Here is a 72,089-nt window from a genome sequence, read left to right as displayed (position 1 = left end):
GCCACCTTCAATAATAATAAAAATTGTGCACTAGTTCAATGCTTCCGTTCTGTGTGCCAGTACAAATAATTCCCTCAGTGCCTCCAGTTGAGCTAATGTCACTATAGTGCCCCCATAATGTGTGCAAGTATAAAACACCCCTATATAATGCCCCTGGTAAATGCTCACATAATGCTCCTCTCCTCTTCCCCATAGTGCCCCCATAATGTGCCAGTATAAGATTCCCCTATAGTGTCCCCCAGAATGTGCTAGTATAAATGTCCCTTCCTAGTCCCCCCATAGTGTGCCTAAATAATATGCCCCCATAGTGTTCTATCTCACCTCCAACACCATAGTGTCCCATAATGTGCCATATTAAGATGTTCCCTATGTTCTAGCGATGCCCCCCATGTGCCAGAAATGCCCCCAGTAGATGCCCCCCATAGTGTCCACAAGTGCCAGCAATGTCACCAGTAGATGCCCCCCATAGTGTCCCCAATGACCTGCCAGTAGATGTCCCCATGTGCCAGCAATGTCCCCATTAGATGCCCCCATAGTGTTCCCATGTGCCAGCAATGCCCCCAGTATATGACCTGCATAGTGTCCCCCATGCGCCAGCAATGCCCCCAGTAGATGCCCCCATAGTGTCCCCTTTATGCCAGCAATGCCCCCAGTAAATTTCCCCATAGTGTCCCCCACGTGTTAGCTATGCAGCCAGTAGATACCCCCATAGTGTTGCATATGTGCAAACAATGCCCCCAGTTTCGCCACAGAAAAGCAAGAAAAAACAAAAAACACTTACCTCCACCCTGTCAACCATGCGATGCAAGCCTCTTCCGGCTTGTGTCCCGCGCTGTACGGCTCAGGCGGTGCCATTACATCATCGCACCACCTGCACCAGCCTCTAATAGGCTGCTGGCCTTATGCCAGCAGCCTATCAGAGGAACAGGGAAGGGAGACACCTCTCCCTTGCCCTGCTGCAGTGTTCATCTGCATCGCCGTCCTGAGGACGGTGATACAGATTAATGTAGGGAGATGAGCGCTTCCACAATGCAAGCTCTCATCTCCCGCCGCACCGGATCAGGATTCAGCCGGTTCTCCGATCCGGCTGTAATTTTAGCAACCAGATCTGTAGAACCGGAATGAACCGGCTGAATCCCATGCCTGAATATATGTTTTCCATAATAAAATGTATTCTTGATAGTATGGATCATTGTACACATGGTCTTCTTCAAATGATGACATAAATGCATTTGCGTAGGGCGGGGCCACAATCGAGCCCATCGCGGTCCCACGCCGCTGAAGGTCAAAGACGTCCTCAAACATGAAATAGTTTTCAGACAAAACAAGATGTAACAACTTCAACAAAAATTCTCTTTGTATGTAAGTGTATGTACTCAACTGCAACAAGTGTGAAGCAGCCTCAATTCCTCCACTATGACTAATGAAGGTGTACAGGCTGACCACTACAATCGTGAAGAGCCAACTCTCTAACCAGTGATTTCCCTTACGATACCGACCAATGAGTATAAGAAAAGACACTGGGAACGGGAGTTACGGAGATTAACCTCCTACGAGTTACATGCAACAACATTGGCTGAATATTACAAGTTGAACAGAATCCTAAGGGGTTTACGGGTTCACCTGCGCCCGACCTTCTTTCCTGATGATACAGCTTATTGCAGCGATTTTGAAAAGATTATCAATAAATGCTCCCTGGATCTGATATTACTTACAGTGGACCGCTTGCAGAAAGCAATCATAGAAATGAAGGAACAGCTGGATACCACGGAGCATCAGTTACAAGACTCTGAGTACTGGCGAGTTTGTCAAATTAAAGAACACAGTGAACATCTATATTTCCAGCTATAAAAAGGAGGTGGAGGAGAAAAAAAGATCAAAGTTCCTGCGTGATAACAAGGACTATCTGCTGAATAAAGTTTAGAAGTGGCAGGAGTTTCCAGGATCTAAAAGACCACCACCTAAGAACTATTACTCCACAGGCTCTGGGAGTTAATCAACGGGATCACAAGAGCCACATCCTTTTTTCCGGAGAGGAAACAGCCAAGTACCACCAGAAGGAGGCGCAGGGCGGGCCACAAGCATCGGCAGCCAGATCACCAGCGGACCATCACAGAACGTATAGACCCGCTCGCAGGTATAGCCCCCTCAATAATAATAAACTTATCTTCTAAGATCATAAGCCCTGTTCAGTTGAAGGCATTCATTCCAGTTTCATGCTTTTATAGTTTCTAGATGGACATAGATCTGCAACAAGGTAGATCTATGCGTAAGGTAATGAAATAAGTCAATAGTGTCAAACAGGGTCACCTACTCATTTGTGGGGATTTTAAAAGCATTATAGATCCATCTACGGATTCTAGCAACCCTGCTAGGCTAGCTAACACGGGCCTATCGTCTGTTGTACACTCAGAGGAACTATTTGATGTATGGAGATTTTACCTTCTTTTCAGAACGTCACGGGACATACTCCCGTATTGATATGTTTTTGATGGATCGCGCATTACTATTACTAAGAGTTTATCAACTAGTATTGACCTAATTAAATGGTCAGACCACACGGCGATAATACTCACTATTCAGGAGGGCTTGGATACAAATCCAGACAGAATATGGAGAAATAATACTTTTCTCCTTGGTCACTCCACATATGGGAAAAAAATAGAGAATACCACTGAAGAATTTTTCAAATTCAACAGAGGGACATCATCTAATGTGTATTTTGAATGACAGGCCTAGAAGGCTTTCATAAGGGGTGTGTTAATGAAGATAGGCCATAAGGACAAGAAAGCCAGGGAACATAAGCAAACCATCTTATTGGCTGAGCTGGACAAACTTGAGAGGCTGAACAAACAGAACCCAACGGCTAATATTTCCTAACCCATAAGGGATACTCGTAATCAATAAGAAACTTACTCCTACATGACTATGAAAGGGGCCTTGTTAAAACTAAGGCCAGATATTATGCCCAAAGTAACAAAGCTGGCAAACTTCTAGATTCTAAATTAAAATCCCAGCATACTCGCTCTAGAATCCCCTATATTAAAGATCCGACCACTGGGGCTAAATATACAGATCCCAGGGATATTGCTGCACAATTTAAATCATATTATCATACTCTATACAATATTGGAGGCCAACAACCCCCTCAGGATGGCTTGCCTGCTCAATACAGGACTTTTTAACCAAAGCACAACTACCAACCCTGACAGATGAACATTTAACTACTCTATGTGCCCCCATAACTATAGCTGAGATCCTCAATACTATTAAAACATTACCAGCTGGCAAATCCCCAGGTCCGGGTGGCCTTTCAGGTGAATTTTATAAAAAGCTCTCCACATTAATATCCCCCTGCTTGGAATCAGTTTTCCAACAAGCTACACAGGGTGTTCTATTCCCACCTGAGATGTTCTCTGCATTAATTGTAACATTACCTAAACTGGGAAAGCCGGCAGATATTTCCCAAAACTTTAGGCCTATATACCTGTTAAATGTTGATATTAAGCTTTATGCCAAGATATTAGCCTTTAGACTATCCTCAGTCATACCTTTTTTGGTGAAGCCTGACCAAACTGGATTTGTCAGGGGACGACAAGCTTTTGACAACACCAGACAGGTATTAAATATCCTAGACTATGCTGAGACGCGGAGGGTTTCTATGGTGGCAGTTACACTAGATGCCGAGAAGGCATTCGAGCGTATTAATTGGTCCTTTGCATACTTGGTATTCCAACTTTAAAGGGACAATATTTTCAGCTATACAAAACCTTTACAACAACCCATCGGCTAGAGTTTTTACAAATTGAACTCTCTGAATCTTTTCATATCTGTAATGGGACATGCCAGGGATGCCTATCATGTCTCCACTGATCTTTATATTAACCATTGAACCCCTAGCACAACACCTGCACTTAAATGATAATATCAAGGCAATCGACATAGGAGGTAGACAACACCTTATCTCTCTATATGCAGATGATATCATTCTCACTTTAACTGAACCGAATAGCTTGTTGCAGGGCGCTTTAGATATCATTTCTAAATATAGTTCCCTATCATACTATAAGATCAATGGGTTCAAATCTCAAATAATGCCCCCTGAATATCCCCCAAGAAACTCTCCATTTCATGATATCTTCTTTTCACTTAGACTGGCAAGATAAAATACAATACTTGGATATTCACCTTACTAAAACGCGGTCATCACTGTACTTCCACAACTATGAACCACTACTAAAAACAATAGAACAACACTTAGCCACTTTTCAAATGTTTACATTACCTAAGGTGCTATATGTTTTCCGGCACTCCCTCTGTCATTACCTACCAGTTTTTTTCTGAGTGCTAAACAGCTCCTTAACAAGTTTATTTGGAAGAATGAGAAACCTAGAATCTCATACAATCTAATGGTCCACAAAGGAGGGTTAGGATTACCATGTCTTCGCCACTGCTATATAGCTACTAATATCTCTATTTTGAGAGACTGGTGGACAGGAAACACTGATAAACACTGGGTTCATATAGAACAAAATGTAGTCCTGACCCAGAATCTCAGAGCTTTATTGTTTAGCTCCGTGGTAGACCCTGGGTAATACTGCACTCTGTAAACCTTTGGCGTAGACTCCATTCCTCGGTAGGTAAACCGTCCAACGTAGGCATTACAGCAGCCCCCTTGGAAACCCTAGAAATATTAATGGATGATATGTCCTTACGTAATTGGACACATTGGCTCAACAATTGTACACTCAGGAGATATTACAGTCCTTTATAGAGCTACATGAAACTTATGGAATCCCAAACAGGACTTTCGTCTCCGCTCAAAAATCATCTTCTGAGCAGACACCGAACGGACCTCATTATAGTCTATGGGGTCTTTAGGCTCCGTTCCGCTCAGTTAGGTCTCAGTTATCTGCAGAATCCGTCCTTTCTGTTCTCCTGCTCCTCAACAAAGCCGGAGAACGGAAAGGAGAAACGGTGATGTGAAAGGAGCCTTACATGTTTTGTTTTTATGTGTAACATTGATATACAATGTGATGTCATTTGAGTACTGATTGACATGCGTACAATTACCGCCCCTTCTTGGGCGCCTGACGTCACCACACGTGGCAGGGCAATTTGTGATTTAAGTTTGCGAATTTTTATACCAATGCAAGCTGATGAAGGCTGGAAGGGCCGAAACGCGTCCATTATTGATGTATTTATGAAATAAAAAGCAGATAAATTGAAGATAACAAGCGCTCGCTGGGACTTCCTTTATTACACGATCATATATTGATGACCTGAGAATAGTTAATCACTTGTAAAAAGTGGACAACCCCTTTAAGGGCACCTTCACATGGGGTAGATTTTGTTGTGGAAAATTTCTGCAACTGAAAATCAGTTCCATTCATTCATCTGAATGAGTTTGTTGTGGCAGGAAGCAGATGGATTTCTACAAGCTCCATTCAGATGAATGCAACTGGTTTTCAGTTGCAGAAATTTTCTGTGGCAAAATCTGCCACATATGAAGACAGTGAATCTCGGATGTGTGCTGTCCGTGATCTCCACAGGCTACTGACATATTTGTGTATTCACACCTTAGTGGGTTTTCAATGGATTGTAGGTCCATGGTGACACCACGAAAGCATGCCCTTTTTTTGTCCATGATTACGGATCCATCAACTATATAATAGTCTGGGTCAGCGAAAACCACGACACAGCACAGAGTGGTTTTTATGGACCATTGATAAGAGATGCCCTGGAAATACATTTTCAGCCTGGCAGTGTCCATGGAATACAGATGACACATGGAGGGATAAAAAACTGATCCTTCACAGACATCTTCACAAATGAACCACTGACCATCCTGTGTGAGATGCCATCACGGCAATGGATGCGTGAAAGTTAGGCCTCTTGCACACAAACATTAATTTTTTTCCATTTCCGTTTTGTTTTTTGCTTTCCATATACGGACCGTATAAAAATGGATCCGCAAAAAAAAGGAAGGTACTCCGTATGCCTTCCGTTTCTGTTCTGTTCAAACATAGAACATGTCCTATTATTGTCCACATAACAGACAAGAATAGGACTGTTCTATTAGTGGCCAAATGTTCCGTTCCTCAAAAAATTGAATGCATGCGGATTTCATCTGTATTTTTGCGAATCCGTTTTTTGCGGACCGCAAAATACTGAAAAAGCCATACGGTCGTGTGCAAGAGGCCTTATTGTTATTTTTTGAAGTATCAGACTAAACTGAAGTACCTGGAGGAAATCCATGCAAACATGTGGATAATATACAACCTGCATGCAAATGTTGCCCTTGATCGGATATGAAACCAGGACCCCGGTGTTTGTTACAGGCGTGTTCCGAGCGATCTATATTATAAATGATAAGCACATTATTTACCTGATTGAGTCTACTCTGCTCCAGCAGCTGATGCTCCTGTGGTTCCCAGACTGTCTTTGGTTTCATGCCAGCAGCGATGATGTGCCTGCTGTATCCCATCACTGACCGCAGCAGTGATGCCAGTAATTCTGCCACATGACCAATAAGGCCCATGATGGGCTGCAGTGGTCACATGGTGTTATGGCACGGCAGTGCTGCTGGCATGCATACAATAACTGGGGTTGTACTACAGGAGAATTGTTGCTGGAGCAAGGAGATCTAACAGGTGGGTAATATGTCTCCTCTTTTCCTTTTATATTCAGTCTCCCTCCTTTATAGCTTGCTGATAAAAGGTACAAAATTACCTTCTTGCAGTTTTATTTCTCTTTTTTATATAAATGAAAGAATTAGCTACCACTAACAATTTTTCTGAATTTGGCAAATCATTAGTCTCCATTACCTGCTGTCCTGACCCTTTATTATTATTGGTGTTAGATCCACTTAAGACACAAGCCCAGTACAAGATGTAAGGCTAGTTTCACACTAGCGCTGTTTTGGCAGGCTGTTACTGTAGAAAAACAGTCTGCTGAATTTCATTGCCTCCAGAAACAGCACCACCAGGCTACATCATCAGGTCATTAGTGCCGAGATTTGGCCAGACAAATACCGTGGCAAGCAGTGGCTTTTGTCCAGCCAAATCCTGACCAGTGATGGCCAGCCGCCAGGAGATCCATCTCCCACTCCTCAGGGCCACGAGGTCTCCAGAAACAGCTCATCTGTGAGGACCACTACTCCAGAGAGCCTGCAGGGTTCTAGGCCAAAAAAGATTAGCAAGCTATCACGTATTAATCAGCAGAGTAATCGAGCTTCAAGGACGTGACCGTGCCCCTGCTCACACTCTTCCTGTCCAAAATCCAAACTCTTTCCCTGACTGCTGCCCCGCCCTTCAAGAAGCAGGACGGGCCCACTTCTGCCCGGGGGAAGGGGGGGTAGGAATTGGAATGGTGAGTTACATTCTCTCTAACTATAGCTCTGCCATAGATGCTGCCATCTGCTGGTGAACCAGGCATATTACATGTAATAACAGTTACATAGTAATCATTGCATTGCACAATGTAGAGCAGTGTTTCCCAACCAGTGTGCCTCCAGCTGTTGCAAAACTACAACTCCCAGCATGCCCGCACAGAGGATGTAGAGGACCTGGACAGAAATACAAAGATGACATTTATGTTAGACCATTAAAGATAGTAGGAGTGGTAACACCACTCTGGGGTGTTGCACTCCCACAGGGGCTCGCTGCAGATGTTGGGGGAGATACTGTGATGAATACTTTTGTAATTGCATGTAATTAAAAGTGTATTATAGTCACTGAATGATTCAATAAAATGTACTGTATAGGTATAGCTTCAATTGCTGTTTGTTCATTTCCTTATCTCTCTGTCCACCTTGCTGAGGTGGACGCACACGCTTATTTCCATCCTTCAACTGCCACCAGCTATATCTACTGTCAGAGCAAGGGCACACCTGTGAATAAGGACATGCCCTCTTAGCAGCCAGCTGGAGATAAATCTAGCAGAACAATGAATAGGGGGATCTTTTGATCGACATGCAGCGAGTCACAGGGGAGGCACAGGGCAGAGAAGAAGGCAGTGGTGGTTGTGGCTCTGATGATGGTAGTTACACTCACAGTTCACAGTGGCAGTCCGCCCTCTGACGCTCCCTGGGGCCATGCAGTGACTGGAGTGTTCACCCTTTCTTCCCTCGGGGCACACCCTGGTATTGGGGCTCATGCCTGGTGTTAGTTGGGGTGCAATTGATGGTAATCAGCTGGCTGGGTGCAAGGCAGGAGTGCAGGTGCAGGTTAAGGGGCCAGTGAATGATGGAGACAGTAACCACGCCCCATTGACTGCAATAAATATGGCTTCTCTCTACTGAATTTGATGATAGGAGTAGCAGTACAAATAGCAGGAAAGGCACAGTTCCAAGATAGATACTCTCTCAATCCTAGCATAAAGACAGAACAAATGATAGTGGTTGTAGTACTCCCATGCTCTCTCTCTTAAAAATTGTTTACAGTCTTTCAGTAGAACCACAAGCATGCAAAGAGGACTTGATTAACTTCTGCTGCAGTTCCCAGACTGAGGGGTGCAGACATTTTAGACATTAATTGCCAGTCTATACTCTATAAGTGGGGGATGCTTGAGCATTATTCCTTCTCCACAGCAGCAAAGTCTTTCTACCAAAGGTGGCACAATACCTTGCTGAGTCCAATGCACAGCTTTGTGGATTCTGCACCTTCTAAGATGTCTGGTTTCGATCCTTTAGGGGTTCCTTGGTAGTAGAGTTGCCTATCTGGCAGCTGTAGACTCAGGACATTTATTGCTGTTTGCAACGTTTCGGGCCCATTCGGTGCCCTTTGTCAAGCTATAAATGCAAGAAATAAACACAAGACGATATTAAAAACAAAAGGAAGAAAAATTCATATCTTCATAATTCAGAATTAATATACACACATATATACGTATACACAAACGTACACACACGTATACATATATATATACACATACATCTCAATTCACTTGAACCATATTGTGTCATTACTCTTTAATAGATGGGAATTTCATTCATGATATAATCGTTCATAATTCATATCCTTCAAAGGACTATAGTTCATATTTCAGTACTAGGTTACTAGCATGATAAAACAACTGTATGGGAATTGCCCGCATACATCAATTCATAAAGAAGAGATGCGGGGGAGGGGGTAAATTCCCTGCACGTATGTGCATCAGAATCAAAAACAAGCATGATTCAAGCGAAATTCATGAGAACAGTTCATAATTCATAACAAGATTCATGGGAAATCACAGTTCATAATTCATAACAGATAAGACATGATTGGACAACAGCACGTGATACATGATTCGACGGTAACCTGGTTGAGGCACAATTTAGGTAGTACATGATTCGGGTAGAATATATCAAGTTAGGGTAGAATATATACAAAGAAAGGCTCCATGGGAGGCAATAATAGTGGCTGATTAGATTCATAATTAAACACATGATGACAGTGTCGGATAGCAGGTTGTGTCCTTACACATTATATTCCTATGAGCATTTCAATAGGGAAGAGAGGGGCGGGCATACATGATCCAATAAGGTGCAATGCAATGTGGGACAGCAGAGACATGTGGCACAAGCGAAGGCCGTAAGAACACCAGTTATGTGTGTCATCTATCTGCAGCGCAGGGTAAGTGGGAGTGGGGCTGTCGTACTCTGAGGCAGAGTTACATACCTGATTGACCGGTCCTCATGTTTCCACGGCGTGCGGTAGCTGCAGTGCACGCCGTGGTGTGTTTTATTCAGATGGTCCCGGCGGATATCCGGCAATTGCCGGCACATGAGGGGCGGGTCCAAGGTAGTGAGACCGGCCCCAGGGGGGAGGAGTGAAGAGACTTCAGGTTCGGAGGTGCCTGGCGCATGCGCAATGTTGCCCTGTGTGCGCTGCGCCATTTTAGTTACTGGCACTAGAATGGGAGAGGGCATGGCATATTTGCAGCGCTGCCATAAGGTTCCCTATTATGATTTAGGATAAAAAGGGGCTGGATCCACTAATGGATTATGACTTCACATAGGTGTATGTGGTAATCCTAAAACAATCATTAAGGTACACGATTTTCTGTGGTGCCACAGGTCTCTGTGTATCGAACATGTACATTTTCATTTCAATCTATAACTACAGGCATACTATACCCAGAGTGAGTGATGTATAAGTAAGGACTAAGGAGGTCTAAAGTAGACGTTCTATATGGGCCCCAAGGGGATTTGTGGTAAGTGATGATCCTATTAAAAAGAAAAAGGCACATGGGTTAATCATTCAAGAAAATAAATTGGTTTACGCATATTTATAATCCTTATTTAAGCCTCCAGAGCCCAATGTCCCCAGACGGCGGATCCATTGCATCTCCCTCAAGTGCAGCATTTCATCACGATTCCCCCCTCTCCTGGGAGTCGGGACCCAATCTATAACCTGGAAACGTAGTTGACTGGGCGTATGCTTGTGTTCCTGGAAATGGTGTACTAAAGGGGCATCCTTTTTGTTAGTACGGATATTGGATTTATGTTGACTGATTCTGTCTTTTATTTTTTGAGTGGTCTCGCCCACATATCCCAGGCCACAAGGGCATTTAATCAAATAAATGACATAGTTTGTCATGCATGAAAAGTGGCCCTTGATGTAGTACTTTTTACCTGACGAGGGATGGGTAAAGGAGTTTCCTTTTGTGACATTGCCACACTGCGCACATCCCAAACAAGGGTAGGTGCCCAGGTTGGGGGATCCCGTGATGGTGCGTTGTGCATCCATTTTTGCGGACCCAAAATCGGATCTCACTAGTTGATCACGAATTATTGGTGGGCGTTTGTAAGACATCAGGGGTTTGGAATGGAAAATGCTGGGAATACTCCTTTGTAGGATCTGCCAGTGTTTGTATATGATTTTTTTAATGGAGGTACTCCAAGTGGAGTAGGTTGTTACACAAGGAATTCTACCATCCTGTTTTGTACCAACTCTAGTTTTAGATCTTAGTAGATCTTCTCTTTTTACATCATTAATTCGTTCTGCGTGACCCTTCAGTATTTGTGCTGGAAAGCCACGAGCTGCGAACTTCTGGTTCATTTCTGTGAGTCTTTTTTCCGCCATTGTGGGGTTGGAGACAATTCTTTTTACCCTCATTAATTGTGAGAGTGGGAGTGAATTAATTAAACCGGGTGGGTGGTAGCTTTCATATAGTAAGAGGGAATTTCTGTCTGTGGGTTTTGTGAACAGATCGTAATGTAGGTGACTATCTTCTACCTGAAGGAGGACGTCTAGGAACGGGATTCCAGTTTGGCTGGTCTCAAGGGAGAGGGCAATGGATCCCACCGCTGCGTTCAGGTCCCCATGGAAAATCTGTAGATCTTCTAGTGATCCCTGCCACAAACAAAAGATGTCATCAATATAACGTAACCAAATCTTAACACATTTGTCGAATAGTGGATGGGTGTAAACAAATTGTTCCTCAAAAGCATTCATATAAATGACCGCGAATGTCGGTGCCACATTGCATCCCATAGCGGTCCCTGCTATCTGTAGAAAAAAGTCATCTTCAAACAGAAAATAATTATTTTTCAAGACAAAATTCAATAGGTCCTGAATGAACCGGTTTTCCCTAGGTGAATATTCCTGGTGTTGTACCAGGACCTCCATGACCGTCCGAATACCATCTTCCGTGGGGATGTTTGTATATAAACTGGAGACATCCATGGTAACCAGAGTAAAGTCAGTTCCGTGGATATCTAGGCCTTTGGTCTTATTAATGAAGTCTGTGGTGTCCAGAATAAAGGATTTCCCTAATTGGGCATAAGGGCGTAACAGTTTATCTAAAAGGATGGCCGCTGGTTGAAAAACGGAGTCGCACCCTGATACTATGGGACGGCCAGGGTTTTTTTTTGAGATTTTTGTGGATCTTAGGTAAGATGTAAAATACAGGGGTTCTCGGGTGTTCAAGCACAAGGAATTTGGCTAGTTTGTCTGAAATTATTTTTTCTTCCTTTGCTTGTGATATTAGATTACTTAGAATTGTTTTTATTTCGATTATTGGATCATAGTTGATCCGTCGGTAGGTCTTTCTATCATCGAGTTGTCTAAGAATCTCTCCCCTATAATCCTCTCTGTTTAAGATTACTATTCCTGAGCCCTTGTCTGCCGGTTTAATAATTATTTCCTTATTCTGTCTAAGGTTGTTAAGTGCCTTTTGTTCAGACTTACTCAGGTTGTGCCTCACCTTTATGGATGCTCCCTTTTTCTCCAGTTCCAATAGGTCGGCTTTGACGAAAGAGATATAGGTCTCCACTGCGTCGTGAACATGTGGTGGTTCAAAGGTGCTCTTTGGTTTGCATTGCTGAGTTCTTGAGTGAAAGATGGTCGGAGTTGATGTAGGATCTGTGGTCGCCCATGTTGGGTTGTCCAATTTGATGTGCGCTTTCAGCCGAAGTAAACGGTAGAATTTCGCCATTTCTTGGTCCAAGGTGAAAGGATTGGTATGGTTGGTACTAGCGAATCCAAGTCCTTTATTCAAGACTAGATTAGTGATTGGATCCAATGTGGTATTGGATAGGTTTACCACCAAATTAGGTGGGTCCTTAGTCAAAGGTTCTCTGTACTCGTCTATCTGCTCCTGTTGCTGGATCTGGTCTGTATTGGATCCCGTCTGTATGAGTTGGGATTGGGGGTGTCTCTTCCGGTGTTTCCTCCCAGACCTCCTCGGCGTCTTCCTCTGCGTGGTCGGGTATCCTCCAAAAAATCAGTGTCACTGGCGTTGGAGGATCCGGAGGCTCTAGATCGTCCCCGTTGGTACGTTGTTGAGTTTCTTTGAGGGGTTCTGTAGACGTAACCGGACTCGTAATCTTGACTATCTCTCAAGAATTTTGTGCGTTTTCTGTCCTCCAAGTTTCTTTTGAAGAAGTTAATCTTCTGGGTCAGATTGGTTCTGATATTGGTGCTTTCTTCTGGTTCTATATTATTAAATAGGGAGGTTTCTAATGCAGTGATTTCTTCTTTCGTCTTTTTGATTTCTCGGTCGGCTCGTTCCAAAATCAGTAAGATGATATCGAAGGATGCCTTATTTAGGATTTTTTCGAAGTTGTGACAGAATTCTGGACACAGGATTTTTTGGAGGATACCCGACCACGCAGAGGAAGACGCCGAGGAGGTCTGGGAGGAAACACCGGAAGAGACACCCCCAATCCCAACTCATACAGACGGGATCCAATACAGACCAGATCCAGCAACAGGAGCAGATAGACGAGTACAGAGAACCTTTGACTAAGGACCCACCTAATTTGGTGGTAAACCTATCCAATACCACATTGGATCCAATCACTAATCTAGTCTTGAATAAAGGACTTGGATTCGCTAGTACCAACCATACCAATCCTTTCACCTTGGACCAAGAAATGGCGAAATTCTACCGTTTACTTCGGCTGAAAGCGCACATCAAATTGGACAACCCAACATGGGCGACCACAGATCCTACATCAACTCCGACCATCTTTCACTCAAGAACTCAGCAATGCAAACCAAAGAGCACCTTTGAACCACCACATGTTCACGACGCAGTGGAGACCTATATCTCTTTCGTCAAAGCCGACCTATTGGAACTGGAGAAAAAGGGAGCATCCATAAAGGTGAGGCACAACCTGAGTAAGTCTGAACAAAAGGCACTTAACAACCTTAGACAGAATAAGGAAATAATTATTAAACCGGCAGACAAGGGCTCAGGAATAGTAATCTTAAACAGAGAGGATTATAGGGGAGAGATTCTTAGACAACTCGATGATAGAAAGACCTACCGACGGATCAACTATGATCCAATAATCGAAATAAAAACAATTCTAAGTAATCTAATATCACAAGCAAAGGAAGAAAAAATAATTTCAGACAAACTAGCCAAATTCCTTGTGCTTGAACACCCGAGAACCCCTGTATTTTACATCTTACCTAAGATCCACAAAAATCTCAAAAAAAACCCTGGCCGTCCCATAGTATCAGGGTGCGACTCCGTTTTTCAACCAGCGGCCATCCTTTTAGATAAACTGTTACGCCCTTATGCCCAATTAGGGAAATCCTTTATTCTGGACACCACAGACTTCATTAATAAGACCAAAGGCCTAGATATCCACGGAATTGACTTTACTCTGGTTACCATGGATGTCTCCAGTTTATATACAAACATCCCCACGGAAGATGGTATTCGGACGGTCATGGAGGTCCTGGTACAACACCAGGAATATTCACCTAGGGAAAACCGGTTCATTCAGGACCTATTGAATTTTGTCTTGAAAAATAATTATTTTCTGTTTGAAGATGACTTTTTTCTACAGATAGCAGGGACCGCTATGGGATGCAATGTGGCACCGACATTCGCGGTCATTTATATGAATGCTTTTGAGGAACAATTTGTTTACACCCATCCACTATTCGACAAATGTGTTAAGATTTGGTTACGTTATATTGATGACATCTTTTGTTTGTGGCAGGGATCACTAGAAGATCTACAGATTTTCCATGGGGACCTGAACGCAGCGGTGGGATCCATTGCCCTCTCCCTTGAGACCAGCCAAACTGGAATCCCGTTCCTAGACGTCCTCCTTCAGGTAGAAGATAGTCACCTACATTACGATCTGTTCACAAAACCCACAGACAGAAATTCCCTCTTACTATATGAAAGCTACCACCCACCCGGTTTAATTAATTCACTCCCACTCTCACAATTAATGAGGGTAAAAAGAATTGTCTCCAACCCCACAATGGCGGAAAAAAGACTCACAGAAATGAACCAGAAGTTCGCAGCTCGTGGCTTTCCAGCACAAATACTGAAGGGTCACGCAGAACGAATTAATGATGTAAAAAGAGAAGATCTACTAAGATCTAAAACTAGAGTTGGTACAAAACAGGATGGTAGAATTCCTTGTGTAACAACCTACTCCACTTGGAGTACCTCCATTAAAAAAATCATATACAAACACTGGCAGATCCTACAAAGGAGTATTCCCAGCATTTTCCATTCCAAACCCCTGATGTCTTACAAACGCCCACCAATAATTCGTGATCAACTAGTGAGATCCGATTTTGGGTCCGCAAAAATGGATGCACAACGCACCATCACGGGATCCCCCAACCTGGGCACCTACCCTTGTTTGGGATGTGCGCAGTGTGGCAATGTCACAAAAGGAAACTCCTTTACCCATCCCTCGTCAGGTAAAAAGTACTACATCAAGGGCCACTTTTCATGCATGACAAACTATGTCATTTATTTGATTAAATGCCCTTGTGGCCTGGGATATGTGGGCGAGACCACTCAAAAAATAAAAGACAGAATCAGTCAACATAAATCCAATATCCGTACTAACAAAAAGGATGCCCCTTTAGTACACCATTTCCAGGAACACAAGCATACGCCCAGTCAACTACGTTTCCAGGTTATAGATTGGGTCCCGACTCCCAGGAGAGGGGGGAATCGTGATGAAATGCTGCACTTGAGGGAGATGCAATGGATCCGCCGTCTGGGGACATTGGGCTCTGGAGGCTTAAATAAGGATTATAAATATGCGTAAACCAATTTATTTTCTTGAATGATTAAACCATGTGCCTTTTTCTTTTTAATAGGATCATCACTTACCACAAATCCCCTTGGGGCCCATATAGAACGTCTACTTTAGACCTCCTTAGTCCTTACTTATACATCACTCACTCTGGGTATAGTATGCCTGTAGTTAGATTGAAATGAAAATGTACATGTTCGATACACAGAGACCTGTGGCACCACAGAAAATCGTGTACCTTAATGATTGTTTTAGGATTACCACATACACCTATGTGAAGTCATAATCCATTAGTGGATCCAGCCCCTTTTTATCCTAAATCATAATAGGGAACCTTATGGCAGCGCTGCAAATATGCCATGCCCTCTCCCATTCTAGTGCCAGTAACTAAAATGGCGCAGCGCACACAGGGCAACATTGCGCATGCGCCAGGCACCTCCGAACCTGAAGTCTCTTCACTCCTCCCCCCTGGGGCCGGTCTCACTACCTTGGACCCGCCCCTCATGTGCCGGCAATTGCCGGATATCCGCCGGGACCTCTGAATAAAACACACCACGGCGTGCACTGCAGCTACCGCACGCCGTGGAAACATGAGGACCGGTCAATCAGGTATGTAACTCTGCCTCAGAGTACGCCAGCCCCACTCTCACTTACCCTGCGCTGCAGATAGATGACACACATAACTGGTGTTCTTACGGCCTTCGCTTGTGCCACATGTCTCTGCTGTCCCACATTGCATTGCACCTTATTGGATCATGTATGCCCGCCCCTCTCTTCCCTATTGAAATGCTCATAGGAATATAATGTGTAAGGACACAACCTGCTATCCGACACTGTCATCATGTGTTTAATTATGAATCTAATCAGCCACTATTATTGCCTCCCATGGAGCCTTTCTTTGTATATATTCTACCCTAACTTGATATATTCTACCCGAATCATGTACTACCTAAATTGTGCCTCAACCAGGTTACCGTCGAATCATGTATCACGTGCTGTTGTCCAATCATGTCTTATCTGTTATGAATTATGAACTGTGATTTCCCATGAATCTTGTTATGAATTATGAACTGTTCTCATGAATTTCGCTTGAATCATGCTTGTTTTTGATTCTGATGCACATACGTGCAGGGAATTTACCCCCTCCCCCGCAACTCTTCTTTATGAATTGATGTATGCGGGCAATTCCCATACAGTTGTTTTATCATGCTAGTAACCTAGTACTGAAATATGAACTATAGTCCTTTGAAGGATATGAATTATGAACGATTATATCATGAATGAAATTCCCATCCATTAAAGAGTAATGACACAATATGGTTCAAGTGAATTGAGATGTATGTGTATATATATATGTATACGTGTGTGTACGTTTGTGTATACGTATATATGTGTGTATATTAATTCTGAATTATGAAGATATGAATTTTTCTTCCTTTTGTTTTTAATATCGTCTTGTGTTTATTTCTTGCATTTATAGCTTGACAAAGGGCACCGAATGGGCCCGAAACGTTGCAAACAGCAATAAATGTCATGAAATAACTTGAGAATATACCACTGGTAAAATAAAGATTGAATTGCAAACTACATTGGTGTGCTGTCTCTGAAAAACTCATTTAAAGCCATAATCTCACTCCGCGGGTGGAAGGAGGCACCAGGAGACGAGCACCCACAAAAGCCACTCAAGACGTGTGCTGAGGTGTCAGTACAACTAAGAAGCTGTAGACTCAGGGGCACATCATTTATGAAGCAATATGAGCCTCTTGCCTCAGGCAGCGCTCTGCTAGGACTTCAAGGGATGACCATTTAGCTTCCATGTGTCACATAACTATTCAGGGCTGTGCATGAGTGTAGGGATGGAGTCTAAATTGTAAGGTTTACTTGTACATTGCAGATTTGTCCAGAGTTTGCGTAATTTGCAGTAAAACACCGCTATGCACAATAATCCCTAGACATTGCTGTACTCAGGAGTGTGGTGAGACCTTTGTAGATGATCACATGTGTATGTCACATGATCAAAGGTCCTTAAGCAACTTAAAGACTTGATGGAGTGACAGAGGAGAGCATGGAGAAGCAGCAACAGTGTAAGTGTATAAATGTGTGTGTGCGATCAGTATCTGCTGTAATCATAGTGGTGATAAAAATAGTTGTAGAGCAGCACAAAATGCTGTAATCATAGGGCACTGTACAAATATATATACATATATACACACTGCATAGGGGTGCCATAGCTTATATATATATAGTCTACAATCAGGTGGGGGGTTTTTGCGTTATTTTTGGTCTGAATTAGATTGTGGGACTGTTCGGGAGTTTTCCACATGGTGCTGCCAGTTCCTTTTTCTGCTGGACAGCTTCTTTCATTTTAGGATCTTTGTGAGGCATTATGTTACGGGCATGTTGAGGGGCCATGGTCTTTAAAATAGGACAGGATGTATGTCTAACTAAAGAGGTAATGTAAGGGTTTGCTTCTATCAGTATGTAAAGACTTACTTACTTTATTAAAGGATAGAGATCAAAGATAATAAAAAGAAAACAAAAAACATTATTAAGATCTCTGATTAAAATATCAGTTTCAAATGGCTGCCTGCCTATTTTATGCAACGGTGGGAAAACTCAATGTAATCCCCAACCCACAATCACATCCTATTAATATCAGGTGTAGGTTGGTGGCTCAATTTTTGTGGTTCCCACTTGTGTGAGGGCAAGGGATATTCAGCACACCTGACCAGTACAGTGCCTTGCAAAAGTATTCACCCCCCTTGACTTTTTTTTGTATTTTGGTGCCTCACAACCTGGAATTAACATGGATTGTTTAAGGATTTGCATCATATAATTTACAGAACGTGCTCACAACTTTGAAGATGTTTTTTTTTTATTATTGTGAAGCAAACAACAAATAGGACAAAATAACAGAAAAAGTCAATGTGCATAACTATTCACCCCCCTAAAGTCAGTGCTTTGTAGAGCCACCTTTTGCGGCAATCACAGCTCCAAGTCGCTTTGGATAAGTCTCTATGAGCTTGCCACATCTTACCACTGGGAGTTTTGCCCATTCCTCCTTGGAAAACTGCTCCAGCTCCTTCAAGTTGGATGGTTTGCACTTGTGAACAGCAATCTTTAAGTCTGACCACAGATTTTCTATTGTATTGAGATCTGGGCTTTGACTAGGCCATTCCTACACATTTACATGTTTCCCCTTAAACCACTCAAGTGTTGCTTTAGCCGTGTGTTTGGGGTCATTGTCCTGCTGGAAGGTGAACCTCCGTCCTAGCCTAAAATCATGCAGAGAGTGGTACAGGTTCTGCTAGGGCTCGAGTCCTGCGGGAACGTGTCGGAACAGCGTTGCTGCACTTTTTTCATAGTAGGAACGCTGTTCCCTTTCAGGGCCGCCCGTCTTTAACGCCAGGCAAAAGGACCAGGAAACGGTGAAGGCTTTGTACTCACCACTTCCTGGTCCTCGGTAGGTAACACTTGAAGTTAACTCAGATCTGAAAAAGCTAATAGTATTATTTTCCGTTATAACCATGTTATAACGGAAAATAATAAAGTGAAGTTCGGGTCCCCATTGACTTTAATAGGGTTCAGGGTCAAGTTCAGGTCAAGTTTGGGTCCCGAACCGAACTTTGACCTGAAGTTCGGCCGAACCTGGCGAACCCAAACTTCACCGGGTTCATTCAACAATAGTCCTCGGCTGTCGGCTGTGCAGGGCTGCGCACAGGCATGAGGGCTGAGGCGCTCTGTGACGTCACGCTGTGCGCAGCCTTCACAGCACAGCTGACAGTAGGATCATCGCCTAGGAGGAGAGGAGCGGCAGCATCCAAGAGCAGGAAAAGGTAAGTGTTTTATTTTATTTTATGAGGCTGATGGAGAGGCACTGACTGGGGGGCATGGGGGCTGATAGAGAGGCACTGGGGGGCTGCTGGTGAGAGGCACTGGGGCCTGATGGAAAGGCACTGTGGGCTGATGGAGAGGCACTGTGGGCTGATGGAGAGGCACTGTGGGCTGATGGATAGGCACTGGGGGCTGATGGAGACGCACTGGAGGCTGGTGAGAGGCACTGGGGGCTGATGGAGAGGCACTGTGGGCTGATGGAGAGGCACTGTGGGCTGATGGAGAGGCACTGTGGGCTGATGGAGAGGCACTGTGGGCTGATGGAGAGGCACTGGGGCTGATGGAGAGGCACTGGGGACTGATGGAGAGTGTCACCGCCAGGTCTGTGAGAAGGTCTGTTAGACGTTCTTCTCTACCTCTTGCATGACGTTCTTTGTTTTGGTTTCACTTTGTCATCTCCTTTCCTTCTCCCAGCTGTCACCTATTTACACTAATTGTCTCCCTTTATATTCCCTCCCATACTGCCTCACTTTGCGGTTTATACTTCTTACTGAATGAGTTGTTCACTGCTGGAGCCTGCTTCTGCTGATTCCTCAGATAAGTCTGTTTCCTTTATTTGTGTTTCCTTGCTGGTTTGATTCTAGGTGACCCTGACTCCGTCTGTATTAAGTGCAGGGAGCCGGTGGTCGTGTCCCCTCACTATTATAGGGTTTTCAGGTGTCACATAGTATTGGGTACATGGACATGCAATTGTCTACCATAAAGACCTTTGCATGGGCATAGCAGTCAGGGAGAGCTCTAGGGGTTTTATAGGGCTCACCCATATGCTCCTTAGTTTGGGATCAAGCCAGTCGGATGTTTATTTATAAGTTCCAGCTTTCTGCAACACCATCCGTGACAGAGAGGCACTGGGGGCTGATAGAGAGGCTACTGAAAGCTGCTATGAGGCTACTGGGGGCTGCTATATGGCTACTGGGGGCTGCTATATGGCTACTGCTATAAGGCTACTGGGTGTGCATTGAAATTGCGTGACCATAGTAGTCGTAACCTAGATTGTAGTACTACGGGCCACCCACACATTTTTTTAAAGTTTGTTAGTCAGAAGTGAATATTTTTTTAAAAAGCAAACTGGTGTATTTGAAAATATATTCATTTTTGTATTTTTTTCCTTTTTCCACAGATTCCTTCCTACTGGTAACTCATTTGCATTCCTGCATTTCGAGTTTCTTTTGGGAACCTCAACGATTTCTCGGATCGTGCGTCACACTTGCCAGGTCATCTGGCATCAACTCCGAGAGACGGTGATGCCACAGCCCAAGGCGGATGATTGGGTTTGAATCGCTGAGGGCTTCAATATTTCTGCGCAGTTTCCAAACCTTATCGGGGCAATGGATGGCAAACACATTCGTGTGAAGAAGCCTCCTCACTCAGGGACCCGATTCTTCAATTATAAACAATATTTTTCGGTAGTGCTTATGGCTGTTGCTGACAGTAACTACCGTTTTATAATGGTTGATATTGGGGCCTATGGGAGGACTTCGGATGCTCGCATCTTTAGTGCTTCTAGAATGGGTGAGCGGCTTCGTGCCAACCAGCTTGCCCTGCCCGAGCCCAGAAGACTGCCCGGATATGCAGGTCCGCCGGCTCCATTTGTCATCGTGGCGGATGAAGGGTTTGCATTAACTCCCAATGTTATGCGGCCCTTTCCAAAACGTGGTTTGGATGACAGGAGGCGTATTTTTAACTACCGGTTGACTCGTGCCCGCCGGTATGTTGAGTGCGCCGCCTTTGGAATACTCTCTGGCAAATGGAGGGTGTTTTTGTCATCCATACAGATGGATCCGGAGAATGCTACCCTGTTTTACACAACTTCACCAGGATTCACGAGGCTTCCTCTTCTGTTGACATGGATGAATTTCCGTCGCCAACAGATTTGGAATTGGATCTTACCCAACATAGACGACCTGCGACTGCAGGCATTGCAGTTCGGGAACTCTATGCAGATTTCTTTTCCAGCCCAGAGGGGTCTGTGCCATGGCAGATGGACGCTATTCGTGGCAGGATTTGATTTCTTCTGGGCTTGTTAGTTTATTTTTTGTTTTCACAGATAGATTTGTCAATTTATTATGGTGTAGTTGAGTGTAGGGACTCGCAAGATAATGAGGACCCTTGACGTGGGCTTGCGGGCTAAGGTTTGTGGCCCATTTACAAATTGGATTTTCTGTGAATTATTAACAAACAGACTGTGCCAAGTGTGTTTAGGCAAAACATCATTCATCAATTTGCACTATGGACCCTAAAACCTTCTAATACCTCATTAGTAAATTAATGTTTTGAAAAGTATGTTGATTATATTAAAATTATACTGCTTGAAGTATTTATTGTGCGTGTTTTTTTTTTTATATGAATGGGTAGAACTGCTAACGTATTTTGGTGGGATAATCAATAATACAAGACAAGTGATTTTTCAAATTCTTCTTTGAAAAATATTCATAAAAATAAAATATAATACATACATAAAAGGCATGAAGGACATAATTTAACATAACAAATAAATATAAACAAAGAATCAAACATTTACATATCAAATAGATCCCTGGTGAAGGATCCTGCATATGAGGGTCCGGGACGACGAACATGTCCTGGATCCTGGGCCCCTGTTGGACAAGGGGCAGGATAATTGCCTTGAGACAAAGGCTGGTTCTGGCTTTGGGATAGATATACATTTGGTGGTGGGCAAGATTGTCCTTGGCCTGTGGGTGGCCGAGGTGGGAAGGTGGTGGGTTGTGGATTTTGTGGCAACACCACTTGGCGCCTGACCCGTTCAATAAGAGTATGTATGTCCCCCTGGTATGGGTGGCCATACATCTCTAGCACCAGGGTCAGGGACGCCATGCACGTTGCCTGGTTCTTTGCAATAAAGGAGCCAGGCCCCTCATTATAGTTTCCTCCCACACTTCAGTCCTCTTCTGGACTAGGTACTGAATGACTTGAGAGTCAATAATTTATTTAGTAACTAGCCCAGAAGAAGCCTGAGGGGCAGCCCTCCTACGCCGAGTCTGTGGCCTTTGGGTTTCCTCAGTGAACACTTATGCAGCCCTTGCAGGTTCCCCCGTCTGCTGCTCATGTTCTTCAAGGGGTTGATGTGTAGGACTTGATTCTGGTGAAAACACTGCTGGTGTATCTGTCCCTTCACCATCGGACTGCTGTGATTCTGGATCTTCAAGACTGTCCACAGTACTGTTGGTTGAAAACATATGACAAAACATATTAGACTTCTCATAAAACATTTATACTAAATATATATTCCTAGGATGGCAAACATAGTGCTGCAAGCCAAGAATTAGGTGAGCATGCCCAGATCGCTCAAGGGTTGTAAATAGGAATGTTAGCAATAAAACCTTTGAGGTAACATTAGTGAAATCATCAATTGTAGAACTGTTGATCAGGACAGTGTGCAAACAACAACAGGACATTTTAGAGGTAGCGGGGTGTTTGTAGCTGTCCAACAAGAAAACTCGTTGACCAGTTTAGGAGCTGACCAAGTTCTAAATTTGGTCTCATGTATATAAAAGGGAGAGGGCGCTTCGTATTGGTTGGCAAACTTCAACAAAAGTTATTTTGGGGCCTTTGCCACAGGCGGGTCTAAAACCAACAAGAGGCAAAATCCTGAAAACCACTTAAAAACCATACTTACAAAAATATAGCATGAGAAAAACAGTAAAGGATTATTTTACACACATGATAAGATCTAATGAATATACGACTGCCATCATATATTGCAGACCAAACACATGAAGAAAGGTCTTCAATATATTAGCATATTGACCAATGACATATCTAAATATAGACTGTCTAACATGATTTATTTTATTAATAAATGAACTTACGGCCTCAAATCCATGACTGGCTTGAGAAAACGCAGCTGCTGGGTGTACATGTAGGGGCGTTTTCTTGTGGCCCCATCACTACTTCTGCCCATCTCCGTCAGTTCTCTACTGAACTGGTCGCGGCAGCTGTTCCAACGAGTTTTTGTTTTCTTTACTGTTAAAACAGAAAACATTACAAAATACATTTAATATGAAACCACCAAAAAAATACATTAACAAAATAACAACAAAAGAGGACAATAACCACATAGCTTTCAAAATCTGCTAAAAGGGGAGAATCCACAGCACATGGTACAGTAGGGCAACGCTCAATAACAGGCCACATCCGACAGGTCCATGGGCAGGCCACAATAAATAAACGGCAAACGCATAGCCCAGTGTGAGTCAGCTCTGTATATACAGCTAATGCGTTTTGACATCGTCTAGCAGGGATTATACTCTGCTCGTCGTTTAAACACTGTCAACTCACCTGCCCAAACTACACACCAGCAAAACAATGTCCTGTCCAACATGCCGAGCCTGGGGTGGGTATCATCAGCATTTCAAAACTGACATGAACAGCAAACACAACACAAAATACACACCAGGGCAATGTCGGACAGTACATGGTGGTACTGATGTGGAACACTGGATACTAATGTTAGAGAATTGCATGAAGTTTTAAAAGCTTCGGGGTACCCCTTTTATCATTAATATTTTATGGGAAGAGGACAGATGTCACCAGATCCATTCTAACAGGGCGACATGAGTCCAAAACCGTAAAGGCTGCAGGCTGCGCAGACATTACTACTGTGTGCTGGAGCAAAGGTTGTGACATGCATTAAGACATTGGGGTGGTGAGGAGAAATTGTAAAAGACAGAAAACTATGACAAAAAAACATGCACAGCCCACACCAGATTTAACGCTGTCCACAAAAGGGACATGAATCTGAACTTATGGTACTAGTACGGCAATCATTAGGGACAACACAGGGACAAGACACAAAACGACATTGATTGCACTAACCTAAATCCGCACAACCTCTCTGGTTGGCTCGGTCCCATTCAGAAGGTCTCAGGAGTCTTGCCACTTCTTCCCAGACTGCTCCATGTGTCCCACAGCACTGGCCGCTCCTGGACCAGGAGGATACGTTTTTCTACATCCCAGCGGGGCATTATTTTATCACAAGTGTCACACAATCTCTCTCCTTAGAAATCCTCTCGCTTGGCAAACTGCCTTTGAACTTCCTGTCCAGTTTCATATTTTTTTTTGTTTAATAAAGCTTCAAAACCTTGGACACAGGTGTCAACGGATCCGCAAAAAATGCGGATGCAGATGACATGCGGATGGCTTCCGTTGTGCATCTGCTGTTTATGTGGACCCATTGACTTCAATGAGTTCGCAATCCATATTTTGCGGACAAGAATAGGACATGTTATATTTTTTTGCGGACAACGGAACGGAGCAACGGATGCAGACAGCATAAGGAGTGCTGTCCGCATCTTTTGCGGCCCCATTGAAGTAATTGGGTCCGCATCTAAGCCGCAAAAAATGCGGAACGGATGCGAAAGAAAACAACGGTCGTGTGCATGAGGCCTTAGGCACAGGTGATCCTAAGTGGGCAAGCACTGGTGTTTGGCTATATACTGGTCAGGTGTGCCGAATATCCCTTGCCCTCACAGAAGTGGGAACCACAAAAAGTAAGCGACCAACATACATCTGATATTAATAGGGTGTGATTATGGGTTGGGGATTACATTGAGTTTTCCCACTGTTGTATAAAATAGGCAGACAGCCATTTGAAACTGATATTTTATACAGAGATTTTTTAGTTTTTCTTTTTATTATTTTTGAGCTCTATCCCTTAATAAAGTCAGGATGTATAAATTTGGGGCTGTCCATTATTTTTGATTCAGCAATTTATAAAACAAAAAGAGTAGGTCTTCAGCCCTCAACTATGGTCTGCTCTGAGGTCTGTATTTATTTTAGTGATTGTACCGTATTTAATTTAGCGTCCGAGGTCTGTATTTACATTGGGTTTGTGTCTATATACCATTTGGGGTCTCGGGTCTAAATTTATTTTGGAGTCATATGCACAACTTGTGAATAAGGTATCTATGCATGTGGGTCATTTGTAAATAAATAACATATGTTAACCACTTGGCGCCGCGCTAACGCCGAAAGGCGTCATTGCGGCGGCTCTCCCAGGCTACGCTAACGCCAATTGGCGTCATCTCGCGTGAGCCGAGATTTCCTGTGAACGCGCGCACGCAGGCGCGCGCGCTCACAGGAACGGAAGGTAAGCGAATGGATCTCCAGCCTGCCAGCGGCGATCGCTCGCTGGCAGGCTGGAGATGTGATTTTTTTAACCCCCTAACAGGTATATTAGACGCTGTTTTGATAACAGCGTCTAATATACCTGCTACCTGGTCCTCTGGTGGTCCCTTTTGTTAGGATCGACCACCAGAGGACTCAGGTAGGTCAGTACAGTCGCACCAAACACCACACTACACTACACCCCCCCCCCCCCCGTCACTTATTAACCCCTTATAAACCCCTGATCACCCATGATCACCCCATATAAACTCCCTGATCACCCCCCTGTCATTGATCACCGCCCTGTCATTGATCACCCCCCTGTCAGGCTCCTTTCAGACGTCCGTATGATTTTTACGGATCCACGGATACATGGATCGGATCCGCAAAACGCATACGGACGTCTAAATGGAGCCATACGGGGGGGTGATCAATGACAGGCGGGTGATCACCCATATACACTCCCTGATCACCCCCTGTCATTGATCACCCCCCTGTCATTGATCACCCCCCTGTAAGGCTCCATTCAGACGTCCGCATGATTTTTACGGATCCATGGATACATGGATCGGATCCGCAAAACACATGCGGACGTCTGAATGGAGCCTTACAGGGGGTGATCAATGACAGGGGGTGATCACCCATATACACTCCCTGATCACCCCCCTGTCATTGATCACCCCCCTGTAAGGCTCCATTCAGATGTCCGTATGTGTTTTACGGATCCACGCATCTATGAATCGGATCCGCAAAACACATACGGACGTCTGAATGGAGCCTTACAGAGGGGTGATCAGTGACAGGGGGGTGATCACCCCATATAGACTTCCTGATCACCACCCTGTCATTGATCACCCCCCCTGTCATTGATCACCCCCCTGTAAGGCTCCATTCAGACGTCTGCATGTGTTTTACGGATCCACGCATCCATAGATCGGATCCGTAAAACGCATACGGATGTCTGAATGGAGCCTTACAGGGGGGTGATCAGGGAGTCTATATGGGATGATCACCCCCGTGTAAGGCTCCATTCAGACGTCTGCATGTGTTTTACGGATTCACGCATCCATGGATCGGATCCGCAAAACGCATACGGACGTCTGAATGGAGCCTTACAGGGGGGTGATCACCTCATATACACTCCCTGATCACCCCCTGTCATTGATCACCCCCCTGTCATTGATCACCCCCCTGTAAGGCTCCATTCAGACGTCTGCATGTGTTTTACGGATCCACGCATCCATGGATCGGATCCGCAAAACGCATACGGACGTCTGAATGTGTTTTACGGATTCACGCATCCATGGATCGGATCCGCAAAACGCATACGGACGTCTGAATGGAGCCTTACAGGGGGGTGATCAGTGACAGGGGGGTGATCACCTCATATACACTCCCTGATCACCCCCTGTCATTGATCACCCCCATGTAAGGCTCCATTCAGACGTCCGTATGTGTTTTGCGGTCCCGATCTATGTATCCGTGGATCTGTAAAAAACATATGGACGTCTGAATGGAGCCTTACAGGGGGGTGATCAATGACAGAGGGGTGATCAGTGACAGGGGGGTGATCACCCCATATACACTCCCTGATCACCCCCCTGTCATTGATCGCCCCCCTGTAAGGCTCCATTCAGACATTTTTTTGGCCCAAGTTAGCGGAAATATATATCTATTTTTTTGTTTGTTTTTTCTTACAAAGTCTCATATTCCACTAACTTGTGTCAAAAAATAAAATCTCACATGAACTCACCATACCCCTCACGGAATCCAAATGCGTAACATTTTTTAGACATTTATATTCCAGACTTCTTCTCACGCTTTAGGGCCCCTAAAAAGCCAGGGCAGTATAAATACCCCACATGTGACCCCATTTCGGAAAGAAGACACCCCAAGGTATTCCGTGAGGGGCATATTGAGTCCATAAAAGATTGACATTTTTGTCCCAAGTTAGCGGAAAGGGAGACTTTGAGAAAAAAAAAATATATAATTTCCGCTAACTTGTGCCCAAAAAAAAAATTTAGATGAACTCGCCATGCCCCTCATTGAATACCTTGGGTGTCTTCTTTCCAAAATGGGGTCACATGTGGGGTATTTATACTGCCCTGGCATTTTAGGGGCCTGAAACCGTGAGAAGAAGTCTGGGATCCAAATGTCTAAAAATGCCCTCCTAAAAGGAATTTGGGCCCCTTTGCGCATCTAGGCTGCAAAAAAGTGTCACACATCTGGTATCGCCGTACTCAGGAGAAGTTGGGGAATGTGTTTTGGGGTGTCATTTTACATATACCCATGCTGGGTGAGAGAAATATCTTGGTCAAATGCCAACTTTGTATAAAAAAATGGGAAAAGTTGTCTTTTGCCAAGATATTTCTCTCACCCAGCATGGGTATATGTAAAATGACCCCCCAAAACACATTCCCCAACTTCTTCTGAGTACGGCGATACCAGATGTGTGACACTTTTTTGCTGCCAAGGTGGGCAAAGGGGCGCATATTCCAAAGAGCACCTTTCGGATTTCACAGGTCATTTTTTACACATTTTGATTTCAAACTACTTACCACACATTAGGGCCCCTAGAATGCCAGGGCAGTATAACTACGCCACAAGTGACCCCATTTTGGAAAGAAGACACCCCAAGGTATTCCGTGAGGGGCATGGCGAGTTCCTATAATTTTTTATTTTTTGTCACAAGTTAGCGGAAAATGATGATTTTTTTTTTTTGATTTTTTTTTCTTACAAAGTCTCATATTCCACTAACTTGTGACAAAAAATTAAAAATTCCAGGAACTCGCCATGCCTCTCACGGAATACCTTGGGGTGTCTTCTTTCCAAAATGGGGTCACTTGTGGGGTAGTTATACTGCCCTGGCAATTTAGGGGCCCTAATGTGTGCGAAGTAGTTTGAAATCAAAATCTGTAAAAAATGGCCGGTGAAATCCTAAAGGTGCATTTTGGAATATGTGCCCCTTTGCCCACCTAGGCTGCAAAAAAGTGTGACACATCTGGTATCGCCGTACTCAGGAGAAGTTGGGCAATGTGTTTTGGGGTGTCATTTTACATATACCCATGCTGGGTGAGATAAATATCTTGGTCAAATGCCAACTTTGTATAAAAAAATGGGAAAAGTTGTCTTTTGCCAAGATATTTCTCTCACCCAGCATGGTTATATGTAAAATGACACCCCAAAACACATTCCCCAACTTCTCCTGAGTACGGCGATACCCGATGTGTGTCACTTTTTTGCCGCCTAGGTGGGCAAAGGGGCACACATTCCAAAGTGCACCTTTCGGATTTCACAGGCCATTTTTTACACATTTTGATTGCAAAGTACTTCTCACACATTTGGGCCCCTAAATTGCCAGGGCAGTATAACTACCCCACAAGTGACCCCATTTTGGAAAGAAGACACCCCAAGGTATTTCGTGATGGGCATAGTGAGTTCATGGAAGTTTTTATTTTTTGTCACAAGTTAGTGGAATATGAGACTTTGTAAGAAAAAAAATAAAATAAAAATAAATCATCATTTTCCGCTAACTTGTGACAAAAAATAAAAAGTTCTATGAACTCACTATGCCCATCAGTGAATACCTTAGGGTGTCTACTTTCCGAAATGGGGTCATTTGTGGGGTTTTTCTACTGTCTGGGCATTGTAGAACCTCAGGAAACATGACAGGTGCTCAGAAAGTCAGAGCTGCTTCAAAAAGCGGAAATTCACATTTTTGTACCATAGTTTGTAAACGCTATAACTTTTACCCAAACCATTTTTTTTTACCCAAACATTTTTTTTAAATCAAAGACATGTAGAACAATAAATTTTGCAAAAAATTTATATATGGATGTCGTTTTTTTTGCAAAATTTTACAACTGAAAGTGAAAAATGTCATTTTTTTGCAAAAAAAATCGTTAAATTTTGATTAATAACAAAAAAAGTGAAAATGTCAGCAGCAATAAAATACCACCAAATGAAAGCTCTATTAGTGAGAAGAAAAGGAGGTAAAATTAATTTGGGTGGTAAGTTGCATGACCGAGCAATAAACCGCTAAAGTTGTGGAGTGCCGATTTGTAAAAAAGGGCCTGGTCACTAGGGGGGTATAAACCTGTGGTCCTTAAGTGGTTAATATCTGGGCACCACTAAACACAAATTCTGTGCATCAGAATCTCCCTAGTGAAAAAAATGAATGATGGGGTGTTGTATATATGTGTTTTTGTATATTCTGTATATGTGTGTGTGTATGCTGTGTATATATATATATATATATATATATATATATATATATACTACCAAATAGCTTGACAAAGGCCTCATTGAGTAGGCCGAAACGTTGCTGGGGAATAAAGTTTGGGTGTCTTCACCCTGCCACCGAAATCTGGAAGTGCTGCCTCGTTCTTTGGAAAGTATATATACCTGTATACATACCTATATATACATTCTGTTTGTGTACATGCTATATGTATGTATATGTTGTGTGTGTCATTGTGTAAGCCTATTCCTGACTCTCCCTCTGGGTATTAGGGCTCATGCACACAAACATATTTTCTTTCAGTGTCTGTTCCGTTTTTTTGGGGCGGACCATATGCGGAACCATTCATTTCAATGGGTCAGCAAAAAAAATGGAAGTTACTCCGTGTGCATTCTGTTTCCGTATGTCTGTATTTCCGTTCCATAAAAAAATAGAACATGTCCTATTAATGTCTGCATTACGGATAAGGATAGGACTGTTCTATTAGGGGCCAGCTGTTCCGTTACGCAAAATACCGGATGCACACGGATGTCATGCATAGTCTTTGCAGATCCATTTTTTGCGAAACGCAAAATACATATGATCGTGTGCATGAGCCTTTAGTGTTTAGCGAAATTGAGGCACACAGACTTTTAGTGTTGCGATCAAGATTATTTATTTTTTAGTTTTGCAGTAATTTCATCAATCCAATTGCCCAATATTTCTTCAATGTACAAACAGAATGTATAGACCGGACGTTTCGGTCATCTCAGACCTTCATCAGCGGTCACATTATTTATCTGTTTTGGTGGGAGAAGTGGGTATTCTGGGCTCTAAATAATCTTGATTGCAACACTAAAAATCTGTGTGCCTCAATTTCGCTAAACATATATTGGCTGTTCTCAGCCCTTGATTGGCACCAGAACCATCCTAACTGAGTGCGGTTCTCCACTTCACTATATACATGAGCCCTTAGTGACCCCACACTTATTTATGGTTGTCTGTATGACAGGATCCCTGGATTCAGCTTTATACTGCCTATTTGTGAACCAAGGATTGGAGCAGCAGCCAGGGCTGAAGCCTGAGGCGGTGAGCAACCACTGGACACCAGGCTGAGGACAAGCTCCCAAAATTTGCAGCAAAGTCTGAATGTTTTGCTTTGGATTTTACCATGGAGCCTTTCCCAAATTTTACCACAGATTTTACCCTTTGCATTGCAATATCTAGAATCTAAGGCCAGACTTTAAGCAAAATTCTGCCACATATAGAGCATGTTCTCACAATTTTCAGACATGGACGCTGGAAATCCACATCAGTGGATGGGGTGGGGTAGCTGAAAGACTAGCTAGCTGCCTCCCTCTGTAGGATCAGGCTTAGCAATTTCTGTCTACCACATTTTTTTTTACATCATTTAGATAATTCCACATAGTCATCTAATTTGTTAAAAGGCCAAGAGGACTGCGTTATCATAGATATGGTAATTATAAACCTCAATATTATCAGCATTACCCACGTGCGGAGGAGAATTCAGGATTTTCCTAAGTTATGGCGTAAAGTCATGATTTTATGAAAGACACGGAGGCGAGTATTTGCTTAACTCTTTCTTTACTGAACATATAGCAGCAAAGACAACTGAAGAAAAAAGACATCAGTGTAACCATGGTAACAACTCCACCCCCATATCCCCTATATAAGGCGCATCCCCACTTGGACACTTCCTCTTTCTTTGTGAACTTCAACCGATGAAAACCTGGAACGGTCAACAAACAGCCTGAACTCCGGCTGTGAACAACGCTGGATTGCAGCAAGGTAAACACCTGGGAACAGCTGACGGAGGATGATCAACCTGAAGAGAAAATAAGACATCATGGTAATATGGATACAAACAATCCGAGTGCGGACAACCATACCCGGACTCATTCCCTGCGAAAGCAATAAGATATTAAATAAATACAAATAAGTAACATTTCATGAAAGGCCACAAGACATCACAGACCAGACGGGAGGGTTCAAAAATAATGGGAGGGAAATACTCGCCTCCGTGTCTTTCATAAAATCATGACTTTACGTCATAACTTAGGAAAATCCAGAATTTTATATCAAGACACGGAGGCTCATATTTGCTAGTTTAAAGCTGAGCAATCACGGAGGAAAAAGCGTGAGGAACAGGTCTAAAATAGAATTCCCGAAATGTAGCAACGCGGGACCAGTCTGCCAAACGCAACACGTCCTCCAAACGAGCACCAGCCACATACATAGAGGTAGCCGCTGCCCCACGCACAGAATGCGCGGTAAATATGGACGTGTCGATACCGGATAGGGATAGGATCCATTTAACCATTTAACCCAACGGGACAGCGTGACACTTGAAAAGGGCGGCGGAACGAAATGAAAAGCTGTGGATCATTCCCAGAGCGAGAAGCCAGAGTGCGAGCCTCATACTCCCGGAGACAGGCCACCGGACACAACTGCAGAGAGGAAGGGAAAGACGGATAAGTAACAGACTTAATGCCCGTCTTAGTGCGTCGAGAAATATTGAACAAAACTCCCTCAGGCGTAAAATAGCGAGCATCAATATCCAAAGCCCGGACGTCAGAAACACGTTTACATGAAATCAAACACAAAAGGGTCACTAACTTGGCCGATAGCTGTCGGAGAGACAACATAGCGTTGGAGGGCCAACTCTCTAAAAACCTGAGAACCGTCGCCACGTCCCAAGTAGAAGAGAAACGAGGACGTGGAGGCCGCGCTAAACGACAACCGCGCAACAATCTGCACACTAGAGCATGTTGGCCGGTTGGAACACCGTCAAAACCGGAATGCCTGGAAGAAATGGCAGACCGGTACACATTGAGAGTACGGAAAGCCTTCCCCGCTTCAAACAGAGATGTGAGGAACTGAAGAATGTCCGTCACAGGGGCAAGTATGGGATCCAAGTCCCGAGAACCGCACCAACGACTCCAGACGTCCCAAGCAGCGTGATAGGCTCGTCTAGTGCCTGGGGCCCATGCAGACTCCAACAGACGTCTAGTCGCCGCCGAAAAGAAGATAAAGCGATCCGTCTAGGAGTAGAGGGTGTGGATGACCGTAAGGGTCGAGCAGGAGGAGTGGGAAAGATGGCAAGAGTCGAGGTTCTTCCGACAGAAGGCAAAGTAGCTGGGGAAAACACGACTGCGTTCTCCAATAAGGAACTATCAGAACTAACTGGGCCTGCTGGCGACACACCTGAGCGAGCACTCACGGGATGAGTGCGAACGGAGGGAAAGCGTAAAGCAGAGGACCGCCCCAAGGCTGGAGGAAAGCATCCACCGCTTCGGCCTCTGGGTCCGGACGCCAGCTGAAGAACCTGGGGAGTTGTGCGTTCAAACGCGACGCGAATAAATCGATGGATAACGGGCCCCAGAGAGATACAATATCCCGGAACACCCCCGAATCCAACTTCCAGTCGCTGGAATCTGAAAGACAACGAGAACTCCAGTCGGCCAACGTGTTGTGTAACCCAGGAAGGTACTCGGCCACCACTGATAGACCCCTGGACAGACAAAACTCCCAAAAATCTTTGGCCAGAGAAGACAGGACCCTGGAACGCGTCCCTCCCAGGCAGTTCACATAACGGACAGCCAAAACATTGTCCATCCGTAGATGAACACACGCCCGATCCGACCCGTGAGCAAAGCTGCGGATCGCAAAAGATCCCGCTAAGAGCTTGAGAGCGTTGATATGCAGGTGTAATTCGTCCGGGGACCACGCCCCTCCGTGGACACCCCCTGACAATGGGCCCCCCAACCCAAAAGGCTGGCATCCGACTCTATGATAAGGTCGGGGCTGGGACCGAAAATGGCTCTGCCATTCCACACAGATAAATTGTGGATCCACCACACGAGCTCGTGTCTGGTCTCTGTGTCCAAAACCAGAGTGTCCGAGAATGAAGCCCCTGCCCTGAGGTGCGCAATCTTGAGCCTCTGAAGGGCTCGATAGTGAAGGGGGGCTGGGAAAATCGCCTGAATTGAAGAAGTTAGAAGCCCTATCAGGCGAGCCAGCTGACGAAGAGATACCTGCGGGAGGGAGAGAGAATGGCGGATCTCTTTGCGGATCGCCTTGACCTTGGATGCAGGCAGACTGAGCGTTTGTCTCCCCGAATCTATGGTGAAACCTAGGAACTCTATGGAAGTGGCCGGCAAAAGGCAAGACTTCTCCAGGTTGAGAATGAACCCTAAGCCCTGAAGAAGGTCTTGGGTCAATTTCAGGTGACCAAGTAAAAGGGGCGGATCTTGGGCCATAATCAGGATGTCGTCCAAATAAATGATCAGACGTATCCCCCTGCCCCTGAGCCAGGCCACCGCCGGCTTCATGAGTTTTGTAAAACACCATGGGGCAGACGACAGTCCAAACGGGAGGCAGGTAAAACGCCAGATGCGGCCCCTCCAAAGGAACTGGAGAAGGCTCCGGGACGTAGGTGCCACTGGGACTGTGAGATATGCATCCTTTAGATCCAATTTGACGAACCAGTCTCCTGGTTGAAGCATATCCCTCAACAGATGGATGCCTTCCATTTTGAAATGTCTGTAGCGAACGAAGACATTCAAGTTTTTGAGGTTTATGACTGGACGGAATTGGCCTCCTTTTTTCTGCACCAGGAAAATACTGCTTAGTATTCCCGTGTGCGGATCGGGCGATAATTCTATCGCCTCCTTCCGGAAGAGGGAAGAAAGTTCCGTATCTAAGAGCGTCTGCATCTGGATCGAACAAGAAACCCTCGGAATGGGAGGAAGGTTTCTTGGGGCGGACACTAACTCGATGGTGAACCCCTGGACTGTGGAGAGGACCCACTGGTCTGAGGTGATCCTTGACCACGCACGGGAAAAGAAACTGAGTCTTCCCCCAACCTGTAGCGAAATCGGATAAGACACACAGAGATGACTTACCATATGGGCGTCTGGATCCTGGAGCGCCTCGGAATCCTCTGAAGCGGAACGAACCTCCGCGAGATGGGAAGAAGGTCGGCTGGTATTTGGGGTCCTGCAGGGACTGACGATAATTGAAGGAGCCTCTGCCCGTTCCTCTTGGCTGAAAATTGGAGCGGCCGGACAGTCAGCCCCTGAGACTGCCGGCCCTGGAGGAGAAACGAGGCTGGAACACGCGCCGCATAGAACTCTGCGCCTTATCAAGGGCCGTAAAGGTCCCAACATACTTCCCTAAATCTTTAATAAAGGGATCTCCGAAAAGGAGGCCCTGCGCCTCCTTGCCCGACTCAGAAAGGGACAGATTAGCTAATTTTGGCTCTATCTTCGTCAAGATGGCCTTGCGTCTCTCGATGGCAATGGAAGTGTTCACATTGCCCACTAAACATATGGCTCTTTGGGCCCAGCCGCTAAGATCCTCCGGATCGACCTGCGTGCCCGCTACTCTAGCGGCCTCGGCTAAATCGAAGATTTTTGCCAGAGGGCCGGTTACATCCAGCAGTTTATCCTGGCAAGCCTTGAGCGCAGAATCAAGCCCCTTGCGGGGGATGAAACCGTTTTTTTGCCAGGAATTGGACCACTTTAGGATCCACAGAAGGGGTTTCGCATATCTTGTTAGGAATTAAGGGACGGGGACATTCCACGCGCAGTTTGCTGCGAGCCTCCTTGGAAAGAGGCGTGCGGATCCTGGCCTCAAGATATTGGGTCACATGGGTGGCGGGAAGCCACTCAGAGGACCGTGGATGGTGCAGTTGGTCGGGGTTGAACAGGGGATCTCCCATGGGGTCTATAATTGCGTCCTTGACGTCTTCAAGCGGCTCAGTAATGACACCCGTTGTCAGAGACGGGTCATCTAAGGCAGTGTCAACTGCAACATCAACCAACTCATCCCCCGAGTGAGCGGACCAATTCTCACCTGCCTCCTCAACAGACTCTGCGTCTGAATCAGAAACCGGCTCCGGTTGTGCCCGGGCGGTTTTCCAGGATCGCACCCTTTCTGCCGGGCGCGGGTTAGCTCTTTTGCGTGACTTATTCACGCAGTCAGTGGATGGACCAGAGCCATCAGTCAGGAGTGTTCTGGAGGCAGGGGGGGCATATCAGAAACTGGGTGAGCCCTAAGGGCCTGTGATATCGACTGTGTCAGAGAGGCTGACATGGTCCCCATTGCAGCAACAATTGCATCAGAGATAGATTGCTGCAGCTGTGAAGCCTGCACAACAGGAGCAGAAACCTCATTAACCCTGTGAGGGGTGGTGGGGGCTACCTGAATAGCATGCCTGTCCTGAGTGGAAACGGCAGGGGACGCTGGCACAGAGGACATGATGGACGTGAATCTGTAGGAGTAAGTCACCCCAACAGACCAATAGAGGAAACTAGAGGGAGGAATAAGGGACTAAATGTGCGGCGCAGGGAGGCACAGTAGCTGCTGAGCAGGGCAGTTGCGACAGGAAAACGAGCGGTGCTGAGATATGGAGTAGTACCGGTAGCCGGGAGGCACAGAAAGAAGCCCGGGAACTGGAGGGGGAGTGGAAAACACAAGTCTCCACCTCCCAGGAGTGAGGGCCAATGAGCGGATGCCAACGGAATGACGTCCGCAATCTCGCGAGATCTTGGCGCCCAGAACCAACAGAATTAAAGATGGCGCCCGAGAATCTCGCACCTCGCGAGATTACGAACGCGCGCAGCCCGGGAAGAAGCGGCGAGAAGGTAAGGACCTGGGATGTGAGGGGGGGGGGCAAAAAATGGCCGAAGGTAGCGCAGTAAGAGGGGAGAGACCCAAGCGCAGGAACCCGCACCAGGGACAAGGCGGTATTAAATAAAAAAGGCTGTCAAATGAAACAAAGACAATGACAACCAGGGTGGACAATAAAAGAGGGGGGGAGAAATAATCTCACAGAAAGCGTGAGGCAAAAACGGGCAGACAAAGGAGCCCTAACTAGCGGACGCCAAGGATGGCGACCGCAACGGAGAATTCTGCCTGTATAACCCTACCAATATAAAGGGTAAAAACCTAAATATAGTAGGGAATGAAAATCATACAGATTAAACAACCTAGCACAGATCAAATTATAACCATGTACTTATCTGAAGCAGCAAAGAAAGAGGAAGTGTCCAAGTGGGGATGCGCCTTATATAGGGTGGAGTTGTTACCATGGTTACACTGATGTCTTTTTTCTTCAGTTGTCTTTGCTGCTATATGTTCAGTAAAGAAAGAGTTAAGCAAATATGAGCCTCCGTGTCTTGATATAAAATTTGTTTGAACCTATGAATAATGCCAACAGGTCTTAAGATGATGAGGTAAAAAAAAATTGCCATCAGAGAATAAAGGGGATTCAAAGAGAAGAAACATTTGAAATAAAGTCACAGGTAGAAAATACAAGAACCCCCCAGAAAATAAATCTTACAGAGGATGTAGGGGGGAGGGGGGAATAAAAGAAAGGAACAGCCCCAGAAACAAGAAGGTAAAGGAGAACTAAAGGGGATTTATATTCTCAGTTTGTATGTTTTGAGTGATTATGAAAATAAGGTTTTAATGAAGGGGTTAAAATATGCACCCACAAAACAACTTAAAAAGTGTGAGACCTTTTTCGATATTCATAGATTCAGTGTCGGATTGTGGTACCTAGGGCCCACCAGTAAAATTTATTTTGGGGGCCCACAGTATGGATGCATTCAAATATAATAATCTAACAAGTTTTTTTATATAAACATAGGCTGGTTGAGGGGCTGTACATTGAATATATGTATATAGTACAGTAAGTCTACTGTGTTATGTGCCACTTGTGCAGGGGTGGGAGACTAGGGGCCCACCTTGCTCAGGGGCCCACCGGGGGATTCCCCTGTACCTCTGTGGGCCAGTCCGAGCATGCATAGGTTTATAAGAAAGCTCAATATAGCTAAATATGTTATCTCGAACCCTATAATGAAAAGTACAGATGCAGGTATTGGAGATATTATACATACCAACTTGCGAGATAAATAAAAAAAAATTCCCCAGCCCAAAAATAATGAGTGTATTGAAGCCTTTAAAAGGGGCCTTTTGAAAGAACTAAGAAAAATAGATTCTCAACCTGTTCATTATAATCTAACCCATAAAGAAAGGAAGGCGTTAAAATCGCTAGAGAAAAATGAACATATCGTGATCAAGCCGGCTGATAAGGGAGGGGGGTAGTGATCCTCGATAAAAATAAATAAGAGGAAGTCATGTATAAACTATTGCAGGATGAAACCACGTATAGGAGATTGAGGAAGGATCCTACCCTGGAATATAAAAAACTAATGGATATATTATTGACGAAGGGTAAGAAAATGTGTATTTTGAATGTAAAAGAGTTTGAATTTCTTCAGATTAAATGCCCAGTTATGCCAGTGATCTACTATCTGCCCAAAGTTCATAAAAATGTTATGGATTTCCCCCCTAGGCCTATTGTATCTGGGTTCAACTGACTAGCCGGCTAACTGAATTTGTTGATTTTTTTCCTGCAAAAATATGTGAGCAAAATCCCTTCTTACCCTTCTTATATTAAAAATATAGGAGATGTGTTAAAACGTATAAAGGGTTTTGGCCAATATACAGACGATATGATACTGGCCACTGTAGATGTTGCATCTCTGTATACTGTTATCCCCAAAGACAAGGGTATGAATGCTATTAAAGACTGTCTTGATAAAGATCAAGAAATGACAATTGAACAGGGGAGATTTATATTGGAATGTTTCGAATTTTGTTTATGTCAAATTTTGGGGGGTTTGATGGTTGCTGGTACTTGCAGTGCACTGGGACGGCGATGGGGGCGAAAATCTCCCCCAGTTTCGCAAACCTATTTATGGGTTCATGGGAAGAGGAATTTATAAAACCAAGGTTGGGTAAGAAAGATAGAAAAGGAGAATTGATTATGTGGAAAAGATATATTGACGATTGCCTGCTGATATGGAAAGGAGATTGTGAGGGATTAGAAGAATTTTTGTGTTATATCAATACAAATGAATGGACCTTGTGGTTTACAGGGAATGTGAGCCACAACTGTCTTGATTTTGTGGACCTTACCTTTTTTTGTTGATGAAGGGAGATTAAAAACAAAAACATATTTTAAACCTACAGATACAAATGCATATATTTCCACAACCACTTGTCAATACAAACCATGGATTAAGAATATCCTTAAGGGACAGTTTAAGAGAGTATATAGAAACTGCACTAATTTGCATGACTAGGAAGAGCAGAGTAGCATGATAAAAAAAATAGGTTTTTGGAAAAAGGCTATAAGAAGGAAGAACTAGAGAGAGTTTCACAGATGGTGGTTGAGGAAAGTGTTAATTTGGAACAGGGTAAGATGCAGCAAATGAATAGAAGGAAGGAGGAAGAAAAAGACTTTCACTTGACTTTCACTTGTTTTATTACACAATTCAACAGTAATGCATGGCAAATAAAGAAAGCTATGAGAAAAAAATTGGTCTGTCCTTAAAAATGACCCCATATTAGGAGATATACCCAAAAATCCTACAGTTATTTTCAAAAAAGCACCCAATCTAAAGAATAAACTTAGTTTTACATAGTTTTCTATTCACACAATCTCGTAAAACGAATAAACATTGTTTCATATGGTGCGGTTTTTGCTTACAATTCATGTAAGAATCGTCTGAAAGAAAATAAACAGTGGTTTCTAGGAGCAACGGTACCACTCATAAAATAATGGGAGAACTTTTGTGTGAACATATGGGTGTTGTCTACATGCTGGAATGTCCATGTGGCCTCCAGTATGTAGGACGGACTACTAGGAAACTAAAAGTCAGAATTCCAGAACATATACGAAATATAAAAAAGGATTAGATACACGCAGTGACTCTGCACATTTAAAAAAAATACATAATTAAAAACCCAGAAGGTTTGAGGTTTATTGGAAGGTTTGAGGTCCATAATAACTGGAGAGGGGGTGATCAATTGAATAGAATAAATAGAAAAGAAGTAAAATGGATCTATAAATTGGGGACTTTGTACCCTGATGGTTTAAATGTTGAATTTGACATAAAGGTCTGTATAATAGATACATAAAATATGGGTTTGCCATTGTTATGCAGCACATTCAAGAATTGTGAATCTGTGACAGTAAATATAAACCTTTGGCAACAATATGGGGAAGTTGGTGTGAAATGCAAGATAGATATCATAATGTGGGTTATTTTATGCAATGGAAAAAGAAAATGGGGTTATGTATATTTGGATATCTATTAGAAGGGGACAAGTGTAGCAAAATGTAAAAACTAAAGTCCATATTGACGCTGGTGTGGTGAACGTAACAGGGAGTGTAGGTAAAATCTTTGTGGTGTAGGAGAGAATAATGGAGTAGAAGATGAATGGGTGTAATCAACCATATGACTAGAAGAGGAGGAGACAGAGGTATTTTCATGGATTTTAAAGTTATGTCAGAGAAATGGTTTTTAAATGCAGTATTAGTTTTTTATGTATGTGAATATGATTGTATTGGAATTTTGTAACTGGATCTCACAGGCCGGAAGCTGTATCGACCGGCTCTATAAACATATCACATGACCTAACCCCTCAGATGAACACCGTAAAAAATAAAAAATAAAAACTGTGCTAAATAAACCATTTTTTGTCACCTTACATCACAAAAAGTACAACAGCAAGCGAAGGCGTTTGCCCACCAAAATAGTGCCAATAAAACAGTCATCTCATCCCGCAAAAATCATACCCTACCCAAGGTAATCGCCCAAAAACTGAAAAAATTATGGCTCTCAGACTATGGAAACACTAAAACATGATTTTTTTGTTCCAAAAAAGAAATCATTGTGTAAAACTTACATAAATAAAAAGAAAGTATACATATTAGGTATCGCTGCATCCGTGACAACCTGGTCCTATAAAAATACCACATGATCTAACCTGTCAGATGAATGTTGTAAATAACAAAAAATAAAAACAGTGCCAAAACAGCTATTTCTTGTTACCTTGCCTCACAAAAAGTGTAATATAGAGCAACCAAAAATCATATGTACCCTAAACTAGTACCAACAATACTGCCACCCTATCCTGTAGTTTCTTAAAAGGGGTACACTGTTTAGGAGTTTCTACTCTAGGGGTGCATCAGGGGGGCTTCAAATGGGACATGGTGTCAAAAAAACAAGTCCAGCAAAATCTGCCTTCCAAAAACCGTATGGCATTCCTTTCCTTCTGCGCCCTGCCGTGTGCCCGTACAGCAGTTTACGACCACCTATGGGGTGTTTCTGTAAACTACAGAATCAGGGCCATAAATATTGAGTTTTGTTTTGCTGTTAACCCTTGCTTTGTTACTGGGAAAAATGGATTAAAATGAAAAATTTGCCAAAAAATTTAAATTCTGAAATTTCATCTCCATTTGCCAATAACTCTTGTAGAACACCTAAAGGGTTAACGCCGTTTGAATACCTTCAGGGGTGTAGTTTCTTAGATGTGGTCACTTTTATGGAGTTTCTACTCTAGGGGTGCATCACGGGGCTTCAAATGGGACATGGTGTCAAAAAAAACAGTCCAGCTAAACCTGCCTTCCAAAAACCATATGGCATTCCTTTCCTTTTGCACCCTGCCGTGTGCCTGTACAGTGGTTTACGACCACATATGGGGTGTTTCTGTAAACTACAAAATCAGGGCCATAAATATTGAGTTTGGTTTGGCTGTCAACCCTTGCTTTGTAACTGGGAAAAAATTATTAAAATGGAAAATCTGTCAAAAAAGGGAAATTATGAAATTGTATCTCTATTTTCCATTAATTCTTGTGGAACACCTAAAGGGTTAACAAAGTTTGTAAAATCAGTTTTGAATACCTTAAGAGCTGTAGTTTATAAAATAGATGGTTTCTATTATGTAAGCCTCGCAATGTGACTTCAGACCTGAACTTGTCCCTAAAAATTGGGTTTTTGAAAATTTCTGGAAAATTTCAAGATTTGCTTCTAAGCTTCTAAGCCTTGTAACTACCCCCAAAAAATAAAATCATTCCCAAAATGAGCCAAACATGAAGTAGACATATGGGGAATGTAAAGTAATCACTATTTTTGGAGTTATTACTATGTATTATAGAAGTAGAGAAATTGAAACTTTGGTAAATTTGGTATTTTTTTATAAATAAAAATGCATTTTTTTACTTCATTTTACCAGTGTCCTGAAGTACAATATGTGACGAAAAAACCATCTCAGAATGGCCTGGATAAGTCAAAGCGTTCTAAAGTTATCAGCACTTAAAGTGACACTGGTCAGATTTGCAAAAAATGGCCAAGTCCTTAAGAGGTTAAACTCAGCTGGCAGTACTTCACTATGTCAGGCCATTTCTTCTGTTCTCTAGGAGATTAGCGCATCGACTTTTGTGATAATCCACCCAGGATACTGTGGAATAACATCGCAAAGACACTCCTTTTTTACTCCTAAATGTAAACTTATACCTATTCTAAGCAGCGCGGTTTTCTCTTTTTGTTTGGTTTTCAGTTAATTGTGAAAGGTGCCCACCTCACAACAAAGACCGCAGCGCAATTAGTGAACATTGATTCAGTACTGCAATTATGTTAGTTTGTCCTTTTGGTTTTTAGTTTGTTTTTGTGGGGTTTTTTTTTATTCAGTCTTTCTTTTTGTTTATTAAGTTAGGATTGGGTATTTTTGTTTATTTGTCACTGTATTTTAACACAGCATTATAAATCAGAATGGAGGATCACGCTTACACACAAAGCGTGATTCCCGCAATGGACTCGCTTGTGTGAAACAGCCCTTAGGCTACTTTTACACTCACGTTTTGTGTGGATCCGTCATGGATGGATCCGTTTAGATAATACAACTGTCTGCATCCATTCAGAACGGATCCGTTTGTATTATCTTTAACATAACCAAGACGGATCCGTCTTGAACACCATTGAAAGTCAATGGAGGACAGATCCGTTTTCTATTGTGCTAGATTGTGTCAGTGAAAACGGATCCGTCCTTATTGACTTACATTGTGTGCCAGGACGGATCCGTTTGGCTCAGTTTCATCAGACGGACACCAAAATGCTGCAAGCATTTTTGTAAGTGACCCCCATAGTAAGGAATTTGGAGCTTAGCTTAAATTGATTCACCATTCTTTTATCACTTTACTTCCCCAAAAAATTGAATAAAAAGGCATACACACCCCAAAATGGTATTAGCAAAAACTGAGCCCTACACATCTCCGTGGACATAACTATACAAAAGTTATGGGGGTCAGAATACGACGATGAGAAAAAAAAATTCTAAACTTTTTACAGCATTAAAACACAAAAAAAAATATACAAATGTGTTATCGCTGTAATCGCACTGATCTGGAGAATGAAGAGCACAAGTCAGTTTTACGACATACTGAACACCGTAAAAACAAAACCCATGTGGCAGAATTGCGTTATATTTTTTCCCAATTCTACCCCATTTTAAATATTTTTCCAATTTCCCTCTACATTGTATGCCATGTAAGGCTACTTTCACACTAGCGGCACGGACCTGCGGCAGGCTGCTCCGTCGGGTGAACAGCCTGTTGGATCCGTCCTGCCGCTAGTGACCGTGTGCCTCTGGACTGCCACTCTGTCCCCATTGACTATAATGGGGCGGGGGCGGAGTTCCGGGGAGGCACGGCAGCGCACGGTGAGAGGCTGCCAGGAATAAAACTAAGACATGTCAGACATTTATTCCAGCAGCCTCTCGCCCTGCGCTGCCGTGCCTCGCCGGAACTCCACCTCCATTATAGTCAATGTGGACAGAACGGCAGTCCGGAGGCACACGGTCACTAGCGGCAGGACGGATCCGACAGGCTGTTCACCAAACGGAGCAGCCTGCCGGAGGTCTGTGCTGCTAGTGTGAAAGTAGCCTAAATGGTGGCATTAGAAAGTGCAACTTGTCCCTCAAAAAACAAGCTTTATACGGATATGTTAATGGAAATATAAAAATGTTATGTCTCCGGGAAGGTAGGGAGCAAAAAATGAAAATGCAAAAACCTATAAATTGCTGTGTCAGGAAGGGGTTTATATGGGGTAGGGAATCAGTTGAAGATGACCTCTGTTCGGGGCGATATGTCGAAGCATCTTCAGAGGAAATGTGCCATAAAATGGAGGCCATGATTTTGGAAGATCGTCAAGTCAAAGTCATTGTTATAGCTCATGAATTAGGCATTTCAGTTGGCACAGTTTCCAGTTTCATTCATGATGCTTTGATGATGTCAAAGGTCAGTTCCCGGTGAGTGCCATGAATGTTGACGCCTGAGCAAAAAACTTGTCGACAGCAATTTAGCCAAAAGAGGTCAGACATGCTTAGAGAAAATCCAGGAGACTTCTATTCTCGGATTATTATGGGTGATTAAACATGGGTCCACCACAATAATCCTGAGACCAAAACAAGAAGTCCATGCAATAGAAGCAGAAGGGGTCAGCAACTTCAAATACATTTTGTGTGCAGCAGTCAGCGGGAAAGATCATAGCAAAAGGTTTTTGGGATACAGAAGGCGTTTTATCACTAGAATTCATGCCACACAAGGCAATAATTACTGGAGACAGCTGTGCTTCAACACGGAAAGCATTACATGAGGCAATAAAAAATTGCTTCACAATGCACCTTCTCACAAGTCATGCAAAAGCTGCTATCAGGGAATGTGGCTTAACCCTCCACCTTACAGTACAGATCTGGCTCCCAGTGATTACTTTCTTTTTTGGAACCTGAAGACATTTCTGTGTGGGCAACTATTTCCTGATGATAATGCAGTGAAAGACGCAGTAACAGGGTTCCTGCAGCAGCAAGAAGTCTCCTCCTATTCTGACGGCATCCGATCCCTGGAGGCGAAGTGGAATAAGTGTATTGAAGTCAAGGGGGATTACACTGAAAAGTAGTAAGTTCAATTGTGTCAGAAAATGTTCTTTCCATATTCAGGTAAATTACTTACTGAACACCCCTCTTATCCGATCGGTGGGTATCTCAAACTCGGGACCCACATCAGCAGTTTGAGATAGTAGCGCTGCGGCCTTCTCCAGCTTTGCCTAGGCCATGTGACAACATTTTCATTGGTCAATTGGCCTAGGCGCAGCTCAGCCCCATTGAAGTGACCAAGCATAGCCGCTATACAATGTAGGGAGCTGTGCTTTGTGAACAGAGAGAAGGCAGAAGCACTACTGTGAGCGGATCCACACCGATATATCCAGAGGATAGGTTATCAGTTCAAACATCCTGGAAAACACCTTTCATCATGGGATAACCCCCTTTAAGATAACCCTTCAAAAGTAAAGCTTCTCTCTAAATATCTTAAAGTTAGAAAACACAAAAAAGTACATATTATGTAAATGATATATTGATAGATTTCATTTTGTAATTACTATAACACTTAATGTGAATGGATTAATCATCCTCTTGGGAAACACATGATGAGCATGTGCTCAGTACTATGACAGGCTATAAAGATTGGCAGTGTCAGTGGAATGATAATGTAGACATGCTTCCGGTGTGATGGTGTCACGTGCAGAGAGGGAGTGATTCACAGCAGTTGTTTTTCTCCACACCTTTTTTTATAGAGGGATGTGGGAGGCCTTACTTGCACCTACATTCTCCTTTCAGAAGACAGTAACAAGACAGTAAAACAGGAACTGCTAGCACGTGCTATAACCATTAAATTACATCATGTAGATAAAGATCAAAGCTACAACTTACAGCAAGTGAAGCAACACATTTTTTCTAAAAAAAGAATTTGTCTTTGTGTAAAATTCTCATTCACTGTACCTCCTGCCCATACCACCCACAGTGCCTCCCAGGCAGTGCCCCAGGGCCGTAGCTAAAGTGGTTGGAGGCAACAGTCCCACCATGCCCTGGAGCCTGAAATAGCCCAAAGACCCCTCTGCCACAAAACAGGGAACTAAGGTAAGTGGAGGACGCTGTTACACATCAATCAAAATACTTACCTCCTCAATACTTATGTGCTGCTGTTCTCTGCACTTACCTTCTCCATTGTGATCCTCTACCGGCTACATATGAATGGCAAATCAGCCAGAGATTGCCACAGGATAGCTCTGTACTGGTTGTGATGCCATGTAGAAGGATGTGCTAATCCTGAAATACATAGGCTGTATCACTACTGGCACTTTTGTGAGGCTTGAGTGCAACTTGATTGCAGTACACAGAGCTTACTGGCAGGTGAAGCTTTTTGCACTCCTGCAATCCTTAAAATATTTCTCCAAGTGATGGACGTTGCAGGGAATAGTACAAGATCTACATAAATAGTATAGACCTAAAACGTTATCTGGGACACAACAGGTATTTGTATCTGACACTACAGGACTTCTACTTTTTTTTATCGTTTTTTATATTGTTTTTATTCCAGTTTTCAGTTTGCAAATGTTAACCACACAGGCCTCTAAATCAAAAAAAATGATGAAAGGAAAAAAATGAAGCACATCATATCGCTCGCAAAACAGTTATACAGACAATAGTTACCTTTCAAACACTTGTGTAAAAGTACAGTTAGATAATTTCTTCTTTAACACAATACTTAGTAATTGTAAACTATTTCAGTTTTTGAAAAAATGTGGCTAGATGTTTATTTTTGCATTTATTCTGTATTTAATCTATATACAGTGCCTTGCAAAAGTATTCACCCCCCTTGACTTTTTTTTTATATTTTGTTACATTACAGCCTTAAGTTCAATGTTTTGTAAATCTGAATTTTATGTGATGGATCAGAACACAATAGTCTAAGTTGGTGAAGTGAATTGAGAAAAATATATAAATAAAACTATTGTTTAGAAATGGAAAACAAAAAAAAATTGGCCTGTGCGTATGTATTCATCCCCCTTTGTTAGGAAGCTCATAAAAAGCTCTGGTGCAACCAATTACCTTCAGAAGTCACATAATTAGTGAAATGATGTCCACCTGTGTGCAATCTGAGTGTCACATGATCTGTCATTACATATAAACACCTTTTTTGAAAGGCCCCAGAGGCTGCAACACCTAAGCAAGAGACATCACTAACCAAACACTGCCATGAAGACCAAGGAACTCCCCAAACAAGTAAGGGACGATGTTGTTGAGAAGTACAAGTCAGGGTTAGGTTATACAAAAATATCCAACTCTTTGATGATCCCCAGGAGCACCATCAAATCTATAATAACCAGATGGAAAGAACATGGCAGAACAGCAAACCTGCCAAGAGACGGTCGCCCACCAAAACTCACGGACCGGGCAAAGAGGGCATTAATCAGAGAGGCAGCACAGAGACCTAAGGTAACCCTGGAGGAGCTGCAGAGTTCCACAGCAGAGACTGGAGTATCTGTACATAGGACGACAATAAGCCGTACGCTCCATAGAGTTGGGCTTTATGGCAGAGTGGCCAGAAGAAAGCCATTACTATCAGCTAAAAACAAAAAGGCACGTTGTGAGTTTGTGAAAAGACATGTGGGAGACTCCTAAAATGTATGGAGGAAGGTGCTCTGGTCTGATGAGACAAAAATTTTACTTTTCGGCCATCAAAGAAAACGCTATGTCTGGAGCAAACCCAACACATCACCCAAAGAACACCATCCCCACAGTGAGACATGGTGGTGGCAGCACCGTGCTGGGGGGATGGGACTGGGAAACTGGTCAGAGTTGAGGGAAAGATGGATGGTGCTAAATACAGGGATATTCTTGAGCAAAACTTGTACCCCTCTGTGCGTGATTTGAGGCTAGGACGGAGGTTCATCTTCCAGCAGGACAATGACCCCAAACACACGGCTAAGGCAACACTTGAGTGGTTTAAGGGGAGACATGTAAATGTGTTGGAATGGCCTAGTCAAAGCCCAGATCTCAATCCAATAGAAAATCTGTGGTCAGACTTAAAGATTGCTGTTCACAAGTGCAAACCATCAAACTTGGAGCTGGAGCAGTTTTGCAAGGAGGAATGGGCAAAAATCCCAGTGGTAAGATGTGGCAAGGACATAGAGACTTATCCAAAGCGACTTGGAGCTGTGATTGCTGCGAAATGTGGCTCTACAAAGTATTGACTTTAGGGGGGTGAATAGTTATGCACATTGACTTTTTCTGTTATTTTCTCCTATTTGTTTTTTGCTTCGCAATAATACAAAAAAACATCATCAAAGTTGTGGGCATGTTCTGTAAATTAAATTATATAAATCCTCAAACATTCCATGTTAATTCCAGGTTGTGAGGCACCAAAACACGAAAAAAGTCAGGGGGGGGGGTGAATACTTTTGCAAGGCACTGTACATTAGTTTATGCCCGTCTCAGCTTTTTATAGCCAAGATGGGAATAACCACAGTAAGCTCCGGCTGGAGAATGGAGAAGTTATGGAAATGGCCAAGTAGCTGGCATTATGACATTTCTGTAATTCCCATAGCGGTGAATAGGAGCTAAGCAAACAACATAGTACAGAAAGCTACACTGCTTCTGTAACTCCTGGTCATAAAAGAGTGAGATAGGAATAAGTTGATATCATACGATGTGGAAGAGATGCTGTGTTAAAACTACTTAAAGAACTTATCTGACATATTAGAATTCCCCCCAAAGCCCCTAAATGTGATAAAATAATAAAATCTGTGTTACTCACCACTCAATCCCCGTGGTTTCCAGATTTTAGAAGGTTAGCTGTTCTTGTGAGAGTTAGTAAATCTTACGAGAACAGGCTATGTATGTCAGTACAGCAAGTACTATACTCGCTTACATATCCTGTTCTTGTGAGATTTACTAAATCTCACGAAAACAGCTCACCTTCTCCCTGGCTGTGACGTGCTCCACTGAGATTGGACAGCGCCATAGCCAGGGAGAAGGAGACGCCCACTGAGGAAGGGTCCATTCACACATCCGCGGATCCGCAAAACACGGACAGCGGCAATGTGCATTCCGCATTTTGCGGACCGCACATCGCCGGCACTAAGAGAATATGCCTATTCTTGTCCGCTATTGCGGACAAGAATAGGACATGTTCTATTTTTTTCAGGATCGGAATTGCGGACCCGGAAGTGCATGGGTATGGGTCCGCAATTCCGTTCCGCAAAATGCAGAATGGAATTGCGGATGTGTGAATGGACCCGAAACCAGATGTGTCCTCCTCCCTGTACTGATGCTCCGAATAAGCATACAGCGTGCCACAAACAGTGGAGTGGGGGGATACTGCGGCAGAGGGGTATTTTTGAAAATAAAATAAAAGTGCTTGCATCTAAAGGGGCTGCACTATCTGATTAGCATACCAGTTTGTGATACAACAAACCCATAAAAGGTCCTCTTTAAATCACGCTTTTAAAGGGTTTCTACCACTTCAGTTTGACCAAATTAGCTTTCAGACACTAGCGATCTGCTAGTGTCTGATCTCCATAACCATGCAATTCTTAGAGCTTTGTGTGGAGCCATTTCATTAAAAAACTAACTTTTATTCCTATGCAAATGAGCCTCTAGGTGCTATGGGGGCGTCTTTTCAGCACCTAGAGGCTCGGTCTACTCACACTGTATGTCCGCCCATCTCGTCTTGAATGCCTGCCTCCATCACAGCCATCGGACGAATTCTCGCGCCTGTGCCGTTCACTTCTGTCATCGGCGCAGGCACAGTGAGTAAATGATATGCTCCTGGTGCCAGATTCCTCACTGCGCCTGCGCCGACTACGTCACAGTGAGGAAGCCGGCATCAGGAGAGCGGCCTTCACTCACTGCGCCTGTGCCGAAGACAGAAGTGAACGGCGCAGGCGCGTGAATTCGTCCGATGGCTGTGATGGAGGCAGGCATTCAAGACGAGATGGGCGGGCTTACAGTGTGAGTAGACCGAGTCTCTAGGTGCTGAAAAGACGCCCCCATAGCACCTAGAGGCTCATTTGCATAGGAATAAAAGTTAGTTTTTTAATGAAACGGCTCCACACAAAGGCTCTAAGAATTGCATGGTTATGGAGATCAGACACTAGCAGATCGCTAGTGTCTGAAAGCTAATTTGGTCAAACTGAAGTGGTAGAAACCCTTTAAGTAACATTTAAAATATTTGATGTTATTTTTAATTTTCCATGTCAATATTTATTTTAAAACAAAAATCATAAAATCATACAGTCTTTGCTATGGCCACTAAGCCTAATAATTAGTGCCACTTCTTGATCACTTTAGAGCAGTTATCTGCGTATCTGTCATTCTAATCCTGCCTGTAATCATATCACCTCTGTGTATGGATAAGACAGGATCCACCATTCACAATAGGTGATGGTCAAATCTTATCTATTCTTTCCTTGTACAATGACCTCTGCACAGGTCACAGAACAGGCCTAGAAGACTCTCCCATAGAAGTCCATGAGGTCCCCTTCCTGACCATTGTGTCTATGGACCATGGGGCTGCCGGAAAGGAGTTTTCTTAATGCTTTCCAAATGCTGTTAAGAACAGATCTGGCAAGATGGCCGTCCCCATAATCATGTTCAGGAAATGAAACAGAATTCCCCAAAATCTGCAATCAGGAAATAAAAATAGATTAGAAAAAAATATATGTGTCACTATCTGGTTTTTACTGGAAGATAACATTTCCTTTAATGACTATGGATAAAAGAAAATAAAACTGACGTGAGTCCTCTAACTCTAGTCACAAACTAATTCTGCTTCTTTATGAAGGACAATATACTTGTTCTCAACTTTGAAAATACCTTTCATTAGTTGTCAAAAAATGTGTCGAAAAATACAATCATAACCAAACAAAAAGATAAATCCGCTTGACTACGGCTACTTAGCTACCATTACTGACAAACCAAACAGGGACATACCTGTCACCTTCCACCTAGAGACTGTTTGATTTTCCAAGTCGTTGTTATTTCATTTGAAAAACCTGTTTGGAGAAGTCTGACACACGAGTCTCTAACTCTGTGACACAACATGCAAATGATATAGCCAGTGACACAATATCACTGGATGAGGAGGAGACCGCAGTTCCGGAGTGAAGCTGAATTACCTTATCCTACAGTTAGAGAACTTCTGCTTTGGGAGGAATTGCCAATTCTCACATCTGAAGTCGGATTAAGTGAAATAATGAGAAGACGCAAGTTGTTCCTCCCTTGTCAGTAAACAGTCAGACCCTGGAATTAAGGTACGCCATCATCTAGAGTATATTCCTGAGTTTCAGTGTTATTTATGTAGTCGTCATTGTAAGTTTAGATGCTGTTTAATGATTGTGAAACTTTAACCTCTGATGTCTGAAGTTCTAGGAACTTGCTTGTGGATTTATACGTACTGAATACAGGGACTGGCACTGTGTGCCTACAAGCCCCAAAACCTGTAGTTATAATGATTTATGTAATTGATTTATAGTCAAATGTTTAGAAACCAAATTCCCCCTGGAGATGAGTACTTTAGACTTCAGAATGGTTTGACAGTTTCAAAAAAACTTTTATGTCATTGGGACATAGCAAAAGTTATGATCGGTGGTCTGAGTGCTAAGATCCCCCCCCCCCCCAATCCCCAGAACAAGGGGTGAGAGGCGTTCATATTGTGTGCTCTCTCCTTGTTACACAAGACAGGCTCTTCAGAAGTCTATGGACCCATCTTGATTCCATTTTCAGGAGAGAGAAGAGAGAACACTATATGCACATGCTCGCTCATTTTAGGGATCGGTGGAGGGTCTCCGTTCTCAGACGACCACCACTCTAAACTTTTATATGTCTTTGTGGCATATCAAAAACTTTTGGGGAAAAGTTAGTGACCCTTTAAATTCTAGGTAGTGATAATTGTTACAAGACTATACTCGTTCCTATAATCCAATTACGTGGTCACACAGGCCCCTACTGAAGGGGTTGTCCCATTGAAACAACTTATCTCCTATTATATGAAGGAGTCTGAATGTTGGAACGACTTCCCCCGCAATCATAAGAACAGGGTCCATGCTTCCCAGTTTGAATGGAGTGATGGTCACGCATTCGCACTGCCCTCCATTAAGCTCTAAGCGGCTGCAGGATAGCCAATTGCTTATATTCGACTATGTTTGACAGTCCCAGGACCCTGTATTCATTCATCATAAAATCCTCTCCCCACTCACTTTCATCCCACCCTTCACTATGTTGCTTGTGTCTGAGGCTGATGAGATTATTTGAGGTTCTTTTTATTTCTTGGGTTTAGACAACACCTTTTGTCGGGTCCACAATAAGCTGATGACAGGTTGTACAGAAACAGGGGCCTCCAGAGTTCAGCTGTTATCTATAGGAGAACCTGGCATGGAGGGGGCACAGAGGTCTTTATTACTATGGAGGGGGCACAGAGGGAATTTCTAATATGGAAGGGGCACAGAGGGCATTACTACTCTGAAGGGGGCACAAAGGGCATTACTCCTACTATGGAGGGAGCACAGAGACAGAGGGCATTACTATAATAAAGGGGGCACAGTGGGCATTATTACTGTGAAGGGGGCACAATGGGGATTTCTACTATGAAGGGGGCACAATGGGGATTTCTACTATGAAGGGGACACAATGGGAATTATTACTGTGAAGGGGGCACAATGGGGATTATTACTGTGAAGGGGGCACAGATAGGGTATTACAACTGTAAAAGGGGCACAGAGAGGGCATAACTACTGTGAAAGGGCATAATGTGGGCATAACTACTGTGAGGGGGACCACCTCTGTACAAAACTAGTGTGAAGGTTGTACAATGAGGGCAATACTACTGTGAGGGGGTACCATTTTTTTTGAGCCGCCAGCGCTCCGCAGCCGCAGCACAATGTCCTCACACATCGTCCTGCTCCACCGTAAGAGGGCACATATCTTGGCATATCCACCTTAAGAGGGCACATATCTTGGCATATCTACTGTGGAGGGGGCACACATCTTGGCATATCAACTGTGAGGGGGCACATATTTTGGCATATCTACTGTGAGGGGGCACATATCTTGGCATATCAGCTGTGAGGGGGCACAAGGTGGCCCACTGAGATTTTATCGCCCAAGGGCCCACATGAACCTGGAGCCGGCCCTACTAGGGAACCATACCTATTTAGATATTTCTTAATAGAGCATTTTAATATTGGATTTTTTAATCATTCAATGATTTTAGTCTTGATAAATACCTAAATAATAATCTTTATTTATAGTTCGCCAACAGATTCCGCAGGGCTTTATAATCAGACCTACTTGTGATTGTCATTTCTAGTAGTAATATAGCTGATCAGATAGAAAGAGCATATGAGACCTATGGACAGATTTTATAGGTAATACGTTCTTTGAATCCTGATGGAACAAATAATTGATGCCTTAACACTAACTCTATCATAGATAAAACTAAAGTTGAATTGAGACAGCTGAAAGGTCAAATAATGGTCAGAATAGTGTTTTTAGTAACAATATTGGCCTGCATGCCCTCAGGAACAGAACAGCAATATGAAAGGGATGTTGACAGGGTGATGGCTGGAAGATAAGGGGACAAGTACTAAGTAAAGCAGACAGAAGGTTATAAGGACAGGTCAAATGAGCTGGAAAATGCTAGATTACAGACTGGATTTGGATGGGTCAGTGAGAAGTGGCTGATGAGAAAGAGTCAATGCCACAACATCAACCTTCCCATTTGAAGACCTTACAAAGACCTAGACATTGCTGTGGGTTTGTTATAGCTGATCATGGATGAGAGAAGTCAGAATAAAAATGCTATATATACAAAGTTGCCAACCGTCCAGAAATTTCTGGACAGTCCGTAAAAATAGGCAAATTTTTTTCCGCTGTGTTGGTGATTTTTTTTTTTGGAGGCTTGTGGTACTTGACTAGATTATTTTGGTGGTAATTATCATCATTTTACAGAACACTGTGAATGCTGGTAATGATCTCTTATCAGAGTATTGACCTTTAGATATGTATTACTTATTATGGTTTTCTAATTTGTCCGTAAAAAAAATTTGTGCCTGTCTGCGATTTTGGGACAAGTTTTCCAGAAAAAAAAAATTCTGGTTGTCAACCCTTTTTTTTATGCTTAAAACTGCCCATGCTATGCCCCCTTTTTTAGACCTTGCGCCACAAACTGTGACAGATATGCATAAAAAAACTGGCGTATATCAGTTTGTAAATGACCCCCATAATGCCTGGATCATAGGTCTCGGTAAGAACAACTCTGTACCATGTTACAGGTGTACACGAAACTGCTACTACTGCTGCCATGAGTCATGTTATTGCTGTTTGATTATCAAAGCCTTGAAATAAAGTTCTAGGAAGTACAAGGCTATGCCTGACAACATTCCCAACTGATAAAGAAAATTGTGATAGTCCCATTTTACCTACAAAGGATTGGCATACCAGACTCAGTCTTAAATAACCCTTAACGCTGTAACCTGATAGATTTTTGAATGATATCTCCACCTTTGCACCCATTTGTATTGAAATAAATAAAAAAAATGCATCTTTGAAAATAGCCTTCATTAAAAAAAAAAAAAAAAATGTGTATACAGCTCCTTTGCAGAGCTATGTGTCCCCATAGTTGCAGACTATAAACAAAACACTATGGCCCTGATTAATCAAAACTGGTGTAAAGTAAAACTGACTTTGTTGCCCATAGCAACCAATCAGAATCCACCTTTCGTTTTTCAGAGCGCCTTTGTAAAATGAAAGGTGGAATCTGATTGGTTGCTATGGGCAACAAAGTCAGTTTTCCTTTACACCAGTTTTGATAAATCTCCCCCTGTGTATATTCTGATTCTTACCAACCCACCATGTGCTGAAAGGCCACTGTTTTTGCATATGATGGGTACATGGGGCCTAAGAATATCTTTGGAGTGTGGCCAACACCTTTTCTTGCACATACTCCAAACATGAAATAAAAACACTTGTTATATTTTGAAGAGAGATATACAGTGAGGAACAGAAGTATTTGAACACCCTGCGATTTTGCAAGTTCTCCCACTTAGAAATCATGGAGGGGTCTGAAATTCACATTGTAGGTGCATTCCCACTCAGACAGAATTTAAAAAAGAAATTCAAGAAATCACATTGTATTATTTTTAAAGAATTTATTTGTCTGCACTGCTGAACATAAGTATTTAAACACCTGAGAAAATCTGTGTTAATATTTGGTGCAGAAGCCTTTGTTTGCAGTTACAGAGGTCAAACGTTTCCTGTAGTTCTTGACCAGGTTTGCACACACTGCAACAGGGATTTTGGCCCACTCCTCCACACAGATCTCCTCTAGATCTGTCAGGTTTCGGGGCTGTCGCTGAGCAACACAGAGTTTCAGCTCCCTCCAAAGATTGGATTTAGGTCTGGAGACTGGCTAGGCCACTCCAGAACCTTGATATGCTTCTTACGGTGCCACTCCTTGGTTATCCTAGCTGTAAGCTTCGGGCCGTTGTCATGTTGGAAGACCCAGACACGACCCATCTTCAATGCTCTGGCTGAGGGAAGGAGGTTGTTGTTCAAAATCTCACAATAAATGGCCCCATTAATCCTCTCCTTAATACAGTGCAGTCGCCTTGTCCCCTTCACAGAAAAGCACCCCCAAAGCATGATGTTACCACCCCCATGCTTCACAGTAGGGATGGTGTTCTTGGGATGCAACTCATCCTTCTTTTTCCTCCAAACACAAAGAGTGAAGTTCTACTTTGGTCTCATCTGACCACATGACTTTCTCCCATGCCTCCTCTGGATCATCCAGATGGTCATTGGCAAACTTCAGACGGGCTTGGACATGTGATGACTTGAGCAGGGGAACCTTCTGTGCAATGCATGTGCAGTATGCAGCCCTGCAGGGTGAGCGATGGTGAGGTCACAGGGGCAGTTAACAGACCGAGGGTTGCTATTGGTACTCACAATTTTTATATATACCCTGGGCAGGCGTACAGCAGTGATGGAGAGGCTGGCACATGGATCCTCTGGGGCACTCTCTATGTATAGCGACCAGGCCGGGTGGTAGGTGAGGTGCCCTGGGTGTTGCAGGTTTAATGTGCCAGTGGCAAGATCCCTTTAAGTTCGTGACGCCAGTGCCGGTAACGGTGGCACACCGATTTTATTGTAGTAATAATTGAGCAACACAAGTTGCAGTGAACCAGAACTTCCTTTTACTGAACAGTTCAACTATTTACAGTCTTTAGTTAGTTCCACATGTAAAAGGTTGTAACAGGCAGGCTTTATATAAACGGCAGGCAAAGTCCTTGCAAGATACTCAGAGGGAATAACACTTACAGATCAGTCTGTATTTTCCTTATGTCCTGTCTGGCTTTCTCCAAGGCCCGTATGCCCTATTGCTGGCTTTATCCTTGGGTAGGGAAACCTTCCTCTGGTATATGTCTCCTTGCTGTAGAATATCCTTCTGCCCTTCAGCTCTCTGTTTGGCTGGATAAAACTTGGCTCTGCATTGTACTTTTAAGGGAACTTGGTTTCTCAGGAGGCAACTTCTTCCCCTGGCTGCAAGCTAGGAACCTGGGCTATTTAGCTGACGGAACTGATCTTTAGCTCCTCTTTAGCTAAAGTCCTTGCTTCACTCCCTTCTAGACTCCACACTTTCATGTCCTGAACCTGACAATATATACTAGGGGGTTCCCTAGCTCCCTCTACTGTCTAGGAGGAGGAACTACCCCTAACAGGCCTGGTACAGGAGATAACAGGGAAAACACATAAAACATCATATAAAATACAATGACCCTGTTCCACAAAAGGTGGGGAACAACGTGGCCCAATTGACCCTTGTGTAGGGCCCACATTTACCTAGTGGGACACTACACATGATTTAAAACCAAGACGCGTAGTGTTCTAATGACAGTGACCTTTGAAACTGTGGTCTCAGCTCTCTTCATGTCATTGACCAGCTCCTCCCTTGTAGTTCTGGGCTGATTCCTCACCTTTCTTATCATCAGTGATACCCCACGAGGTGAGATCTTGCATGGAGCCCCAGTCCGAGGGAGACTGACAGTCGTCTTTAGCCTCTTCCATTTTCTAACAATTGCTCCAACAGTTGATCTATTTTCACCAAGCTGCTTGGCAATTGCCCCATAGCCCTTTCCAGCCTTGTGGAGGTCCACAATTCTCTCTCTCTGGTGTCTTTTGACAGCTGTTTGGTCTTGCCCATGGTAGTAGTTGGCGTTTGACTGACTGTGAGGTGGACAGGTGTCTTTAAAGAGCTCAGGCAGGTGCTACTAAGTTAGATTAATGAGTGGAGTAGAGGTGGACTTTTTAAAGGCACAGTAACAGGTCTTTGAGAGCCAGAATTCTTGCTGTTTCTCAGGTGTTCAAATACTTATGTTCAGCAGTGCAAGACAAATAAATTCTTTAGAAATCATACAATGTGATTTCCTGAATTTTTTTATTTTTTATTCTGTCTCTCAGAGTGGGAATGCACCTGCAATGTGAATTTCAGACCCCTCCATGCTTTCTAAGTGGGAGAACTTGCAGGGTGTTCAAATACTTCTGTTCCTCACTGTAAATTAATTCTGCTGCTGCGGTCACTGTGCTACTGACACACAAATTGTGAAAAAAAATAGGATAAATATAAGAATAGCGTTACAAAAAAAAGTCTCTCAAATGTAAATTTAACAAAATAAAAATTATTTTATCGTTTTATCATTTATGGAACTTCCAGCAGCGCGGTCCTTGAAAGTCCCAGTGGACGACCACAGGTCAATAATCCAATATTACAGCATGAATTATTTAAAAAAATTACCATGTCTTAAATAAAGCTATTCAAATTGGTCCTCATTTGTAATAGATGACAATCCAATCTGGTATCAGAAAGTCATCATCACTGAGGGACGCTGTAACCTTTGCTATACATTTCCATCTAGCGGAAATACGGTATTATGAGCGAGCCATTCAATGTAATACATAGATGGTCCAGGTCCACCGCAGCAAGAATGATCTTTGTTATTGGGGCGTATGGAGGGAGGTTGTTTTCCCTTACCATTCATATAGTAACATCAGTTTGGCTTCTTTTATCAAATAGATTATTTTCATCTGTCTTATTTTATTAACTTTTTCTTATTATTTCAGAACATCACTATGGGAGCACAGAATTCTAAACCCATCCACAAAAAGCAGTCTCGGGTGGTTATGTTGGGTCTTGACTTTTCTGGAAAATCAACAATTCTTTATAAACTTAAAATAAATCAAACAGTAGAGACTTTTCCAACAGTTGGATTTAATGTAGAATCTCTAGAAATAGCCAAGAATGTTTTTGTAACAGTGTGGGATGTGGGAGGCCAAGACAAACTGAGATCAAACTGGAAAGAGTACTTAGAAGATACGGATGTCCTCATCTTTGTGGTTGACAGTACTGATAAATCCAGGATACAGGATGCTACGGCAGAGCTGCTGACAATATTGAACAATGAAAATATGGCTGGAGTTCCATTCCTGATTTTAGCCAACAAACAGGATGTACCCGAGGCCCTTTCCACCAAGGAACTAGTCAATGCTCTAAAACTAGAAAACTACGACGATAGAGCATGGGAAATACAAGGATGCAGTGCATACACTGGGGAAGGATTGGCTGAGATGGTGAATGCAGTGTTGCGTCTACTGAGGAAGACATGAGACCCATAATTTAATGTTTTAGGTTTTTGGTCCTTAATCTAAATTCAAAATGAACTACAGTGAAACCTGTATAAAAGACCACTTCTCTGAAAAGACCTCTTCTTTATCTAAACCAGACTGCGTGTGACAGTTTCAAGTTACATTATATACTGGCTATCATTGTTCAGAGAACCACTCCTCTAGAAAATCATTTTTCAATATAATTATGGGTGGTTGTTTCAAAGATGTTTCTACTGTATATTGTTTACACGTCAACTTGTTTCATTTAGTTATAACTATTGATGAGTGAAGCAATTAGTCTCATCCACCAGGGTTCTACATCTGTGAGGGAGTGTCCCCTTGCTGCTTGATTGACAGGGCCGAACATCTTGGCAGGCCCTGATAATTTCACGCCTAAGCACTGAGGCTCTGCGTCTTCAGCAGCCACTGTTCATGCGCCGCTACCCAGAGGTGTAGTAGCATATGCACAGTCGCTGCTCTAGTAACAGAAGCAGATACTCTGTGCTTGTGCTGCTACACAGAGCAGCTGTACCGGCGCAAGAGTATCAGTTCTGGCCAAAATGTCCTGCCCTATCAGTCAAGCAGCAAGGGTAGTGTCTTGAGTTTTTAGGACACCCCCTCACCTCTTGCACTTAGTTGTTTCACACCATGAAATGCCGTGTAATTTGCAGGCAGGATGCCATAGAGCAGGAGGAGCTGAGCAGATGGATATATAGTTTTATGGGAAGAGATTCAGTAAAACCTGTAATTTATATATTTTAATCTCTGCTATTTCAGAGCTCTGTAGCCAAGTGGGCAATTTTATCAATGACTGACAGCTATCTATTTATACATACACAGAGAATGCTATCAATCACTGAGAAGACAGTCCCTGCATACAACTGAGCTCAGAAAGAGCAGAGATATAAATGTATAAATTATAAGCAGAATTTTCACCCCACAATATATATAATATATATAGCTCAGCTCCTCCTGCTCTATAAAATGCTGCCTGCAGCTTGCACTCCATTTTCAGGTTAACAGGTTCCTTGTAACAACCACTGTATAGTGTTTTTATGCCGGCTGGTCAGGGCACTGATTGGGGGCCAATAAACATGGTATTCAATCATATGATCATGGTTTCCCATGTTACTGTCTCTCCTCACACTTGTTATATTTTGAAGAGAGATATACATTTATTATGCTGCTGTCACTGTGCTACTGACACACTAATTGTGTAAAACAAATAGGATAAATCTAAGAACAGTGTTAAAATTTTTTTTTAAAAAATCAGCTTTTTGAGAAATAAAAAGGATTTTATCATTTATGGGACTTCCGGCAGCGCTCTATTTGAAAGTCCCAGTGGATGTGGCACTACAGCATTCCCATAGGGCACTTTGGAAGCACTTGCAGACCCCTGTTTTTGTGATCGTTGGGGGTCCCAGAGGTTTAGATCCCCAGCGATCCAGCGCTTATTCCTGTGGAAAGGGAACAAGTTTCATTAGTGACACAGGCCCCTTGACTTCTACCAATTAATATAACTTATATGTGTATAGTTCTTAACCCCCACCCAAGATCTTTAAACATTGGTACACAACTCTGTGTGCTCTACTACCCCTCACACTATTTATTGTACACACTATGCAGTACAATTGAACAAGGGAGCCGTGGTTGTAGCAAACCAAGGATCGTAGGGAGCCAGGGTGAACAGTCGAGGGCTACATGCTGTTCCTTGTCTGCCGGTTGTCCACCACTTACATAAATGCACTAAGATTGAGACCCGAGTTAATTAAGTGTTGATACCATTGAGTAGCACAGATTTTGTACATGAGTCTGCTTCACTATTATTACTTGTTTCATTCAGCTGGAATATCTGCTCTCTCATGTTCAACTTTACACAAGTTCTATTCTTCTCCCCATTGGGATAAAGAAAGCTCGTGGGTGATGGACACTCACCATTCTACTCCAGCCTAATGATCAGGATTCAGGATTACAACAGCTGGTCATCTTTTGGCTTCAGTTATCTAATGTGTATGGCCAATTTTATTTTATTTCTAGGCATGCAGATTATATGCTGAAACCTAAAAACAGTAAGGCAACTTAAAGGGGTTGTCCAGCTGTTAATATTGATGACCTATTGTAAATATCAGGTTGGTGGAGTTCCGGCACCCCTGCTGATGAGCTGTTTGATGAGGCGCTTCCTCGTCTTTACACTCCACCTCGTCTCCTGTGGAGCTGAGTAGTGTAATAACTAGTCGGCCAGTGGAAGTTTTTGGGGATGTATTATGTGCTGCTGGCAGTATTTTATGATGGGCTGTGGTATTTGACTCTGTTAAGGTGGTATAATGTGCCGCAATGTATTCCATCAATTTGGAGCCAACTAAAAAACAGGGCCACTGTTAGTATTTATTCCAGGGCCACTTTAAGTTCCCAGTCCGCCCCTGCCTGGATGTATTTCTGGGGTGTAATAATATTACAGGATATAGCTACTAGAGAGGGGTCGGTGATCCAGGGAGTTATCCTGATTGGAGTCAGGAAGGAATTATTTTACCCTAAAGTGGGGAAAATTGGCTTCTACCTCACATGTTTTTTTTTTGCCTTCCTCTGGACCAACTTGCAGGATAACAGGCAGAACTGGATGCACAGATGTCTTTTTTCGGCCTTATAAACTATGTTACTATGTTACATGCAGCAATCTCCTACACAGCATGAGGAGGAGCGATCGCTGTGCCATCACTCGTTGCCATGCTGTATAGTGGTTTGCCGTCATCGGAGGCAGTATTACATTGCCAGGTTATCTGCAGAAAAATTGGGCAAAGTAATACAGGCCTTAGCTAGGGCTACACGCGACATGTGTCAAGTGACTATTTGTCACACAGTCAATGGTGTTGCACTGCGACATGCTGCGACTGCAACACGACAGTGGCAAAAAACCTATCCAAATTTTTGTGCAACTGTTGTGTTGCAGTTGCAGTATGTTGCATTGCGAAACCATAGACTAGCATTATAAAATATTTTGTGCGAGATATGTTGCAGTCAGGGGTGTTGCTAAAGGCTCTGATGCAAGAGTTCAGCTTGGGGCCCCCCCTTTCTGCTGCCTGAGGTAAACATTGAAACGTCCCTCTCATACCAAATTCTCAACCAAACCCATTCTCTCCAGTCCTACTGTTAATGGGGTTGTCTTTTTTTTTTACTACTGATGACCTATCCTCAGGATAGGTCATGAATATCAGAATGGCAGGGGTCTGATCAGCTCTTTGAAGAGAAGTCAGCTCTGTACCAGGAGGGAAGGGATGCAAATAAGCTCTTAACAAGCTCTCCCTCTAATGCCACCAGATGTTAAGCTGCTATCCTATAAGTCAATGTTCCGCTCTTAAAATAAGCCTTGAGACATGACTTGGATATTAAATAAGCCAGCACCTCATTTGCAGACAGCTGTTTTGGAGTGATTGCCCTTCATCAGTGCAGAGCAGAGAGTATTGGCTTAACTAGGTAGGAGGCCTGTGTCCGAGCAAGGGGGGAACTAACTCTCCTTAGGGAGAGAGCACCTTAATCAGTGTGAGGAGACTTTTAGGCCATACATGCTCCTCTGGAATTCTGGGAGGGAAGAAATGCAAATGAGCTCTTAACAAGCTCTGCTTCTAATGCCACCAGATGTAAGGCAGCTATCCTATAAGTCAATGTTCAGCTCTTAAAATAAGCCTTGTTTCGGGGTGATTGCCCCTCATGCACGGTTGTAGCCCGACCTTTTGTAATCCACAAAGTAAAAACCATAACTGTTCTTAAAAGCTGTGATGATCCTTTATTCTTGAGTACAGCAAGCACATACAAATAATTGCAGCACCCCCAGGGGTGCACCTAGCCTTTCTGCTGCCTGAGACGAAAATTGAAACAGTGATCCCCCCACCCCCCCAATACCAAATTCTTAACCTAACCCCTTCCCTCCTAACATTACATATATCACTACAGAACATACAGGGTAATACAGTGTCCCATACGTCTCACATCCAGTAACGTCTCCTCTGATGTAGATGTCCTCTTTCCTCATCTTCTCCATTCAGTACAGACCGCCATGATGATTTCTTTCAGCCTCATGTCTGCAGTTTGATAAAAAAAAAAACATCTTAATTTACTACTTTTTCATCATCCTCCCATCTTCTGGACAAATCCTCCTACCACCCCCAATACTGTGCCCCTGTGCTCCCCAATACTATACTGCAGAAACCGATAAACCCAGGGTGCCTCCATGGTAACAGTGCTTCCAAAAGTGCCAACTAATTATTCTCTGCCAGAGCACACTTGTTAGTAATAGTTCCCCTACAGTGCCCCCAACATGTCCCCACTGTGTCCCAGAAGTAATAATGCTCCCATAGTGCCCATACTAGGAATTATGTTCCCCACAGTCTCCCAGTAGTAATAAAGCCCACCAAAATGCCCCCCAGTAGTAATAATTCTCCTTATAATGTGACAGTAGAAAAATGCCCCCTTAAAATGAGCACCAGTACAAAAAAATGCCCCCTTATAATGTGTGCCAGTTGAGACCTCCTTTTAATGCCCCCAGTTGAGCTAATGTCCCCATAGTGCCCCCATGTGTTCCAGTATAAAATACCCCTATATAATGCCCCAAAGTCAGTGCCCCCATAGTACTCCTCTCTCTCTTCCCCATAGTGCCCCCATAATGTACCAGTACAAAATGCCCCTATATAGTGCTCCAGTAGATGCCCTCAGTGTCCCCCATAATTTGCCAGTATAAAATACCCCTTCTTAGTGCCCCTAGTAGTAGATGCCCTCATAGTGCTCCTCTATTCCCCATAGTACCCCCCATAATGTGTAGCAGTATAAAATGCCCGTATACAAACCCCCCATATAAAATACCCCTTCTTTGTGCCCTCAGTAAATGCCCCCCAATAATGTGCCAATAAGAAGTGCCCCTAGATGATCCCATAATGTTGCTCTCCCCCCTTCCCCATAGTGGCCACCATATAAAATACCACTTTTGTGCCCCCCAATAAGTAAGAAGTGCCCCTAGATCCCCCCATAGTGCCCCCCATATAAAATACCACTTTTGTGCCCACATAGTGCCCCAATAATGTGCCAGTAAGGAGTGCCCCTAGATGCCCCCATAGTGCCCCCCATATAAAATACCACTTTTGTGCCCACATAGTGCCCCCCAATAATGTGCCAGTAAGGAGTGCCCCTAGATATCCCCATATAAAATACCACTTTTGTGCCCCCCTATAGTGCCAGTAAAAAGTGCCCCTAGATGCCCCCATAGTGGCCTACATATAAAATATCACTTTTGTGCCCACATAGTGCCCCCCAATAATGTGCCAGTAAGGAGTGCCCCTAGATGACCCCATAGTGCTCCTCTCTGCATTGTGTGCCATATAAAAAAAACACTGATACTTACCTCCATAAGGCTGGCAGCGATGCAGGCCTCTTCTGGTCTGTGTCCCTCGCTGTACATCTCAGACCTAGTGCCTGCAGCCTATCAGAGGAACGGGGAAGGGAGACATCTCTTCCCTGCCCCGCAGCACATTCATCTGTATCGCTGTCCTGAGGACGGCGATACAGATGAATATAGAGATGAGCGCTTCCACAATGGAAGCGCTCATCTCTCCCTGCCCTGCTGCCCCCCACTTGTCACCAGGGCCGCGCCGTCTGAGGCGATTGCCTCCCCTGCCTAATTGGGGGCGCAGCCCTAGACACCCTGACTGTAAACTCGTTTCGGACAAACGACATGTCCTTAATCATTACCAAAGTGATGTATCCTCTGATGTGATGTAGATATTCTCTTTCCTCATCTTCTCCTTTCAGACCAGACTGCCAGAGATGATTTTTACATCTTAGTTTCCTACTTTTTGATCATACTCCCACCATCTGAATACCCCATCCTGCCACCCCCAATACTGTGTCTGCTGTTCTTCCCAATACTATACTGCAGAAACAGTGCCCCTGAAAATACTGGTACACCAGTACAAAAAATACCCCCTTTACCTTTCAGATCAGACCCCCAAATCAGACCTCCATATCAAACCTCAGATGGAAACCCCCATCTAAGACCAAACTCCATTTAGACCTTTATGTCAGACCCCAGTTTCAGACCTCAGATCAGACGCCCATTAGACTTCTCAGACCCCCATGAATTAGACATCCATGGCAGACCCCCTTAATAGACCTCCATGTCAGAACCCCCAATCAGACCTCAGATTGGACCCCTATTAGACTTGCATGTCAGACCCCCATATCAGACCTCAGACGAGACCCCATTAGACCTCTCAGACACCCCAAAACAGACCTCCAGACTCCCCCCAATATCAGACCTCAGACCAGACTCCCAGTAGACCTCTCAGACTCCCCAAAACAGACCTCAGATCAGACTTTAAAATAAATTCATTAATTTACCTCTTCTGCCACTCTCCGGGTCCTGTGGTCCCCCAGGCTCTCTTCCCACACCGCACAGTCACCTGACTGCCTGCAGCGCCAGGTCATAGAGCGCTCAGTACGTCCTGACGCTGTAGACAGCCAGGACACAGCAGCGCAAGAAGAGGAAGCAGGGAGAGGTGATTACAGAGCTTCACCTCCTGCATACTAGTGAGCGCTTCCGAAATGGAATCACACACTAGTATTCCCTTTATAAGATGCACTAGATATTATTAAGGGGAAAAAAATACAGTGTCACTGGCAAGGGGGGCCCACAGGGAACTGCGACCACTGCCGCCTGTATAGCTACGCCAGTGGTTGCAGTGTAGTTGTACCCTATATGTCGCCATGTAGCCTTAGCCTTAATCTACGCCCCTACACCGTGCCTATATTTGTTGTCTCTTACTAATCCTGCAAGCAGGGTATATATTGGTAATTATACTCAACATATGTTCTACTCATCTGGAAGTTGGCTCATAACTATATAGTCTTGAAACATAAATGATGAAGGTTCTTTATTTAACACAATTATGTAGATATAAAAGCCTAGGTGTGGGGATGACTGATCAGTTTTAACTTGTCTGAGGAAGAAATTAGCATGAGTAAAACGTTTAGGCTTCTGTGCGTGATATATACTAGTCAGCAGTCCGAAATATTAGTCACAACATTTATTGTACTCCTGATACTGTAGAGAATAGTTACAAACTGGGATAGCTATATGGAGGCTTTTTCTAATCCAGAAATGTTCCATCTTGTGTGATATAAAAGTGAATATAATACCGCATCTCATGTTAAATTATGGAATATGACACTATATTATTATAGGGGTTTTCCAGGACCAGAGTTCTATAGCCCATATGCACAAACATGCCCATAACCACATTTTGTCAGTTTACATCTTCAATTAAATTGTACGGTTTTCTGGATCTGCATTCCACCCATGAGCCTTTCTTGCACTGAACTCTTCTCTTCTGGGCAGTGTAGAGAACGTCACAGCAGGGGTCACGGCAGGTGTGTGGGCTGACCCAACAGGAAAGCGTATTGAGCTCCATCGCATGCTCCTCTGTTTCTAGCTTAAAGGGGTTGTCCGAGTTTTATTTATTGAAGAACTATCCTCAGGACGTTTACGTTTCGTTTTTTGGGTTCCGTATATGGAACCATTCATTTCAATGGATCCGCAAAAAAAAAATGGAAGGTACTTCGTATGCCTTCCGTTTCTGTATTTCCGTTTTTTCATTCCGTTCAAAGATAGAACATTATTATTTTTCACACGACCGTATGGCTTTTTCAGTGTTTTGTGGGCCGTTTTTTCTTGATACGTTTTTCCATTTTTTGTTTCCGTTTTTCCGTATGGCATATACAGTATACAGTAATTACATCGAAAAAATTGGGCTGGGCATAAAATTTCCAATAGATGGTTCCGCAAAAACGGAACGGATATGGAAGACATATGGATGCATTTCTGTATGTGTTCCGTTTTTTTTGCGGACCCGTGGACTTGAATGGAGCCACGGAACGTGATTTGCGGGCAATAATAGGACATATTCTATCTTTTAACAGAACGTTAAAACGGAAATACAGAAACAGAATGCATACGGAACACATTACATTATTTTGCGGAACCATTGAAATGAATGGTTCCATATACGGACCATATACAGAATGGAAAAAACTTCACATAAACAGGAAAAAAAACGGTAATTTGAAAGAGGCCTAACGGACAAGGATAGTACTGTTCTATCAGGTGCCAGCTGTTCCGTTCCGCAAAAAACTGAATGCATACGGACGTCATCCGTATTTTTTGCGGACAGCAAAATACCTGAAAAAGCCATATGGTTGTGTGCAAGAGGCCTTATGGTTATTTGGTGGGGAAAACATGGTCATAATGTGGAGGTTGCTCCATTAGAAGCATTGGAGAGTTTATCATGAGTGGAATTTTTGAAGTCCATTTTGCTTTGAGTCTGCATTGGTGTAACGTGTGCTACATTCCTCAAATGTTGCAAATTCGGCGCATCTTTCAAACGCCATTCGTGTCTACAGCTGTCACTCCAGTTTTATTTTGTATGCCAGCCCCCTGATGGAGTAACATTGCACCTTTGTGCACTTAATTAAGCTGACAATGCCCACTTTTCAACAGTGGTGAGAGCAACGTAAAAACACAAAATGTTGCAAAGTTTTTGTGCAAATGTGGTATTGGCAAAAATTGCAACTTTTTGACAAATGGAACGACAAATTCCCCCCATAATGTTTTAGGATAACCCCTGACATCCAATGTGTGGTGTGGTGTAAATAAGGATCAAACACGTCAGAAAAACACTGCAAAATCTGGTATAAAGTTGTGCTTTCATGCAAAAGTATATATTTCATGTATTTATGCTGATCAATGAGTTAATAAGCTATATTTGTGCCAGGATCGGCTGAATGAGAACTACGTACCTGTACCTACCTGAAGCAGTAGAGTTATGCCGGAACTGCTGTATTGAGGGTAGCCTAAAGGGGGCTACCCCAGTGTGGATTATGTGAGGAAAAGGGGGGGTTGGGTGGGCAGACGTGCCGGCGATCGTGCTGCAGCAGGTACCGGCTGCTGCCTTTTAACCCTATGTGGCTCCGCCTCCCCTAGCACAAACCCAGCAATGAACATCATTGCTTAACACTTGTGCCAGGATCGGCTGAATGAGAACTGCGTACCTGTACCTACTTGAAGCAGTAGAGTTATGCCGGAACTGCTGTATTGAGGGTAGCCTGAAGGGGCCAAAAACCGCACGGATGCAGGGAAGGTTTGAATCTGTGTATTCTAAGTGAAATTTACAACAACAAATGATTGAATGCAAGTGACATTTCCTGTTGAGGATCAGGAACATAACGAGCGTAGCATGCGGATTTCTACCTGCCCAATTTCTGAATGACATGTGCCGGTACATTATTTTTGGAGGCTGCGGAGGCGGCACCTATACGAAATGAATGCCCTGTGATAGCTAACGGGTTGACCCCTGACGAGGAGACTAGTAGGCGAACGTATCTGAGGAAGGTCTGAATATTCAAGGGAAACCCATCCAATTGGAACAGGGGGGACTCCGCGGGCATGTTCCCGGTATACTGCAACCACTCGCATAGGATCGTCACTGGGCACCACTTGTTGTTGGTACCTGACCTGCACGGATTCCCCAGGTCAGCCCGTCTTGCTGGAGTCCAAGCTGAGGATGAGGTGTGTACCGTCCCAAGCAGTTGGTTCCTCCGCAAGAATTTGTTAGATGATTTTACACAAGTGAACTCGCCTGGCCTAATGAACCCATAGAAGGCCAGATACAATGCCGCCCTGACGAGTGAGCTGATATATTGTCTGAACGGGTGATTGGCCAGTGCGTCAGAAACGGTCCTAACCATGTTGCCGGTAAAAGGTTGCCTGGTGGGTCTTCTTTTGATGGACTGTTTCTGGATGCCCCTCAACAAGGATTTGATCGGATGGGCCGTGAACAGTGATGGTTGATCCGGAAACTGCACATACCAATGATGCTGTATGCCCGCGAGGTACAGCTTAATGGTGCTATAGGATATATTTAGCTGTGAGTGGCAAAAAGCTGTAAACGCAAGCAGGTATGTGATAGGACCTTCCCCGGCCGGAGGGTATGAGAATTTAAACCTGTTGAACAAATGCCAGGCCGTCCTGTACGCCTTTCGTGTATTGCTGGACAGAGAATCGGACATGAGGTTCTTAGCCATCTCGAGAAACTGCGCTACTCCATCAATAGCTGGCCATGAGGCGGGCTTGGTGTTTGGGAGAGATCTGGAAAGACCTGAAAGAAGAGGGGAAAGTTAAACCGAGATAGAGCATCGGCTGCGATATTACGTTGGCCACTTATGTGTGTGCAAATGAAATTGAAATTGTTTTGCAGAGCCAGCCACACAAGCTTCTGCACGAACGCCATGATGTGCCTGGAGGCTGACCTGCCCTTCATTAGAATGTCAGCGAGAGCCTCATTGTCGGTCAGAAACAGGACTGTCTGGTTACTCCACTGTGCCCCCCATGTGACTGCCGCCAGCAAACCCTGTTATGCTGGTGACATCTACCGGCCATGATTGAGCGAACCAGTGAGTGCCATGTATGGCTGCAAAGCCGGCAGCGGGCGAAGCGTCTGTGTGGACCACTGGGGAATTACTGGATGCCACCGGGATGAACAGGGAAACCCCATTCCATTGGGAGAGGAAGTTTTCCCACATCAGTAAGTCAGCGATGGTGTCCTGGTCCAGCTGGACTGGGCTGTCCTGGCAGGGTGCTTGCGGGACGAGTGCCAGGAGCCTTGAAATGAAGGACCTGCCCTGCGGCATGATACGCATGGCAAAATTCAACATGCCAAGGAGTGACTGAAGATCTGCCCTGGTAGTTACCCTCACTTGCGCTAGTCTGTGAACGACAGTCTTGATTCTGGCCAGCTTATCCTGAGGAAGACTGGCCTTCATGTCCACTGTGTTCAAGCAAATGCCTAGAAAGGTGATGTCTGTGCTAGGTCCCTCCACCTTGTGTGGGGCCAACTGAATTTTTAGGTCTGAAAAAACTGTGCGCAGGACTTGTAGATCTTGAGGTACTTGATCTGGGGATTCTACCAGGAGAAAGTCATCCAGGTAGTGGATGACATGGTTTACCCTGAAGGTGTTGGTCAATACCCAATGCAGCGCGCTGGCCAGCTGGTCGAACAACCAGGGGCTGGACTTTGATCCGAAGGTCAGTTTACTGGCGAAATAATAAGCACCCTGCCATTTCATGCCATGCCACTGCCATAACTCAGGATGGATGGATAGTAACTTGAAGGCATCGATGATGTCTGCTTTTGACAGCCAGGTGCCTTTGCCTAATTTGATTATGACCTGTATTGCCTCGTCTATTGATGCGTATCTCATGGAGAATTCCTCGGATAGAATCAATGAGTTCAAGCTTGGTATGTGTAAAGAATGTGGGGCGGACAAATCATAGATTAGGCGTTTTTTATTGTTGAACTTGCCGGTCACAATGCCTATTGGATTGATCCTCCAGCATGCAAAGGGAGGTTGGTTAAACAATCAAGTTCCCCCGGTCTAGCTCAGTGTGGATCAACTGAGTCACCGCCTCTGGGTCTCTGGCTGCAGACTGCAAATTATCACATTCGAATGTGGTTTGAGGGAGAGCGAGAAGCCCTGTATGGAAACAGTGTGTCAAGCCGTGGATAACGAACTGGACCCAGGCCGGGTGTGGATGCTCAGCCAAGAATAATGCAAGCAGATCCACGTTGACCACGCTTAGTCACGCCGGGCCTTGATTCCTTTGAGGGCATGCTGCGCGTGGATGGGCCCTAAAACAGATCGCACACAGGTGTAGCAACCTGCACTGATTGTAGTAACAAATGGCGTAATTATAATTGTTGCATATCTGGCTTCTGCCAAGGTATTTAATGGGACGACCTAACTTATCAACCCCGGATGCTGGCTTGGTGTTTGATGGACCTGGGGCTGAATAAGGTAGCGCTGGATCTGCTACGTGGCCCGTATTGGAACACCAACCCGTAGTGTGGGAGTATGAGTTGCAGACCGTGCACGTCGGGGCTTTAAGCCCTGCAAAATGGCGGCAAAACAATTCCGTGTCTATGATAGACCAATCCAGCACGTGTTGGCACTGTATCAGGGCAGCTGCTGCTTTGGCTGAGAATGACCGGTGGTAGTCGAAGAATGCTGTGCCGCCATATTTATAACCTAATTCCACCACCTTGTACATGTACAAATCTAGCTCGGCCCTCCTATGCGGGTTGGCTGTGCAAATCACGTCCCGGTTAGTGTTGAGCGCGAATATTCGAATATCGAATTTTTTTCGCGAATATCGGCACTTCGCTAATTCGCGAATATTTCAAATATAGTGATATAAATTCGATATTTCGAATATTCGTTGTTTTTTTTTGTTTTTTTTTATTGTTATATTTTTTCTTTCCCACTTCCCTAAAGTTGTTCTCACCTGTCCTTTGGATTCCTGGCTTCCTGGCTGCTCCAGTCAGTGCCCGTTGCCGCTTCTGCCGACTTCCGTGCTCATGGAGCGTCCCCATCACCATAGGAACGTCTCCATATACTAGAATGTACTGTCGGATTTGAGAATTACATTGAAATCGCAATTCGATTATTTCAAGTTATAATAATCGAATTTCGATTTTTAACTTAGCACTGCTATATTCCATATTCGTTAATTCTAGCCTAATATGGAATATAGCAGTGCTAAGTTAAAATCGAAATTCGATTATTATAACTTGGACCTGGTTTACTATGGTTGGCTTGGTAGCATTAGCGAATATGACGAATGTATTCGTCATATTCCACAAAACGAATATAACGAATGTATTCGTCATATTCCACAAAACGAAGATAACGAAGTATTCACCATCTTCGTTTTAGCTACCTATTCATCAACTTCGCTAATTCTAGCAATCATATAGGAAACTTTACTATAGAGACAGCTAAGTTTAATTCGCTATGCGATTATATTACTTTGCTTTTTTTTAATAAATAGAATAATTATAATAATTATCAGGTATTATAATTATTCTATTTTTTATTTTTTTTTAAAAAGCAGTCATATAATCGCATAGCGAATTAAACGTAGCTGTCTCTATAGTAAACTTTCCTATATGATTGCTAGAATTAGCGAAGTTGACGAATAGGTAGCTAAAACGAAGATGCAGAATACTTCGTTATCTTCGTTTGGGGAATATAACGAATATATTCGTCATATTCGCTAATTCTACTAAGCCAACCATAGTAAACCAGGTCCAAGTTGAAATCGCAATGCGATTAATATAACTCAAAGTAATCGCATGGCGATTTCAACATCCGTCTCCCATTGACTTTCAGTCCCCTATTGATATACCATCAGATCAGAGTTTTCTCCAATCCGATGGTATATTTTAACTTGAAGCGTCCCCATCACCATGGGAACGCCTCTATGTTAGAATATACCATCGGATTTGAATTACATCGTGAAACTCAGATCTGACAGTATATTCTAACACAGAGGCGTTCCCATGGTGATGGGGACGCTTCAAGTTAGAATATACTGAGAACTGTGTACATGACTGCCCCCTGCTGCCTGGCAGGTGCTGCCAGGCAGCAGGGGGCAGACCCCCCCTCCCCCCCTGTATTTAACTCATTGGTGGCCAGTGCAGCCCCCCCTCCCTCCCTCCCCAGTATTAAATGTGACAAGTGCAGCCTCCCTCTATATTCATTGGTGGCCATTGCGGATTCCCAGTATTAAATTAGACCAGTGCGACCCCCCCTCCCTCCCTCCCCAGTATTAAATGTGACCAGTGCAACCCCCCTCCCTCTATATTCATTGGTGGCCAGTGCGGATTCCCAGTATTAAATTAGACCAGTGCGGCCCCCCTCCCTCCCTCCCTCCCCAGTATTAAATGTGACCAGTGCAGCCTCCCTCTATATTCATTGGTGGCCAGTGCGGATTCCCAGTATTAAATTAGACCGGTGCGGCCCCCCCCTCCC

The 72,089-nt window shown here is 43.7% G+C and overlaps 1 protein-coding gene across 2 annotated transcripts; it reads left to right on the top strand.

Annotated features, from left to right (window-relative positions):
* The first annotated feature begins 45,530 nt into the window (after nucleotides 1-45,530).
* ARL11 (ADP ribosylation factor like GTPase 11) lies at nucleotides 45,531-59,297 on the top strand. Of its 2 annotated transcripts, none has more exons than XM_044286049.1 (2): nucleotides 45,531-45,599; nucleotides 57,639-59,297. In XM_044286049.1, the coding sequence occupies exon 2, from the start codon at nucleotides 57,648-57,650 to the stop codon at nucleotides 58,179-58,181; it is 534 nt and encodes a 177-aa protein (XP_044141984.1). In that variant the 5' UTR covers nucleotides 45,531-45,599; nucleotides 57,639-57,647; the 3' UTR covers nucleotides 58,182-59,297. The 2 variants fall into 2 exon arrangements, with proteins under 2 accessions (XP_044141984.1, XP_044141982.1); XM_044286047.1 differs by lacking the exon at nucleotides 45,531-45,599 and adding an exon at nucleotides 50,641-50,776.
* Nucleotides 59,298-72,089: the final 12,792 nt, after the last annotated feature.

The sequence above is a fragment of the Bufo gargarizans genome, chromosome 3 (assembly GCF_014858855.1).
Source record: "Bufo gargarizans isolate SCDJY-AF-19 chromosome 3, ASM1485885v1, whole genome shotgun sequence".
NCBI classification, from domain to species: Eukaryota; Metazoa; Chordata; class Amphibia; order Anura; family Bufonidae; genus Bufo; species Bufo gargarizans.
This window is presented reverse-complemented; position numbering and strand designations above follow the sequence as displayed.

Excerpts from the sequence above, each read along its gene's own strand:
- ARL11 (XM_044286049.1), top strand. The coding sequence starts at position 57,648 with ATGGGAGCACAGAATTCTAAACCCATCCACAAAAAGCAGTCTCGGGTG.